Below are 69,692 nucleotides of genomic sequence, written 5' to 3' on the forward strand. Positions count from 1 at the left end.
AGATTTTGCTGAAAGGACCCAGATATAGCTGTCTCTTGTGAGACTATGCCAGGGCCTAGCAAACACACAAGTGGATGCTCACAGTCAGCTATTGAATGGACCACAGGGCCCCCAATGGAGGAACTAGAGAAAGCACTCAAGGAACTAAAGGGAACTGCAACCCTATAGGTGGAACAACAATGTGAACTAAGCAGTACCCCGGAGCTCTTGTCTCTAGCTGCATATGTATCAAAAGATGGCCTAGTCGGCCATCACTGCAAAGAGAAGCCCATTGGACTTGCAAACTTTATATGCCCCAGTACAGGGGAACGCCAGGGCCAAAAAGGGGGAGTGGGTGGTTAGGGGAGTGGCGTGGGTGGGTATGGGGGACTTTTGGTATAGCATTGGAAATGTAAATGAGCTAAATACCTAATAAAAAATGGAAAAATAAAATAAAATAAAATAAAACCATCCCCAGACCGTGAAAAAAAAAAAAAAGAAAAGAAAAGAAAACTGGGCATCACAGTAAACAACTGGGTGGCACAGTAAACTTGGTGTGGTGTCATCACAGTAAACTGGGTGTGTGTCACAGTAAACTGGGTGTTACAGTAAACTGGGTGTCACAGTAAACTGGGTGTCACAGAAAACGGTGTCACAATAAACTGGTTGTGCATCACAATAAACTGTTTATCACATTAAACTGGGTGTCACAGAAAACTGGGTGTCACAGTAAACTGGGTGTCACAGTAAACTGGCTGGTGTCACAGTAAACTGGGTTACACAGAAAACTAGGTGTGTGTCACAGTAAAATGGGTGTCACAAAAACCGGGTGTCACAGTAAACAACTGGGTGTCACAGTAAACTGGGTGTTACAGTAAACACCTGGGTGTCACAGTAAACTGGGTTTTATCTAGTAAACTGGGTGTCACAGTAAACTGGGTGTCATCACAGTAAACTGGGTGTCACAGTAATCTGTGTGTCATCACTGTAAACTGGGAGTTGTCACAGTAAACTCGGTGTCACAATATACTGGGTGTATGTCACATTAAACTGGGTGTCACCGAAAACTGGTCGTCACAGTAAACTGGGTGTCTGTTACTGTAAACTGGGTGTCACAGTAAACTGGGTTTCTGTCACAGTAAATTGGGTGTCACAGTAAACTTGGTGTCAAAGTAAACTGGGTGTGCCTGTGAGCTCTCCCATTGCCTGGAATTTCATTCGCCAGTGTTCAGGTCCCTGTGGGCAGTGGGGATGTCCTTAATGCATCCATGATGATGTAAACCAATGGTAAGAAGGAATTCTCTTCCTTCATGTGGACAAAGGATGGAGGACTCAGTGAGGGCAGCAATATGGGACATGACGATAAGCTTCTGCTTGGATCCAGGCAGCTTTCAGATGACAGCAGAATATTTTTGGCCTGCAGTCTGCCCACTGCCCCAGCGGAGGCCATGACACTGGGTACTGAGAGCTCAGCAGAAGGACAGAGGAACGAACAGCTTGATTTTGAGGCAGGACTGGAAATCCCTATGTGGACAAGGTGACCTTGATCCTGCTTCCCTTCCTTCCTTAGCGCTGAGATGACCAACACCAGCTTCCACTGGGCTTAGGGGTTCACTTCGAGCCCTGGCTTTCCTGGAACTTGCCAAGTTTGAGGCTGGCCTCAAACTTATAGTGACCTACCCAATCTCTGTCTTTCAGGCGTTGGGATTAAAGATTCGTGTCACCGGGCCCAGCTTGAATCTCCAACTGAACCAAGAGTATAGGAAATATGTTTCATCAGGTTAAGGTCATTGCCACTGAATCTGAGGACTTGAGTCCAGTCCCTGGGATCTGCATGGTAGAAGGACAGAGCCGACCTCCACAAGTTGGCCACAGCTTGCAGAGACCAGAGATATTGTTTCCCATACAATAGGGTTGTAAGTTGTGAGCCTTTAGACATGGCTCTGGGAATGGAACCCAGGTCCTCTGGAAGAGCAGCCCGTGATTTTCACCACTAGCCAGCTCTAACTCCACAATTCCTCTTCTTAGGTGAAGAATGGGCTGCATCTCTCAGTGAATAAAGTCTCCCCCCCCCCCAGTCACGTGGCCAGCCAGCTGGCCTTGCAGTATGCAGGAGTCTTCTGTTACATTTTGATCTTGACATTTTGATCTTTATTGTTATTTGAAAGCCAGGCACTGACTTCTCTGTCTGTTGTACACCCCACCCCACCCCTACCCTGCCAGTCAGTTATTTCCCTTTGAAATGTAGGGTGTCTTCATCTGCTTTTGAAGGGTCAGGGTCAGCATCCACCAATATGATTGCTTTGTTTATTTCAGGGCTGGGAATGGAATGCAGAGCTTTGTGCAAGCCAGACAAGCGCTCTACCACCAAGATGCTCTACCACCAAGATGCTACCATCACCAACATCACAGTCATCATCGCCATCATCATCTTCATCACCATCATCTCCATCACCATCCTTCACCATCACCACCATCATCGTCATCACCATCATCACCATCACTCTGAGACTCTGAGGTGATGGCAAAGGTGATGATGGTGGTGGTGGTGGTGGTGGTGATGGTGGTGATGGTGATGGTGATGAAAAGAGATACGGATTTGACCAGGAATGACAGATCAATGAACTTAGTTACAAAGGGGTGATTGCTCTAGCAAGTGCCATAGATACTGTGTATGACTGCCATGCAGGGATGACCGTGTGTTGATGGCTACGACTGGCATCCTGAAAGTGAGTCTGCAGTCATGCTATGCAGTGGGTAGGGTGCCCACGCTGTCCCCGGAGGAGAATCACAGGGGCTCTGCTGTCCATGAATGAACTGGAAGGCTATCAGTCGAGCCAGCCCAGCAGGTCATGTCTAGTTGTTCCAACAAGGGCGACAAGGATGACCACAAGAGGAAATTAAATTCAGCACATTGAGGAACTGACATGTCATGAAGTGCTGGAAACCGCATCAGAGGTGACGAATTCCTGTTTCTGAAGTGAGAAAGCTGGCCTTGTGTTTGAGATGGATGCTGGAGCAGTGCAGGAGCTGATTACAGTTAGCCACTAAAAGTTTCTGAGGTTGAGAGCAAGCATATTGCATGTCCCTGTCACCTCAGTACAGAGCATGGGAAACCTGGGCTACAAGGCAAAACCTTCTTTGAATAAAAACTAACAAAACTATAGTTTGTGTGATTGAAAAGGGTAGTTGCTTCAGTGATGCCTTTAAACCCAGCACTAGGAAAACAGAGGCAGGCGTATCTCTGTGATTTCTATGGTAACTCGGTCTACAGAGTGACTTCTAGAACTGCCAGAGCTACATAGTGAGTCTCTGTGCAAAAAAAAACGAACAAACAACCGAAACAAAAAACCAACCAATCAACCCGTCAAAAAACAGGACAGAAAGTGTTAGGATTGGTCTCACGCTCTGTGTGTTCAGATGCTGAGTTCTGTACTCCAAGATCAGGTTACAGTCCGGACGTGGGCTTTGTATCGTCCGATGTACTGTAAAGAACACTCCGCAATCACCTATGGTTGGTTAATAAAAAGCTGGAGCCTATGACGGGGCAGAGGAGATAGGAAGGCAGGATGTGTGATGGAGTGTGTCCAGACATGGGCATTAGGTTGTATGGGCAGGGAAGGGAAAGTAGTGCGTGTGTGTGGTATCTGTGTGTGCATCCTTCAGGGAATGGAGTGTGTGTCTATGTGTGTGTGGGGAAGAAGTAAGTGTGTGTGGGTGGGGGAATAAAGTGTGTGTGTGTGGATGAAGTATGTGGGGGGGAATGTAGTGTGTATGTGGGCAAATGTAGTGTGTGTGGCGGGGATGGAGTGTGTGTGGGGAGATGGAATGTGTGTGGGGGAAGGGAATGTGTCTGAGGTAGTGTCTGAGTCAGGGTTTCTATTCCTGCACAAACATCATGGCCAAAAAGCAAGTTGGGGAGGAAAGGGTTTATTTGGCTTACACTTCCATACTGCTGTTCATCACCAAGGAAGTCAGGACTGGAAATTAAGCAGGTCAGGAAACAGGAGCTGATGCAGAGGCCATGGAGGGAAGTTCCTTACTGGCTTGCTTCCCCTGGCTTGCTCAGCCTGCTCTCTTAAGAACCAAGATTACCAGCCCAGAGATGGTCCCACCTACAAGGGGCCTTTCCACCTTGATCACTAATTGAGAAAATGCCTTACAGTTGGATCTCATGGAGGCATTTCCTCAACTGAAGCTCCTTTTTCTGTGATAACTCCAGCTGTGTCAAGTTGACACAAAACTAGCCTGTACAGGTAGGGACCACAGGGAGAAAGAAGAGAGAGGGGTCATCAGCCTGAGGCAGGATGCATCATGAGCAAGTGGCCAAGAAAAGCTTGCCCTGAAGACAGACAGTTACAGCAGAAGCAGCCCAGGCAGGACCGAATGGCAAGGAACTTTGGCTGGGAAATAGCGAAATAGCATAGAGGGTTAAAAAATGTGAATATCTGCCCAGTTCTAGTGCTTTAAAGCTTGTTGGAAAGATCCAACAGGCCTCTGTCTCAATTACTCAGGAGCTAAATGGGCTGGGGTAGGGTGGGGTGCGGATTCTACCCATCCCCCCTCCCACAAAATTATTACAATACAAAAGAAAATAATTTTCAGAGAAGAGGAAACTGAGGTCCCAAGAGCTTTAACTGAGGTTTGAGCACAGTCCCCTGAACTTCCTTACTGATGTCAGCCCGCAGGGTGGCCAGTGACAGTACCTTACCTCCCAGGAATGGCCTCACATCCTGTTGTGAAACTTTCCAGAGAGTCTGGGTACAAGGGTGTCTTCTAGCTGTCCCAGCAGCCCACAGAGGCAGTCGTTGGAGCTGAGCTTGAAGGATGAGGAAGGCTGGGCTCTGGGGACTGCTGTGCGTGTTCTTTGTCTCAGGTAAGGCAAGCGGGAGATGGGAGCAGGTGGTCTCTCTGGACTCGAAATTAGAAGCCGTGTGTGTGTGTGTGTGTGTGTGTGTGTGTGTGTGTGTGTGTGTTCCTTATTTTTTTCCCCCTTGAGACAGGGTTTCTCGTGTAGCCAGGGCTGTCCTGGAATTCACTCTGTAGACTAGGCTGGCCTTGAACTTAGGGATCTGCCTGCCTCTGCCTCCCGAGTGCTGGGACTAAAGGTGTGAACCACTACTGCCCTGCTCTTTTGGTTTTGTTTTGTTTTCTTTTCTTTTCTTTGTTTTTGTTTTTGTTTTGATACAGGGTTTCAGTATGTAGCCTGTATGGCTGGAACTTGCTATGTAGTCCAGGCTGGACCTCTATCTAGCCCAGCTTCTCTGCTTCTGCATCCTGATTACCTACAGATATTAAAAGTGCGCATTGGATCTACCTTGCTCTTGAGTTTTTCACTGAGCCTGGGTTAACTTATTTGTTAGGCCAGTATACCTCAAGGACCCACTTGTCTCTCCCTTTCTGCTGTTGGAGCAGAAGTGTGTGCAGCTGCACTAGACTTTCTACACGCACGCTAGAGATCACACTCAGTTCCTCACGCCTCGGCAGCAAGTGCTTTGCCAACAGAGGGGTCTCTCTAACCCCCTGAAGCTCTAAAGCAGTGGCCCCCAACCTGTGCGTCTCGACTCCTAGGATGGAGGTCGCATGACCTTTCACAAGCATCTCCTAAGACCACCACTGGGAAATAGAAATTTACATTACGATTCAAAACGGTAGCAAAATTACAGTTATAAAGTAGCAACTATATAATTTTATTGTTGAGGGTCAGCACAATTTAATGAGTGGTATTAAAGGGTGGCAATATTAGGAAGGTTGAAAACCACTGTTCCAAAGCATATGGCTGTCAAATAGGCCAGGCTTCACCTGCGCTCAGAAACTCAGACCCTGAGACCGATGAGCTGAGCTATAAGGAGGGTGACTTAGGGAGGCAGGCGCTCTATGCTTGGTTTTTTTTTTTTTAATTTATTTTATTTTTTATGGCTGTATTCTTTTAAAAATAATTTTTATTTTATATGCACACGTGTTTGCATGCATACATGTATATGTCTCACATACATGTCTGGTACCTGAGGAAGCCAGAAGGTGGCATCAGATTCCCATAGAACTGGAGTTACCAATGGTTGTGTGCTGCCACGTAGGTGTTAAGAACCAAAACTTTGTCCTTTGCAAGAGAAGCAAATCCTCTTAACTGCTTTTTTTTTTCCAGTCCTGGGGGTGGAACCCAGGACCTCCCATCTGCCAGGCAGCTGCTCCCCAGACTCTGTTCATTTTGATGTTAGAGACATACAGATCCATGGATGGGAACAATGACAGAGTAGGACAGGGTCTCACTTTATAACCAAGTTGTCTTTGAACTGGTGATCCTCCTGCCTCAGCTTCTTAGGTATTTGGATTACAGATGGGCACTACTAGGTCAGAAGATCCAACTAATCCATGTATTTTTGAGAGAGTCTCTATATATATCCCTGGCTGTTCTGGAACTGTCTGTGTAGACCAGGTTAGCCTCAAACTCACCTAGTGATCCTTCTGCCTCTGTCTCCCTAGTGCTGAATCAAAGGCGTGTGGGTCATTATGTCCAGCCATCTGAATAATATTATTTCATGCTGAAATGTTTTTTTTTCTTCTGTTCCCCCATGATGCTTTAGATGTGGACAGTCCATTAGATCCCACAGATGTAATTCATTTAAAGGATATTTCCTGGGGTTGCCTTGGGCCAGCAAAGCTTCTAATCTGCTAGGTTAGACGTCAAAGGTTTGAACAGAACTTCCTCATGGAGGTCGTGATCCCAGCTCTTCAGCGAATGCTGGAGCTCTCATACGAACTGCTGTGTCTTCATCTGTAACATTCCAGTGAGTCAGAGCTTCTGTAATGACAACCCAAAGGTGGAGCTCATGTCTGTCACAAAGGGTGCTTCAGACACCCTGTGATGAAATAATCAAAGTGGAGTCAACAAACCCCTGAGCCTCTGCTGGCCTGTCTGCGAATATGGGGACATTCTGCCACCCTCTGCTTCTTTCAAAACTTTTTTTATATTTTTCTGAGACAGGACCTCACATAGCCCAGGCTGACCTCACATTTATTATGTAGCTGAGGATTTTCTTGAACTTTTTCCTGATGTGCCTACGTCAGTCTCCTGAGCTCTGAGATTACTGGTGTGCACCATCACTGTGTGGGTGGGAGAGTGCAAGGATGCCCCATTGACAAGGTTTCCTTAGAGATCTAATTGGCCTTTGAGCCAGGCTCACCTATAGAATCCCCCATGGATGCTTGAGGGGAATCTTACCAAGGCCAGATGAGGACAGAGCAAGCCTTCTGGAACCTGACATCCCACATGGGCAGGCAAGGGCTCTACTAAAGTTGTAAGTCTTGGTCTGTGTGGGTGGTTCATGGCTGCATGAGTTTGTGCATGTGTGTGTGTGTGTGTGTGTGTGTGTACGTGTGTGTGTACATGTGCTTGAGTGATGTGTGAGTGTGTGCATTGCGAGTGTGTATGTATGTTCATGCACATGTCTGTGAGTACATGTGCTTACTTACAAAGATGAATGTATGCATGTGCATATGTGCATGTATGTGCATGTGTGTTCATGCATGTGTCTGCATGTATATGTGTATGTATGTGCTTATGTGCATATGTGACTGTGTGCAAGTGCCTGCGTTTATGTGTGTGTGTGTGTGTGTGTGTGTGTGTGTGTGTGTGTGTGTGTGTGTGCTTGTGTGGCAGTTATAGTAAGAGCAGCAGTAGAAGTCTGGGGAATTGAAAGGCCAACTCACTGCTCTGGCATTCATTCTGTCAGTGCCTTTGTTGGAGAATGACATCCAGGCACTCATGTTCCTGTTTACAAGAACTGAAACTGTTTTCCAACACCTGACCTCCAGTGAGGGATACCTAACACCCAGTGGGGGGGGGACCCTGACACCCAGTAGGGGACATCTTACACCCAGTAATAAAACGTGGCTGCTTTCTGTCAAAAATAAGAGGGATTTATTGCCTTATGTACCAGGGAATCCAGCTGTGCTGGCTTAAAAACACAGCTAGGACCACAAGTCAATTGTCAGTCTCCCTGTACCCCAGCCTCCAGTTTCCCTCTGCCTGTCTGGCTTACTCTCAGGCAGCTGATTCCTATAGCACTGGAATTTCACACCCTGAGGACCTTCAACCTCCACATAAGCTTTTGAATAGCCAGAGAACAGGTGGCTCATCCTAGTCTCACGCCATTCTTAAACCAATCTGTGTGGCCAGGGTTTTAGGGTTGTTTAAGCCTCCTCATGGGTGTGTCCTTGGGAATATGGGCAGGCTCCTCAGCTGAGCCATATAAGGATGGCTACCCTAAGAAAGGACCAAGCACTTTGTTACTCAAAGAAGGGAGGAAATGATGCCAGACAGGCAGAATTCCCATCCATCGTGCCCAGGAAGCCTTAAATTACTTCTTTTTCTTGATGCTTCCTTGGTGTCTCTTCGTCCTGACTTAGATGGAGCCCCCCCACCCCCCTCCCGCCCCCAAACTTCCTGTGCTCAGAGAATGTCTTTGTATCCAGTCTTTACCTTGGAAAGTGCCTTCCCGCAGGATTTCTCTCCCATTATGCACTGGTCTCCAGTCAGGCAGTTTCATCTCCCTAGGATCATGTAGAGCTAGAGAAATAAACAACATAGTTAGTGAAGTGCTGCCACACAAGCATGAGGACCGGAGTTAGATCTGCAGAAGCCACGTAAAAAAGCCAGACCCATCACTAATCCCGGCACTAGGGCATCAGAAAGAACTGGATTCCTGAGACTCACTGAACAGACAGCCCAGCTGAGTCGTCCAGTTCCATGTAAAACGTGAGAGACCTTAGGAAAAAATGAGACAGCTAAATGACAGTATTCTGAGGTATGAGCGATACCTGAGGTGGGCCTCTGGGCAGGACAGGCTTGCGCACATGCACACACACAATAGCATGTACTCACAAAAGCGTTATTTATCAAGTTCAGTTTCCACAGACCACAAATCATTGACTCTTGTACTAAAACAAACACCAAACAAGTCCTTCCCAGTTGAGAGTTTGGACAGACGTCATTCCCTACAGAGCCTGATTCTCCTTTTCTGTTTATAGAAGTCAAAGCTGCCATTGTTCTAGAGGAAGAAAGGTATGACCTAGTGGAGGGCCAGACTTTGACAGTGAAGTGTCCCTTCAACATCATGAAGTATGCCAACAGCCAGAAGGCTTGGCAGAGACTACCAGACGGGAAGGAACCCTTGACCCTGGTGGTCACACAGAGGCCCTTTACAAGACCCAGTGAAGTCCACATGGGGAAGTTCACCCTGAAACATGACCCTAGTGAGGCCATGCTACAAGTTCAAATGACTGACCTTCAAGTGACAGACTCTGGATTGTATCGTTGTGTGATTTACCATCCTCCGAATGACCCTGTTGTGCTCTTCCATCCTGTCCGCCTGGTGGTGACCAAGGGTGAGTGACCAGGAAGTGGGTGAGGAGAGGGCAGAGAGGGCCAGACATGAATGGAGCTATTGGGGTACACTGTGTGAAGGTGTGTCTCTGTATAATCAATTGTTAATTCTGGACAGCGCTGCTGAATATTGGCAGAATTCTCGTATTGGCATTTCTATGGTCCATTGCAAGGCTTTTCTATTTCATAAATATCCAGCCCTTCCTCACCTGTCTAAGGGAGTCTAGAATTGTATCCAATAGGTTGTAATAAAGATCTGACAGTCACTAGCTAGACAGGAAGTATAGGGTGGAACTTCTGGAGAGAGGGATGATGGGAGAAGAAATGAGGTGCAGAAGATTCTCCAGGGATAGGGGTAAATGGTCTGACCAGGGCGGAGTAGAGAGGCAGAGCTGGACACATGGCCAGATGTAAGCGCCAGGATAAGTGTAGCATGGCTAGGAGACTGCCCTGGCTAGCAGGCCGAAGCTCGAAAACATTAAAAAGCCTTTGTGTCATTATATCTTTGGCAGGGACAAGATAGTCCTGCTGTGTGGGGCGGTTTTTCTGATTCCTGGGAGCCAGGTTTTCTTCTGAGCTCCTCTTGTCTGCCATTCAAGGCTCTTGGCAGGCACCAGGTCCGATAATAATTAGGGGTTCCTGTGCGTCGATTCCCCTTTGGAAAAGGTGGGCAGTAGACTTGGGATATGATTTAGTTCTGTTTCTGAGACCGATAATCAGAAGTCATGTCCTTAGGAAACCTTTCTCCTTTAACTAACCATGTAGCTTGCTTTAATGTTTCTGCAGAACAAGGTTGTAGCCAATTTATAAATACAGAACTATACATTTAGGACATTTTCTGATTCAAAAAAATAAAATCTGTTCCTTCTAAGGTCCAGGAGAACCCATGGTGCCATTTTCTTTTCCTTTTCATGAGTCACGTCAGTTCAGGCCACGGCCACCTAACAGGCAATCTCTGGATGCTCCTCAAAGACTGCCAGAGCTTTTAAGGCCACCTTTCCCTCCCTATGTGCTGCTGATGCCATCTCCCTCACAGTCACCATTCAGAGGTGGGAAGGGCCAAAGAGGATGTACTTAGACTCACACTGGTTGCATTCTATTCTACAGGCAAGGTTCTAGTTTCAACGCTGGGGTTGGGACATTGCCAGTCTCTTGCTCAATGCTGGACAGTCCCTCTTCCAGAGGGGCTTCTTTCTGGAACCTCAGAGTCCTTCTAGAGGGAATCTTCCTCTGTTTCCCCCATGACCTCCTATGCGACCTATGGATCCTCCAGAATTTCTGCAGATCAGTGTGGCAGCACACTACCCTACGTGCTGTTCATTGAAGGCTTCTTTCGAGCCAGAGAGACTTTTAAGTTTGTTTGTCTGGAAAGTGTCCATCAAGCCTCTCCATGGCAACCTTGGCAGTTTGGCAGATCTCCCTAGGAGACCGTGGGTCCCTTTCAGATTTTCTTGTTTCCATATCCAGGTAGATGTGCGTAATGGGATGCCAAGTTCTCTTTCTCATCCTAACAACCTCACAATGCTTAAAGAAATCAGCTAGATTCTCTTGAATCCCACTGTCATTTAATCTGTGGACATAGACTGCATTGTTGGCAGGCAGAGCCTTCATTAGGATTCATAGGGAAATCTATAATAAATCAAGGTTGGCCCCTTCATCCACAGATCCACCAGGCTTAATGAAGCCATCTCACTCTCCAGGGCTTGTTCCACCATTCTCCTCCCTGCCTTCCTCTACTCATGCCTGTAGGATTAAATCCCCACACTTTCCTGATCACTCATGCTCCAACTCTCTCCTGATCCAGGACACCCTCTAGACTCCTGCCCATAAACACCCATGCTACTGAGGTGGTTTTTCTGGAAATGAACTTTGCCAACCATAGATGTTGCTTTTTTGGTTATATTGACTCGGTGGCTGTAGGATCTAGTCTGAGTGGGATAACAAGAGAGAGACTAAGGCTCATAGCTGCTTTGTTGACCATGGATGGCTACTTGGCCATCCATAACAGCTTGACTGCCCGTAGGTATCCTGCTGAGAAAAACTTCTCAGATCATAATTAGCCAGCTGTGAAGAGAAATGGCTGGTGGGAGGATGATCTCAAAGAGAGAACCAGGGGATCAGAAATAATAATATATATTATATGTTATAAATAATTATATATGAATGACTGGAAAGTTGACCTCAGGAGGCCTTGCACAAGCTATATCTTATGCCAAACAAGTTGATTAAGAAGTACAGTATCAGTTGGGCATGGGAGCCCTCACCATTATTCCCAACACTGGCGAAGATAGAGACAGGTGGCTCTCTATGAGTTCAAGACCAGCCTGGTCTATATGAGTGAGTTCTAAGATAGCCAGAACTACATAGTGAGATCTTGTCTCAAACAAACAAACAACAAACAGTACAGTATCTATGTGGTTTGCAGGGGAAACCTGAGACATCATGCAGAAAGCTATCATACAACAGGGCAAAGACAACAGGATCAAACAATATTGCATGAGGGGAACACAGGAAGTCTCAAGTGTACCCTTGACCAAGCACTCATCAGCCATGGGACTGTCAAATTCCACAGTCTTTTCAGTGGGGATTCACAGGTTGCCAGGAGCTGATAACCTTAAGTCCTTCAAGGCTCTGGCCCTAGCCTCAGAGCAAACCTTTCCAAGTTTGTTCCTGGGCAAGAACACAGAACTTGTATTCCCTGAGTCTTTTCATCAAGGTCTCTAAGAAAGTCCAGGATCAGTCTAACTCCTAGCAGAATGGGATGGGGGGTAGGGTGACTGGCTGCAGGAGGTTGCTCCCGTTACCTGGGGGGTAACTGTAGTCACTCTGTCCATATCCTAGACAAGGCTGTTTCTAATTCTCTGTGCTAGATTAGTGTTAACTAATCTCAGCAGACATTTTACTCTCCCATGGTCTTGGTGGTTGGTGGCTGATGTCCACAGGATAGGTAAGCAGGCTTAGTGCTGTGTGCCAACTAAGCTGCAAAGGAGGTCTTAGTGGTGGTGACAGTGGTGGTTGTAGTATCATAGGCACATCTCGTACCCCTGGACAGGCTGGCGATATGCCTGGAAGGCAGATGGACGCTGTCTGAAAGAAGTTGCATATGCAACCTGCACATAAAGCCTGGGTCTCAGGTTCCGTCTGGCCTGAGGCTGACATCAGCAGGGTGTCTATTGGTCTCATGTATCTGTGGCCCATATAACTGGGTTATGTGTGCATGTCCTTGAATTGACTGGGATGTGAACACTGCAACCCTGCTGGCTTGTGGGTTGTCTGTAGGTACTGTAATCATGGTTGTTATGTTCTCTTCTGAGGAAGCCTCTAGCAATCTACTATCCTCCTCCCAAGATGTCATCGGTGCCCCTCCCATGGGCTTCGAAACTATGTATGTTAGGTCTTGCTGTAGGCATGAACCACATGAAGACCTTATTTCAAGTGCAGACCCTGCCTCAGTAGACCTGAAGTGACACTTGCTTACCAGGAACAAGTTTCTAGGATCATTTCTGTAGGGATCATGCACTTACAAGTCCCCACTGTGAATTTCTGAATTTTCTAAGGAAGAGTCGGTGCGGTGCCTTGCTGGGTTCTACATCCCCAGTGAGTAACAGTGGATGTGTCAGGGACGGCAGAGAGGGAAGGAACAGGCCTCCTGAGAACAAGGAGAGACTGTGCCAAACCCAAGATGGATCTCAATCACAATATCCAGTAAAGGACAGCTTGAGGGTGATGTGACTTACCGAGGTAGTGGGAATGGTGTCAGGGAGAGGATGGGGCGGGTGGAGAATGAGCTGCAGCAGGCAAGAGAATGCTCACAACTCAGACAGCCCAAGAAGTCTCTCCTCATGCCTCCTCCCACCCTTCCTCCTTTTCTCCTTCCATTCCTTTTTTACTGCCTCAGGCTCAGGATGACTTTACACTATTTCTTTGGATTTTAGAAAAAGAAAAACTTGCTTCTTGGATGGCCATGTTTATTTCCCTCCTCAGCTCCATCTTTCTTCACCTACTCATCTGTCCATCTGTCCATCAGTCCATCATCTATCTCTCCATCTATGCATCCACCCACCAACCCATCTGCCCACCCATCCATTATCTCTCCACCCATTTATCTATCCACCTCCTGTGTCTTCTTGCAGGTTCTTCAGATGTGTTCACTCCTGTCATCATTCCTATTACAAGGCTGACAGAGCGTCCCATCCTTATTACCACAAAATACTCACCCAGTGACACAACTACAACCCGATCCCTACCCAAGCCCACTGCGGTTGTTTCCTCTCCTGGTCTTGGAGTCACTATCATAAATGGGACAGATGCTGACAGGTATGTTTTCTTGGCTCTTGGTTTGGACACCCTTCATTTCTTCATCCTTGTGTTGAAAGGATGTGGGGATGAGGATGTGTGGTGGGTGTGCCATAGTCTGCGTCCTGCAAGGGAGCCTGGGTAACACCTGAACTTGCTTCTATTAGAGGCAGCAGGCCTGGGGTATATCTATTCTTGCACCTATCATTGGGTGATGGAGGCCCTAAGCAATCCATGGGTACATGGAGTCCCACCACCTCATGGCCCCACAGTCTGGGCAAAGCCTAGGAAAGAGATAGGTGAAGAGCTGCTATGAGGGGAAGTGCCCTGGAGCCCAGTACGTGACAATAGCTCAGAGCTCCAGGAACACAACACAACATTGCCAGGTTAGACTTCGGATGCAGTGCAGTTAGCAAAGGTCAGAAGCAGGGCCTTTCTAGCAGCAGGTTACTCTGGGGGCTGAGGTTGGGACGAGGGAAGGTACTGTGGTAACCACAAGATGAGAGACAGCAGCCGCCTCCCTGTACTTGGTGCCCCTCTAGCACTGTCAGCTGCTGAACTTGCCAAGTGGCCTTGGGGATGTTGTCACCCTGATAGGAGATAGTTAAGGAAGCTGGAGTGGGTGTCAGCACACAGGGGGATGTTACCCCAATTCATCACCATTTGCATGACTACATGTACTGCTTTCAAGATTGTTGTTTCTATTTATTCTTTACTTGAGATCAATTCTACTTCCTAGCAATTTCCCATGATACCTCCACTCTATCTATCTATCTATCTATCTATCTATCTATCTATCTATCTATCTATCTATCATCTATCAATCATCTCTATATCTACATACCCATATTAGAGCATGTAGTTTATACACACACACACACACAGACACACACACACACATGCTTATTTTTAACCTACCTTATGGCTGAGTGTCTGGGTTCTTCTAAGCCTCCCGTGGCTAGCTTGCCTCACCCTTCACTCCTAGCTCAACACTCTAAATCTGTCCTCAACTTAGTTGCCTGGTTACATTCTCCTTGCTAAGCCCCCTAAATCTGCCCTCATCTTAGTTGCATTTCTAATCTCCTGTTTGCTACCCCAGGCCCAATTAGGGACAGTGGCCAATGGCCACTCCATTCCAGATCTCACATGGCAGATGGCTCTCTCTCCCCCTGAAACATGGTGAATTCCCTTTCCTCTTTCAGCATCTCCTAGCCTGCCTGAGGGAACCAAGAAGTCCTGCTTCTTCTGCCAGCCATTGGCTTTTGGCATCTTTATTGATTGATCAAGAACCAGTTGGTGAACAGGACCTTCAGTGTTCACGAGCAGATTCCTGATCAAAGCATCAGAACCCGCCACCTACACTATATACACCATATATCTATGCATCTATCTAATCTATATCTGTGTCTATCTAATCTCTGTTTCTGCACATCTACATGTCTACATTTCTATACATCTAATCACTCACTAGCCATGGTTGGAGCAGAATTGCAGTCTGGACGCAGACCAACAGAACTTTACACTGCTCTGTATAACTGCACTATACTTATTCACTAAGCCATCTTTGCTGTAGTTAATAAGCAGGTCATTGACTAAGCCATTCCATTCTACTTATTTACTTAGACGCAGTCTCATTCTGTGGTCCATGCTGGCTGCAGATTTGTGATCTTCTGGCCTTGGCCAACCCAATACTGGAATTATTGGCATAAGCCATGTCTGGCTTTGTTCGCCATTAAATTCTTATATGTAGAGGGTATGAGGGCCTTGTACTTACATATAAGCACTAGGGGAAGCAGTATTGTTAAGCATGCAATGTTGTCTCTTCAAAGGAAGAGATGAAAAGCCTATTTTCTGCCAAAAATCTGGGAATGATGACCTCTGCCCTCACAATCTATGTGGTTACATCACACCTGACTGGCTGTCCCCTCCCTCCACCCTGACTTTTATTTTTAATCTCTGACTTTCTCCTGAGATCCTTATCTTGAGCATTGTTTCTCAGTCAATAGAACCCATCTTCATGGAAGATGTCATTGTACTTTGAAAAGAGTTTCAATGTCATAATGTTATTTAAGCTTTGTTGTAGACATAGGATTGAGTTAATTACAATCAGAGAACTCTTTTCCCTAAATTGTGCTATAGTTAAGTATCCCTAAAATAAACTGCTCAGGGTCAGACCCTAGAAGTTTCAACTAACACCAGTTACTGAATTTGGTAGATCCAGACTTCCTTCTTTCCTCATGCAGTTGGAAATTCTGCTGCCCATGGTTTGCAGAGACACCCCCCCCCCGACACACACACAATTATATGTCATTAGTACTCCATGCTGCTTTTGTCTGATTCATTGTCGTGTGCTGCTTTTGTCTCTGTGTCCCATCATGCAGAGTCTGTGCATCTTCTTCTACTTCCCTATCTGCCCAGGGTCAGGCAGGGCTCTCTCTCCTCTGTGTGTCTCTTTCTTACATCTGTTGCTCTCAACCTGGATCTTGGAGAAACATTTTGCTAAACTTATGACAAATCCAAAGAGGGCTTGTCAGTGAGGTTGGGGTCTTCATGGTTTCTGGATGGAGAAATGAAGCTAAAGGTTCAGTGACTCTCCCCAGAAGAGGGTCAGAATGCTGACCACAGAGGTGACATACCCTATAGGTGAGCCTCACTCAGTCCACAGAGAAGGCCAAGATGCAGCGTTAGCCCTTCCTCCTTTATGCATCTCCTAGACCTGAGCTCTATACTCTCCACTGTCTAATTGGTTATTCTAGGAAGTGACCCTCTGAATGGCACAGGGCCAGAGGCTGTGGGGAAGCTGCAGGAAGGACCTAGGTTGAAATTGTGTGGGAAGAATTTTCTACTCCATGGTTTGGATGTCCATTGCACCAACCTTCAACCCCCTTTCTCCACAGTGTCTCCACATCCAGTGTTACTATTTCAGTCATCTGTGGACTTCTCAGCAAGAGCCTGGTTTTCATCATCTTATTCATTGTCACAAAGAGGACATTTGGATGACAGAACTTGAAGCTATACAATAGTGACCTTCAGCGGTGTCTATTTCACAGGAGGAGCTGAGGTGGTGGGGCTGAGGAGGAGCTATGACATGAATTGAACCTGTAATCACCGGTGACGTCTAAGGCTCAGGATATCCTCAGCTGACCCTGTCCACTCTCCTCATTTTATCCATCATCTTGGGGATGTGCTCTGCACCCTTAGAAAAGGGGAAACCATTCCCAGAACACTCTGGCCATTCCCCCTAAATAGTTGGGTTGGCCTGAAATAAAGAGAAACTCCAGAGCTTCCCCCTGTCTCTTGTTGTGGGAGTCAAGAAGATTACATGGTCACCACTGATATCCCCACCTCTTGTCCTTCTCCTGGATGGTACAATTCTAGTCATTTTAGCAGGGCCCTTGCTCATGAAGCAGCCTGTCCTCCTACCTCTGGGCCTTCCTTTCTGGGAGTCAGACACTCAGATTTCTGTCTTCATCTGTAGTCCTCTGAACACTCCCAACCATGGACCAAGAAGACATGATCCTACCTTGACAATAATGCAACTGGGAGAGAGAAATCAAGTTAAGCTGGATGCTGTTGCCTGGGAAACACCTGGAAGAGATAGTATCCGTAGCATTGAATCAGTACATGGATGGCATCAACATGCTGTGTGCATTTTATTATTGACTTCTCAGTGCATGAGGGTTAAAGTGTATGTGATCAGAGTAAGGCCACAGGGGTAGCAGGCCATCACCTCCTGGCAGGAATGAAATCTAGAGAGTTCCCTTACTCAAGAGCTCCAGAGGCAGGGAGATGGGGAGCCAGACTCTGCTGCTAGCTGAATGCCTTTTTGCCTGGACTGAGACAGGGTCTAGCATGGCGGGGGGGGGGGGGGCAGGATCCTATCTCAGACTGCCCCCTGTGTGAGTCTACCTCCCACTCACCTTCCTTCACCTCTCAGTCTCAGCCTGGGTACCCTGTGGCTCCTGTGCTTTCTCTAGGACACACTGGCATTTGCTTGTTTCCACCTCTTTGGGTGGGAAAAGGATGGTAGATCCATTCCTTCTACTTCAGCAGTGGCTGGAATCAACTTCATCGAAAGGTTCCCAAGATCAAACCGCATCACCACAAAGCATCCAGCTCACTTGATCGCACCCAGAAGGCCGAGGAGTGGCTGAACCACGTATCTTATATCAGGAAAGCACTTTCCTGTCAGGGAGACTTTCCCTTCCACCTCCTGTGAAGATCCCAGGTCTTAAGGTGTGCTTCTGTCACATAAGGACGGTTCACTGTGAACGTGGCTCTCTGTGTAACTCCACCCTGGGGTGGCATCGCTGAGCACAGGGTATTCACAGCTGCATAATCTCCAGTCTGCTGGGAGAGGCCGCAGTGGAATCCACTTTGGGTTGGTGCTCTGGGACACGTCTTTGGAGGGCTGGTGCAGATGCTGTTCATCTCAGTAGGTTTGTTTCCTGACTGAAGAATCAAGCAGGGGTTTATAGTCAGGGGCTAAAATGCTTCCCAAGAAAGCCTGGGGACCAGAGTTCAAGCCATTAGAGCAAAATGTAAAAAAGCTGCTTAGGGCGGGCCATACCTATAATCTCGGCACTGGGAAAGCCAAGACAGCCAGTTCTCTGGGGCTTAGTGACTAGTTAGAGACCCTCTTGTGGTCAGTGAGAGACCTTGTTTCAGATACAACAACAACAACAAAAAAACAATAACAACACACACACACACGTTGTATGATAACTGTCATATTTCTTAGGTTATTCAATTTGCAGTAGTCCAGAAACCACCCTGGAGGAGAGCCTCAGTTGATGAATTGTCCCCTGCAGGCATGCCTGTGCTGTATTGCCTTCGCTGTTAATTGAGGTGGGAGTATCCACCCTGTATATGGCTGGTGCCACTTCATACACTGGGTCCCAACTGTGTATAAAAATAAGGAAGCCTAGTTGATCAGAAGCAGGCAGACCCCAAGGGTCCAGTTTATCCTCTGCTCTTGACTATGGATATGATGTGACTAGTGCTTAAGTTCCTGCCTCGACTTCTCCACAATAAGGGACTGTGACCTGTGTTGTTGTTGTTGTTGTTGTTGTTGTTGTTGTTGTTGTATTTGGGGGGTGGGGTCAGGGTGCCTTCCCAGGGCATCAGAGTAAAACTGGAACAATGACACATGTCTGTGATCCCAGCACTTGGGGGACTAAGGCAAGGGGCCTGAGGATTCAAGGACAGTTTGGACTTTGTTGTGAAATCCCATCCCAAACTGAAAAATAAATAAAATAAAAGCAGTTGAGATTCTGTGACTGTGGTGAGTGTTCTAGTGTCGTGCAGTGTCCGTGTCCTGAGGTAGCTGGTCTAGTTGGATTCTCAGGCCAGAATCACCGAGGCCGCTTGTTAAAACGCAGATTCCCAGTCCTTCTGCAGGCCTGTGAATTCAGGGCCTCTGAGGGTAGAACCCAGCTGTGACTGTGCATGCCTAGCTTCCTGAGTGATCCAGCTATGAGGTCTCACTGAGAACTATGGGTACAATGAGATGAAAGATGAGTCAAAGGCTGAGGAGAGGCCTCTGTTGGTAAAGTGCCTGTCACAGCAGCACAAGGACCTGATTCCCAGAAGCCACATACAAAACACCAGATGTGTGGTGTACGTACATCATCCAGCCCTCGGGAGTCAGAGACAGGCAGCCTAGCCTTCTTGGTGAGGCTCATGCCAATGAGAGATGCTGTGTCAGAAAAACAAAGTGAATGATGTCTAATAATGACATCTGCTTGTCTCCTGCTTTTGGGAGGTGAGCAAATCCGAATGTTCAGCCTCCTTGGCTTGGGGAGGACGGTGTGAGGGGTCGTGGATATGACAATGTTCTGGTATCCAGAGGCAGTGAGTGGAACAGTGTAGGGACCTCAGGTGTGGCAGAGAACGGCAGCCAGCCACAGAGCGTTTCTCAACAGATTGTGGCATCAAAGGAGGAAGGAGGGTGTCACAAAAAATGGGGTTCTCTCCTTTTCCCCCTCCTGTGTCTCCCAAGGCAGCTTCCTCTTGTCACATTTCCCTTGGTGTTTCTCAATGGGACAAAACAGCGGAACCTGTGAGAGCAGAAGTCGGTCAGTTTCTATGTGGGGAAGCATGCTCCAGCAACTGTAAGTGATTTGGCCACTTGCCTTGGGGCCATTGGCAGTTAGCACACCAGGAAGGAGCTTCATACAGAGGAGGCAGGGACCTGGGGGATGTCACCGCTGCTGCTATGGCTGGGGCTGATGCTCTGTGTCTCGGGTAAGGAGAGGCAGGTGAGGAAGCTAGAGGACAGGGTGTCAACAAGAGGGATGAAGCTCGCCGGGGGGGGGGGGGTAGCTGCTAAAAGTGTACTTATGTTCCTCAAGACAGCCTGGGTGGAGACCAGGGTATATGTTAGAGATGGGTCAGTATTGAGAAAGAGATGGACAGAGACATTGGTGATCCCTCCTGATGCAGCAGAGAGTGGGCTGTGAAACAAGTTGGAGGTTCTTCTTGGACATATTGAAGTAGAGAAAGTTATGTGGTGGTAACCAGGCAACCCTCTTGCGATGTGTTGATTCTCACCTAGAGGTAAAACCAGGGAGGCAAATCTCCCTTAAAGGAACAATCAACCACGGAGCAACATAAAGGGCAGGTAAAGAAATATATCCTCCAAATTAACCAACAGGTTGATGGAAATCTCATGGTTCAGTATTTCACACACAGTAAATACATCATAAAATATGTCATGGTGGTAGTAGTGTAACCTACTACCCACCCATGGCAAGAAAGACAGACCAAGAAGGATAAAAAGATTAATGCAGTTGGCACTGTCTGGTGGATGCCCCCCTTAGACAGATGGACAGGGGTTGAAGGGGGTTTCTACTTAAGGATACAAGGAATAAACAGAAAGTTCTGTGTGCCAGGCAGGAACGGCCATGTCTGGGCCACCAGACATACAACAGAAAACAATAGAGAACTGGGAATAGTGGGACATGCCTGTCATCCTAGCAGTCGGGAGGCTGAGGCAGGATTGTGGGGAATCTGAAGCAGTCTACGCTATATGTTGAGTTCAGATCAGCCTGGGTTGCAAAGTGAGATCTTGGAATGAAGGAAAGAGGGAGGGAGGGAGGGAGGGAGGAAGGGAGGGAGGGAGGGAGGGACAGAGACACATAGAGACACACAGCTGAGAGAGGTAGGGGAGAGGTACAAGAGAAAGATAGAGAGGCAGATAGATGGGAGAGAGAGAGAGAGAGAGAGAGAGAGAGAGAGAGAGAGAGAGAGAAGGAGAGAGATGGAGAAACAAAGAGTGGGGAGAGAGAAAGACAAAGAGATACACAGAGACAGAAATAGATAAACAGAGACAGACAGAGAGGTGGGAAAGGAAGAAAGGAAAGAAGGAAGGAAGGAAGGAAGGAAGGAAGGAAGAAAGAAAGAAAGAAAGAAAGAAAGAAAGAAAGAAAGAAAGAAAGAAAGAAAGAAAGAAAGAGACACACAGAGAGATGCACATGGAGAGACACAGAGGCAGAAAAGTGTGAGAGAGAGAGAGAGAGAGAGAGAGAGAGAGAGAGAAAGGCAGGAAGGCAGATGGTGGATGGCTGCCTGCACATACACACATGTTTCTAGAATTAGAAATGGTGATGCAATCTGGTAAAGCTCTTTTGTAATCATTCAATATAAAAATTTCCCACTCTACAAGATGCAGACTGAGTCTTCCCTGCAAACACACAGCTTAGATCCAATCACCTGTTCTGGATATTTTGCCTGGTTTACTTAACTGATATAGACACACATAGAGCAATCAAGAGCTCTGGAATAGTTACAGCGCTCCTAGATTCCCCTGCCATGCTTGCTGGGGTCATGAGTGTCCCAGCAATGTGTGGCTGGAGCAGAAGGCAAGTTGGCTCCATGAAACACGTATCTCCTATTCCAGGACTCCAAGCTGGAGATGAGGAAGAACACAAGTGTTTTCTGGAGGGCGAGAACCTGACCCTGACTTGTCCTTACAACATCATGCTATACTCACTGAGCCTGAAGGCCTGGCAGCGGGTCAGAAGCCACGGTTCTCCAGAGACTCTGGTGCTCACAAACACCAGAAAGGCAGACTTCAACGTGGCCAGGGCTGGGAAGTACTTGCTGGAGGATTATCCCACCGAATCTGTCGTCAAGGTCACGGTGACTGGGCTGCAGAGGCAAGATGTGGGGCTGTACCAGTGTGTGGTCTACCTCTCTCCTGACAATGTTATCATTCTGCGTCAACGGATACGGCTGGCATGGTGTCAAGGTGAGCTCCGGTGAACGTTCAGATGGAGTCTCTTCCTGCTCAATAGTGGGGCAGGGACCCTATCTTCCAGGAGGAGCTGTTTTAAGGAGGCAGCTCAGGGTAATGGGGGGGGGGGGATTCTAGATCTTTCCTTCTTCCATAGTGTGACACCAGGAAAGTCACATTCTCTGTGCCTTATTTTTTTTATTTATTTATTTATTTATTTATTTATTGTCTGTAAGACAAGGACGTTGGATGTGGTGAACTCAAAAGCCATCTACTTCCACGTCAGGAAATCTGCAAGAGAAGCTGGTAACTGTCACGAGCCACGCCTGCGGCTGATTATTTGTCCCACTGCCTCTCTGTGTCAGGAGGACTCAGGATTGCGGTCATTCACTGTGTTCCCCTGCAGATCATCGAGCTGTTAGGACCCCCACAGGCCCACCCCTCTCAAAAGTCCCTGGTACAATTGTGAAATGGCCTAGTTTGAACAATAGGATACCTGCTTATTAAGATTTTAGGTTTTTTTAAATTTGCCAAAGATAACATATATATATATGACATCATATTACATAATAAGACAAAAGAAAAACTATCTCTGAGTTGGACATGGCAACCCAACAGGAGGAAGAGAGTCCCAAGAGCAGGCACAAGAGTCAGAGAGCCACCTGCTCCCTTTCATGGATTTGACTTGTGGTTTATAATGAAGACATGGAGACCTCTACATCGTTGAAAACTGTTGGCCTTCTGCTGGGCAGTCTCTCAGCTAGCTCTCTAACTTAGCCTTGGCTTTTCCGACATCTTGCCTCCCTGTGTGGTTCTCAGTGCCTGCTTACATCTCCATTCTGTCTTCGTTCTGTTTCTCCTGAATCTGCTCCATCGCTTTACAGCTCCTGCAACTCTTCTCTCTGCCCTGAAGTCCCGCCCCCACACTTCCTGCCCCAGATCCAGCTGCCAGCTCTCGATTATATGGAACCATATTCCAGTCTGAACCAATCAGCGGCAAGACAAAGCCCGTTCACATCTTAGGTTGCCTGTAGGCATTGAGGGCTACCTGACCTTCATCTTTTGGGCTAGTGAGGAAGGACAAGCATTTACATACAGACAACCAGTAATGTGCTATAGAAATAACAGTACCAACATCCTGCCAGACTTAGCTCTCTGCTGGTACAGATTTAACAATTGAAAACACAGGAACACACCTTCACACAGTGTAAGAGAAGTTCCCACAGTCAAGAGTCCCAGAAAAATACTAAGCTAATAGCTATAATATATATGCAAAGAACCATAGATCTCTGTAGGCCCTGTGCTTGCTGCTTCAGTCTCTGAGGGTTCCTAAGTGCCTTGCTTAGTTAATTTAAAGAGCTGTGTCTTCATGGTGTCCTCAGTCCCCTCTGGCTCTTACAATCTTTCCATCTCTTCTTCTGAAGGGTTTTTCTGAGCTCAGAGGGAAAGGATTTGATGAAAACCTCCAGTTTAGACTCTCTCTCTCTCTCTCTCTCTCTCTCTCTCTCTCTCTCTCTCTCTCTCTCTCTCTCTCTCCATAGTCTGGCTGTGGTCTCTGCATCTGTTCCCATCTGCCACCAGAGGAAACCTCTCTGAGGACAGCTGGACAGGGCACTGATCGATGAGTATAACTGAGTATCTTTAGGGATCATTTTATTGATTATTTTTTAAAGATTACTTACTGGTTTTATGCTAGGTCTCTGGGCTGTCTAGTTTCTGGTTCTTCGTTAGCCACTGCTTGGGTGTGGGTTCCTTCTCTTGTAGTGTGGGTTTTAGTTCAAGCCAGACATTGATTGGCTACTCTCACAAGTTCTGTGTCACCATTGCCTTAGCATATTTTGCAGGCAGGACAGATTATAGATCAAAGGTTTCTGGGCTGGGTGGGTGTCCACATTTCTCTTTCAGTAGTCCACAGAGAATCTTCCCAAACTAAAGACACTAGAACCTAGGGGTGAGATGTACATGTAGGCACCAGGTTGACTTCATGTTCAGTGAGTTCTGTGGATGCTGCCCTCAGTAATAGGGCCCTGATGTCAACTTGCAGAGAACAACCTTTTGTATAGGTTGTGTAGAGATTTCCATGGGACCCCCTTGGTCAATAGCTCAATTGAATATAATCTAATCCCACTTCTGGAAGCCTTGCCTAGCTATAAGAGATGACCAGTTCATTTAAATTTAAAATGTATGTATGTATGTATGTATGTATGTATATGAGTGTTTTGTCTGTATATATGTCCATATACCATTTATGTGCAGTGTCCTAGGGAGTTAGATAGTTAGATAGTTGGTTCTCTGTGAGAGCAGCCAGTACTATTAACACTGCGCATCTCTGCAGCCTCTCTCAGGGAGTCCACAAGAGCAGAGAAGAAGAACAGACAGTGAAGAGCGGAAGTTCACTGCTCTCCAAGTGGTCCTCATTGGTGACGTCACTGCTGGCCCCTCCTCCTTGTTAAAAAGCCTGGCTATCCATGTGGGGAGGTGGCTTGTGGAAAGTGGGTCCTGGTGCCTCGGCTTCAGTATCCTCAATAACCCCCTGTGGGAGATGTGAGTTCAAGAGGCCAACATGTGACCGTCTCATGGGAACAGGCTTAGGCTTGAATCGAATCACATAGAGTCTGTAGGCAGAGTTGAGGGCTGGAATGTAGCTCAGTGCTGGAGTATTTGCCTAGCATGTGTGAAGTCCAGAATTCAATTTAGAGCACTGAAAAACAAAAAAAAAAAAAACAAAAAAAACAAAAAAAAAAAAAAAAAAAAAAAAAGAAAAAGAAAGGAAAGGGAAGGGAAGGGAAGGGAAGGGAAAAGGGAAGGGGAAAGGGAAGGGGAAAGGGAAGGGGAAAGGGAAGGGGAAAGGGAAGGGAAGGGGAGAAGGGAAAGGGGAGAAGGGAAAGGGGAGAAGGGAAAGGGGAGAAGGGAAAGGGGAGAAGGGAAAGGGGAGAAGGGAAAGGGGAGAAGGGAGAAGGGGAGAAGGGGAAAAGGGAGAAGGGGAAAAGGGAGAAGGGGAAAGGGAGAAGGGGAGAAGGGAGAAGGGGAGAAGGGAAAAGGGGAGAAGGGAAAGGGAGAAGGGAAAGGGAGAAGGGAAAGGGAGAAGGGAGAAGGGAAAGGGAAAGGAAAGGAAAAAGAAAGGAAAGGAAAGGAAAGGAAAGGAAAGGAAAGGAAAGGAAAGGAAAGGAAAGGAAAGGAAAGGAAAGGAAAGGAAAGGAAAGGAAAGGAAAGGAAAGGAAAGGAGACAAACAAACATTACATTAAAACCACCTCTGGGCTGAGGGGATAACTAAGTTGGGGTCCTGAGTTCAATCCCCAGTACCTCATAAAAAGCTGGGCATGGATGCATTTGCTTGTAGTCCCAGTGCTGGGGAGAAGAAACAGGAGGATCCCCAAGGCTCTCAGGCTAAGCAGCTTAGCCTAATTAGTGGGCCCCAAGTCCCAAAGAGAGACCTTGTTCCCCAACGTGGGGGAAAAGCCAAACAGAGAAAACAAGGCCAAGGCTGAAGGCGTCGGTGCCAGCTTTAAAGTCAATACCGAAGAGACAGAGGTAGGGGGATCTCTTATTTGAGGGCAGCCTGTCTATACAACAAGTTCCAGGCCAACCAGGCTACAAAGCACAAAGCAGAGGGCTTGAGAAACTCTGAGGGAGACCCCTATTGCTCTGTCCCCTCATACCAATATACACAAAGGAAACAACAAAGCAAAGAGACCAGGCAGTGACAGGAAGGCAAACTCTAGAAGAATCACTTGACATCACCCCTGCCCTCAGCTCAGGTCATTAACCCATTCCTGAAAGCTATGCAAAGACTAATTTAGCAACCCTTGACAGAACAAAGTGAGGCTTCACAGACTGGAAGATTCTAGAGCTTTGCTTGCTTTCTGCCCTGAACCTGCTCAGTGAGTGACCTTGAACAAGTCCCGTACCTTCTCTGGTGGCCAGTGAGCTCTCGTCAGTCTGGCTTCCCCATTATGGCATTTGATAGCTGCCATGTTTTGGGTTCCTCTGTATGTATTGATCACAGGGAGCTAAAGGTCTCACTGGTACTTCAGACTGGGCCAAATCTACCTGCTCCAGGCACTACATTCTCGGACTCCATCACTTCATTTCCACCCATCCTTTTGCTGAAGTCCTAGTTTAAAAGCTACAAGAAAAGTCGCTGAGAACGCCCGAGTCCACTATCTTGCCCAAGAACTGCACCGAGCTCAATACAGGATGGACAATTATCAGCTGCAAACTGGGAGGGACAGGAAGCGGTGCTGTGACAGCTTCCTTTGCCTTCTCTCCCGGGATGGGAGAAACCATAAACTAAGATGGCTGAGGAGTGGCATCTGGCACAGGTTATCTCTGCCTGGAGGGATGGCAGGAGAAATAGAAAAATAACTCCACAGAGGGCGCTGCGGTGACCACAGTGCTCTGGAGGGGACAGTGGAGTCAGCTTGGTGCAGTTCTTTGTCTTAGTTTTAGTTTCAGCTAGGTTGAGAGCAAGTCTTTCTTCTCCCCAACCCCTCCCCTGTCCCCCCTCCCTCTTCACTCCTCTCTCCCCTCCTCCCTTGTAAAAAACACTTTGAAAATTTCTCACACACACACACAGAGAGAGAGAGAGAGAGAGAGAGAGAGAGAGAGAGAGAGAGAGAGAGGAGAGAGAGAGGAGAGAGAGAGAGAGAGAGAGAGAGAGAGAGAGAGAAAGAGAGAGAGAGAGAGCCTTTACATTTTAACAAGTCTGGGCCAAATCCACCTACACAATAGCTGGGCAGCTGCCTACCCTTCATGCTGTTACAATCTACTCTCTAACCGTAACCCCATTATTACTTTCTATGTTTCATCTGAGCTGCTTCTAGCTCCATTTGAACAGCCCACATGGCCACATTTTATGGCTCAGCTAACTGATGGCAGCTCCTTCCTCCTCTCCTGCACACTTTTGAACCCAATGGCAGCTTCTGTCCCATAGAGGCTCTCTCTCTCCCCTCCCCATCTCCTCTCTCTAAGCCCATGAAAACTCAACCCCACCTATCTCTCTTCTGCCCAGCCTTTGGATGCTGGCATTTTTATTCACCAATCAGAATTATCTTGGGGGCAGGGATCCAGAGGCTATGCGCAGATGCTAGATCTTGGGGGCCAGCACTTAGCATTACAATAAACAGTAAAAGATAAAACCTCAACACTGCCTTCTTTCCTCCCTCCCCTTCTCTTCCTTCCTTCTTCTCTCCCTTCCTTTCTCCATTCCTCTATTCTCTTTCATTCCGTCTTTTCTTGCTTCTCTGGTACTGAGGATGGGACATAGGGATGTTATATGTCCTCGTTGCTTTATTGTCAACTTGACATAACCAGATGTCACCTGAGAAAAAGGGAGCCTCGACTGAGGGATTGCTCGGATCGGAGTAGCTTGTGGGCTTGTCTGTAGAGAATTGCTTCTAAGGTTAAATGAGACGGTCCAGGCCAATGTGGGCGGTGCCACCCCTAAGCAGGTGGTCAGGCAGCCCCCCACCATAGCCACTGCTTTAGTTACCACTTCCAGGTTCCTGACTTGGTTTCCTGCCTGACCTCCTTCCATGATGGACTATGATCTGAAAGTATAAGATGCAACAAAACCTTTCCTCCCCAAGTTGCTTTTGGTCATTATCCTAGTTAGGGTTGTTAGTGCTAAGATGAAACTTCGTGACCAAAAGCCAGTTGGGGAGGAAAGGGTTTATTGTGCTCACACTTCCACATAGTAGTTCATCACCGAAGGAAGTCAGGACAAGAACTCAAACCCGGCAGGAACCTGGAGGTAGGAGCTGATGCAGAAGGCATGGAGGATGCTGCTTATTGACCCCGTGTCAACTTGACACACACATGCATCTCTGTTAAGTCACAACTTTCCTTTCTTGTTCTTCCCAAAGGGCACACATGAATATCAACATTACAGCATAAGCATTATAAACTTTAAAAGTCCCATGGTCTCTAAAAATTCAAAGACTTAAAAATTCAGTCTCTTTAAAATAGACAGTCCTGTTTAAAATACAAAGCTTTTTTAAAAATCAATGTCTCTTAACTGTGGTCTCCTGGAAAAATAAAAAATATATTTTTACTTCAAAAAATATATTTTTACTTCAAGAGGGTAGAACCAGGGCACAGTCACAATCAAACCAAAGCAAAGCAAACTTCGCCTGTGTAAGCAATTCAGTATCCAATATTCACTCATGGTTTCTTAGGGTTCTCCAAGAGGTTTGGGTCACTTCTCCAGCTCTGCCCTCCACAGCCTCCACAGCTGGTCTTCCAGGCTCTGGCTGGCTCCATTCCACTGCTATTCCTACTCTTTGTGGTCATCCCACGGTACTGGCATCTCCAAAACTGTTGGTGTGTCTTGCTGCAGCTAGGCTAGACTTTTTACCAGTAGCATCTCTTGGGCTCTCTTCAGGGACACAGTGCCAATCCTCTCCTGCTCTCCACAACTCCTTCATGCCTTCAAAACCAATACATGTGAGTGGCACTTATACTACCAAATTCGGCTTCCAGCATGAGGGGCAATCTTGGCAGCTTCTGAAACACAACTTCTGTGTGTTGATTCTGAGGAAATACTGAAGAGATTTTAGAAGACTTCAAGTCAAAGGTGCTGGTCTCTTCTTAGTCACAACTGATTCTTCAGCCCCAGATGATCAGCATCCTTGTCCAAGGATTTACTTGTCCAAAGGATTTACTTGTCCAAAGGGTTTACTTTAGTGGTTCTGGTCTCTTGTTAATCACAGCTTATTATTCAGTCTCAGCTAACTATAACCACAGAATCTTCACACAGAAGGCCCAATAGAGTCTTTGCTTCCCTTTAAAATCTCATAGACCTTTATCTTTTGCACTGCTTTCAACATTCTTATCTTCCAAAGTCCTATAGAACAGCTCACTGAGTTCTCAACACTCATTGGGTTTTCTAGTCCAGAGTTCCAAAGTCCTTTCACCTTCTCCCCTACATATTCTGGTCAGGTCTGTCAGAGATACTTCACTCCTGGTACTAGCTTGTCTTAATCACCACTAATTTCTACTAGCCAGCACAGTCATAGTTTTTATCAAAGCAATAGAAACCCACCTAGGACTGCCACTATGAACCAGAGATACTCTCAGCAGGAGGGGCTATGACCAGGGCAGGCAGGTGGATTGGATATGATGGACTCAGTGTTGGGACCTTTGGCCAGGCTCTTATATGGGACTCGGAAGGGTGATACCAGCACCATGTCATGAGCATAACTTAGGTGTGGTGTTAGAAGACCTGGACACAATGCTGGCCCTGATGTCCAGTGTCACACTTGGATGTTTCTTATCTATTGTGCAGCGTGGGATGCTGGCTGAGAAGTGGATATCCCATCTTTGACCTTCTAGGACCCAATGAACCTCCCTTCCTCTTCAGATAGTTTTATGATAATGATCTGGGAAGAGAGCTGCCTAGCTTACAAAAAAAAAAAAAAAAAAAAAATCCACACTGTCAGGTTCCTTGTTGGCTCAGGTTAAGCCAGTTGGGTTGGGTAAACAGCCTCTCAAGAACAGGGCACACTGTCCAACTTTATCAACAATATCTGGGCACCCAGTGGAGGCCATATTTCTGCTAACCCTCCTAAAGAGTCTTTATCTCTTCCCAGGTCATAGTATTTGTCAAGTAGCACCGTGGAAAGGATTAGGAACCAGACACTTTGAAGGCAGCAGAAGAGTTGGGGAGTACTGAAGAGAAAGACATTAGTGTCAGGTGAAATGTGAGAGGCTGGTGGAGATGCCTGCAACTAGTAACCATGTCCAGGAAGCTTAAGATGGGGGTTTGGGGGGCAAGCAGAGACAGAAAAACAGTTTATTCTGGTACATGAGGATCATAGGAAAGATGAAGGCCTTTTCTTCCAAGGGTATGCAACCCCTTGTCTACTCTCAGGTTGCAAGGCAGGTAGCAGGTCCAACCACAGAGCCCTGAAGGCAGGTAATCCATGTCCACTTAGATTTAGTAAAGTCATTCTTGGAGTGCTCACACTTGCCTTTGATCTCACAGGGAAGCCAGTGATGGTGATCGTTCTGACGTGTGGCTTCATACTAAACAAGGGCCTGGTCTTCTCAGTCCTGTTTGTCTTTCTCTGCAAAGCTGGGCCTAAGGTAAGTGTGACAGGCCAGGAGTGGGGTGGATAAGAATGGTCCCAAAGGCTCCTCAGAACCTGTCCCCTGGATGTCTTTTTCAGAGGGCTCTGTGGTCAAGAGGTAAGGCCAGCCCTAGGCATAATGCAGGGTACTGGCCAAGATCCTGGGAGCAATATGCTTAGTGGGTTTCCCTTGGCTAGGAAGACCCAAGTATGGGGACAGGCAGGGTGGAGACATCAGGGTGGGCTATCTGTCCTTCCATTCAAGCCTGAGCTCTCTGTGCTAGTCATATATTTTCTAGTTTTGTTTGTTTGAGGGTCTCACTATGTAGCCCAAGCTTCCCTGGAACTCACAGAGATTCATCTACCTGTGCCTACTGAGGGCTGGCATTAAAGGTGTGCACCATCATGCCTCCAATTGAGTTGATACTTTCTAAAGCTTGTCTATTCCTTTTTTCCTGCACAGGTGTTACAGCCTTCCAAGACATCCAAAGTACAGGGAGTCTCTGAGAAACAGTAGCCTTCCTGCTACAAGCTGTGAGCACACCTTCCCTTATCTATTAACAACATACCAGATGTTCTGTATTGGGGACAATCTGGGCCTTCCTACATTCTCCTTGTGAACTCTAGTTAGCACATGATACTCCCAGAGGACAGCTCTGAGGAGAGCTGTGTAGAAGGAGGCTCATGAGACATCAGTGAAGAATATAAAATTGAGAGAGATTTGGACCTTTGGTGGAGCAGTTAAGCAGGACCCACAGAGAATTCACCTCAAAATCTTATCACCATTTCTCTCCTGCTAACCAGGTCTGCCATGCTGTGGACTGGTAAAACCTATATGATGTAACCTATCTCTCTTCTGATAATAATAAAAAAAATTGTATTTTTTTTCACGCAGTTTTACTGTTCCTGTATCCCTCCTGTGATGGTGAATGCCAACTGTCACATGATGCAATATAAAATCTCATAGAAGACAAGCCTCCAGGCATATCTGTGAGGGATTGTCTAGATTAAGACTAGTTCTTGAGAGTCTCTATGAAAGGTTATCTTGTCTATTTATTTGATGTAGCACCAGAAAGTGGGGTATTGCAGTGACAGACCTGACCATGATGTTTTTTTTGGAAGAATATACATGACTTCCAACTTGAAAAGCAGTTGGATACTTTTAAGTGTGGCTTAATGGGACATCCTAGTAGGAGTGTTGAAGACAGTGCTGAAGGTAATTGGAACTGTGGAGGCTGAGAGTAAAAGGTTTCAGAGGAGAAGAACGTACACAAGTGAACTAGAGACGTTTCTTGTGATGTTTTGGCAAAGAATGTGGCTGCTTTTTCTTTTGTTCCAAAAATCTGCCTGGGGCTAAATTAAAGGGCTTTGAATTAATGGTGTTGGCAGAGGAGATTTCAAGACAGCCTAATATCAACTGTAGAGTGTGGTTATTAGTGGCCACTGCTTGAAGTCCTAAAGACCCTGAAGGGATGGTAGGAGCGTCTCCTGCTCCTGGCACCAGACCCTTCTCACATAGCTGCAGCTCCCTGCCCCCAGAGAGATTTGTGGCCATTTGTCTTGTATGGGCATATATCCCAAGTTCTTCCACATATAGATGAGTTATCCCTAACATCTCAGACCAAGACAATAGAAAAAAAGACCTGACCACAATTAAACAGGCTCAAAACATTGCTCTCCATGCTAATGAGGTACCTAGAGGTCTGAAGGGCCTTGCCAATAAGCTTCCTTTCCCAGACAATCCTCCCTGCAAAAGGTATTTAATCTCAGGCCCACCCTGAGAAGTGGGATATGGGTTTGTTTATCTATTTTCTGCCACAACAATAAACTGTTTGGAAGCATGAACTGCCTCTTTTCATAGAAGATCTCTCTGAGCTCCCAGCCACAATGGCCACCAAGCCTGTATCTGACAAGCCAAGGACAATTACCAAGCCAATAATTACCACTGGGACTAGAGGGAGCTCTCCCCTCCCCCAGCCCTGCTGCCCAGCCTGGGGCTAGATGCTGTTCCCAGCAGAGCTGTGTGGTATCTTGGGGCTTTCCTACAGCCCAGCATCAGCCCTGGTGGTGATGGCATGGGACAAGCACAGTCAAGCTTTCCACATCTCACCTCCCCAAGCAGCCATGCCCTGCGGCAGAGTGGATGTAGGACAACAACCCTACAGAAAAGGAGTATGTTAGAAAAAAGAAATATAAAATGGTCTGTCTGCAGGGAAAAAAGGAGTTCCAAGAAGTGTAATTGAGGTAAGTTCAGCACTTAGGGAGATAAAAAGTTTAAAGAAATCTAGATGTGGTCGGCCGTTCTTTTAATTCCAACACTCAGGCACCTGAGTGAGGTAGATCTCTGAGTTTGTGGCCACCTTGGTCTACCGGGCCAGTTCTAGGGCATCCAGGGCCACACAGAGAAACACTGTCTCAACAACAACAACAAAACAAAACAAAAGTTTAAAGAAAAGCCTGATACTAAGTAGGCTAAGTGGTGACCTCAGAGTAAGACTGTACTGAGCTAAACTTCCAACATGTGAAGAAGAATTAGAGAAAAGCTTAAGCATGAAGGAAGCCATCAACAGCAGAAACCTGATACAGATGTAACTGATACAGATGTAACTGAATGAAAGGCCTTTGGTCCAGCTATAGCAAGCAACAGAGCTTGACAGCTTTAGTCATGTGGTTCTTGATTTAGAATCAAGGATACAAGAGAGGGGTTGTAGAATCTCCCTCCTTGGCTAAGGAAAGCTGCTAAGGGTAGGTATATGTCAAGGGTGTGTCTGCATGGATGCCCAGAGATGCCCATTGTATGAAGCTGTGAAGATGAAGCCTGGACTGTGTTGGAGATTCCAAGTTGTGGGATACCTGCCACTTGGACATCAGGCATGAAGATGCAAAATTTGGGGTTTGTCTGGCTGGTTTTTGGTCTTGCTTTGGTTCAGAATTCTCGCTTTCTCCATGTTGGAATGGTAAGGTATGTCCTATGCCATTGTATGTTAGAAGCATTTGATCTGCTTCTTGGTTTTGATTTTATAAGGGATTACAGTAAGAAATTGCCATTAGTCTCAGAAAAAAAAAGTCAAACTTTGGACTTTTAAGCAATATTGAGATTGCAATAGCCTATAGGTCCAACTTTTGAAGTTGGACTGAAACCATTTCTACATTATGATTTGGCCACAAGTCATGGGGGCAGGGTGTGGAAAGTGGGAGTTTTGACTAAGAATGGTCCATTGGCTCAAATATTTGAATGTGTAGTCATCAGGAAGTGACACTATTTGAAAAGGATTAGGAGGTGTGGCCCTGTTGGAGGAAGTGTGTCACTGGGGGGTGAACTTTGAGGTTCCAAAATCCCATATCAGGCCTAGTCTCTGTCTCTGTCTTTGTCTCTCTGCCTGTCTCTATCTCTCTCTCTCTTTCTCTTTATGTCTCTGTCTCTTTGCCTCTCTCTGCCTCTGTCTCTCTCGGTCTCTCTGCCTTTCTCTTTCTCTCTCTGCCTATGGACCAGGATGAATCTCTTAGCTATCACGGCCACACCATGCCTGCCTGCCTCCATGTTCCCTGCCATGATGACTAAGCCCCTGAAACTGTAAGCAAGCCTTCAATGAAATGTCTTCCTTTATAAGTTGCCTTAATCGCAGTATCTTTTCATGGCCACAGGACAATGAGTAATAGATGTGGGAATACACATTAAAAGCTGTAGGGGATTTGGGACTGTGCTACCAGACAGGCATAAGAACTGGTAAGGCTGGGGAGCTCAAATCCCAGGAATCCCAGAGATTTCAGAATGGCAGGAGTAGAGCCACTCAGTCATGTGGCACAATACCTGGAGTCCCTCTCTATGCTGAGGTATCTAGATAGCCTTGAGCCTTCAGTCAATGACCTTCCCTTCCTGGGTATTCTCAAGCCCTTCCCCCAAGAGGTATAGAAACCCTAGTTCACTCTGAATAAAATGTGTGCACCCACATCCACTCCCAATAAAGCAATATGACCAAGCAAAGATCCTCTCAGAGAGCTGCTTCATTTAAGCATTTGATGCCCCAAAGGGAAACACAGGCTGTGGGACTTCCCATTCTGGCTTTTGCTGTGCTTCCTCTGGGTCAGCATGCCTGCAGCATCCGGACACCCTCAGCAGAGAGGCAGAAGGAAGTACCACAAAAAAATTAGATAAAAAATGTTGTATAGTGTATGAGTGTTTTGTCTGTGTGCATGTCAACGTACCATGTGTGCACAGTGCTCATGGAGGCCAGAAAGGGGCCTCAGACAGCCTGGGACTGGAGTTATAGATCATCCCAATCAATCTAACAGCTGTCCAATGGGTGCATGATGACTGCCTAGGCGGGGGACTCTGGATTATGGGAAATGGAGAGAGTGAGCTGAACGCGAGGAGACATGCATTCATTGTTCTCTGCTTCTTGACTGTGGCTGCGATGTGCCAAGCTGCTTCAAGTTCTTGCTACTTTAACTTCCCCAGTTCAACAGGCTATGTTCTCAAACTCTGAGCCCAAATCAGGGCTTTCTTCTTGAAGTTGCTTTTGTTAGTGCATTTTATTATAGAAATGAAAGGAAGCTAAAAACAAAAACAAACAGACAAAAAAACCTTCCCTCCCAGCCTTTCCCCATGCACAGATCTTCCCTTTACAGCACTGTCCCTACAGAACAGTGTGCATTTGCTACACTGGGTAAACTCACACTGACATGGCACCATCAGCTCAGACTAGCTTCTTTGGGATCTGCTGTTGGTGTCTTGCACTCTCTGGATACTGACAAATGTATAATGACGCATCTCAATGTTCTCCATGAAGAAGAAAGTATTTTCCTAAATATCTTGTGTAGTGTAAGACTTGTTTTTACTTATGAATAAGTGTATGTATCTTTGTGTGGATTTGTTCATATGGATGCCCGAGGAGGCCAGAAGAGAGCGTCAGATCCCCTGGAACTGCGGTAAGAGGTGGTTGTTAGCCCCCCTGACATGGTTGTCAGGAGCTGAACCCTGGCCCTCTCCAAAAGCAACACATGCTTTTTCTTAACTGCTTCAGTCTCTTGTGTGACGACGTTAGAAAAAATAAAATTTGATTCCAATACTTCGGTTCAGTAATTCAGGGAAGATAAGATTGAGTTTATAACTAAAGCTTTGGCTGGGGATGTAGCTTGGTGGAATGGCGAGCTGTTTTCTTACTAGCATGTACAAGGCTCTAGGTTTGATTTCCAGCTCTGCAAACCAACTCAAACAAATGACGTTTATATCCCACACTTCTGGTTCCCTCATAAGTACAAGGCAGGGCCATTAGATTTTTTTATTCTTTGCTTTGCCATCCATCAACTGCTACATAGGAGGTCCCTAGAGTCCCTGGGAGTGGAGCAGATGCATGAAGACCAATAAGAATTTAGGTGTTCTGATAGCCAGTGGTATCCCAGCTGCTACTGTGGGCTCGCCAGTGAAAGACTGAGGTTCCCTTGATGTGGTGTGCATATACCTTCCCTAACTGGTTGCTACTGATTGTTGACTCCACTTTCAGTCTCTCAGATCTTGACAGTTTGTGGGACCGTGAAAGGCAGCCTGTTTTCTGGTCGAGCTAGGTTTAAACCCTGGAGACCCAGCCTGGGTCACCCTTTCTTCCACACAGTTTTGCAGGTGAGATGTTAATGAGAGATAATTTTTCTCATAGGTTTCACTCTCCCACTCACATGTCCTTTAACATGGTCATGAATTCCCTTGCTTCCTTTCTCACCCTTAAGAGGTCCCTCCCTCTTGACTTCCCTTCTGACAATTCTTTCTCATTGTTCTCTACCTCCCAGTAGCCCCACTTCCCCCTTTCCAAGGGACCATCCTTACACTCTGGCATTGGAGTCTGGTGGCTTACAAACCTTCCAGGATGACAACATACTGGAGGTGAGGGCCCTGACTTATCTTAGTGATGGGGATTCCCAGGACTCTGGGCACACCTCTAGGGACCTTTGACCTTTCTCAGGGAAAAAGAAAAGAGGAACAGGCCTCTTACTTCTCATATTGTTTTCTACAATGTTCTTTTTTTTTTTTTTTGTAGCAATAATGGAGGAGTGTGATTGGTGGGTGGTGTGGAATGGCTGAGATGGGACACGGATGAGCAGGGGTGAAGAGTGAGGGCCAGAGATGGACCCTGCAGTTAGGAGTCCCCAGTCCAGGCCTGTCCACTGTTCCTCTCATGTGTCCACAGAACCTATCTACCTAGGTCAACCACGAGATGGACCCTGCAGTTAGGAGTCCCCAGTCCAGGCCTGGCCACTGTTCCTCTTATGGGTCCATAAGCCCGCCTTCCCAGACTGGCTACTTCCCCAATCAAAGCTCTGATCTTCCTTGGTTCTTACATCTCACAGATGATGAGACTTAGGGGAAGACTTGCCTAGTTCAGAGGTCTCCTCCTTTTCTCCTCTCCTCTACTGACAGAATCTGGACTGGTATGGCCTGGAGGTACTCACAACTGCTCCTGGTCCCTGTGCAGCTGGTGTTCCTGGCCTCAGGTGAGATGATTCCCTGTACAAGGGTTTGAGAGGTGGGATAGATAAAAGGACAAGGAACCAGGCTGACCCTGTGACCAGGGCTGGCTTTGGGGCCATGTTGTGCGTCTGAGTGTTGGAAGTCATTGCCTCTTGGCTTCCCTAGCCCCAGAAACGAATGCATACAGCTAGAGCTCTGACCTCTGACCTGACAGTTTGTTGTCCAGGTGTCTGGGGGTCCACAGTATCTGAAGAGCTTCATAGAATGGTAGGACAGAGCCTCTCCGTGCAGTGCCAATACAAGCCTAAGGAGGAGTCCTATGTGCTGAAAACGTGGTGTCGGCAAACAGCCCCAAGTAAATGTACGAGAGTGGTCACTACCTCTGAGCCTCGGAAAGCAGCCAGGGAATTACAGCACACAATCTGGGATGATCCTGAAGCTGGCTTCTTCAACATCACCATGACTCAACTAACAGAGGATGACTCAGCGTTCTACTGGTGTGGTCCATATTATCCTTCCCTCAGAGAAGTAACTGTTCTCAGAAACATCAGCCTGGTGGTGTCGCCAGGTAAGGCCTTTCTTGGGGATACAACCCTCTTCTACAGACCAAGCACAATACATATCCCTGATCCCTTCTCTTTGTGACCCCCTAATTTTGACACCTGATCTGACTGAGGAGAGACAGTTTCCCATCTCGGTCATGCTTGGCTCCTCATTGAGAAAGAATGTTTAGGTTTCATGGGGTAGGCACTTGGAGTCTCTCTCTGACTCTTAGTTAGTTTACACTAGCATTGTGTAACTTTAATCCTAACATTTGGGAGGCAGAGACAGGTGGATCTGAGTTTGAGGCCAGCCTAGTCTAAATAGTGAGGTCCAGGCCAGCCAGAGCTACATAGTGGGACTCTGTCTCAAAAAAAAAGTTGAAATGTTTTTATTTTAAATTATGTGCACTCATGGGCACATGCCACATGTGTGCCAGTGCCCATGGAAACCAGCGACTAGGAGCCTCTTGCAGCTAGAGTCATAAGTTGCTGTGAACCACTCAATGTGGATGCTTGGAACCAAACTCAGATTCTCTGCAAGAATCTGTGTTCTCAATGGCTGAGCTATCTCTTCAGCCCTCCTACTTGCTTTCTTACTTAGGCAGACCTGAGTTACAAATTTCTACTGGCACAAGGGCCCCTGAGGTCTTCCTTACCAGGGGCCAACCCTGGCATGGTCCTCTTTTTTTGTTCTCGCTTCTCCTTGAGTCAGCAGAGGGGGAAAAGGATTGGCATAGGGTAAGACTTTTGTCTTGCGAGATACTTAGAGTTGTTGTATAATAATAAAAAGTTGACTTGTCTAAGTCTAAGTTACTTTGCTACTGTAGCTGACCTGACTTTTGTGTCCTCAGAGGCTAGAAACTGCAGTCTCGGGCATTTAGCACCTCATCCTAAAACAGCAGGAGATTAAGTAAAGGGTTAATTGCAAGAGATGTTTTCCCTTTTTCTAGATGCCCCTCATTTGTCAGGCTAGGGGAAGTTTGGAGCAATAAACTTACTTCTATTGAACCAGGAGAAGAAAATCATGTTCATGGAAGGAAAAAACTTTTACATAAGCAAATATGCATAAACTCACATAAATACAAACACAGATTCCCACATGCACATTTATACATTTCCATTCAAACCATTTGGGTCCAAGTTTCATACATTCTCACAGTTACACACACACACACACACACACACACACACACACACCCATGCTTACATATGCATTTGGAGCAAAAGAGCAAGCAACCGTGCAGAAAGAATTCACTCACTCTGGATGAAAAATGAGCTCCAATCTTTATTGCATAGAGAAAGAAAAAGCTCTTACCCTTTCAGTGCTAAATGAATTAAACCCAGGTTTTAAAGAAGGAAGCTTTGTTCCTTTTAATAAGACTAAGCCTGCCTTGTTCTTAAGAAAGGACCTGTTTTGTCCCATGGTAAGGAGAAGGCTGCCTGTTCCTTCTGCTCTCTCGGCAGCTCTTTCTTCTTTCCCTGTTTTCTTCTGCATTCTGCACATTGCTCTCTTAATTTATTATGCTTCCTATAGTTTCTAAATTATTGCACTCTGCACTCTCCCTTTAATCTTGCTCTCCTCCTGCTCTGGTGCCACAGTAATGCTCTTACTCTCAATGCCTTTTCTCCAATGTTGTGCCTTTACTTCAAGTTCTTATTGAAGTTCAGTTCTGTCTGAAAACTTCTCTTGTGTCCTGACGAAAAAATTATCCTCAGTTCTGTTCTAAGAAGCTCTGTTCAGATCATGTCTAAAAAAAATGCTCTGTCTAAAAAGTTCTCCTCAGCTCAGTTCTGACTCTTCTCTTTGTCCTCAGCACTTTAAACAGTTTTCAGAATACATGGTGATCACATGTTCAAAAAGGTCATCACATGTTTAAACATAAGCTCCAATCATAAATCAAAATGGAAGTTTACAACAGAGAATGTTTACATGCATATCCATTAGGAGTAATTATCTGGCTAAACACCAGTCACAGCTCCACAGATTCATGGAGAGTTAAAAACCATAACTAAGTTGTTAGTAAAGATTTGTATAGATAAACCTAGTTGCTATTTTATCTTCTGTCCTAGCACCTATAATAAATCATTAATTCCCCCTTTTTTTTTAACCTTTGGTTAATGGTTTTACAACCTCTTGGAATGTGCTCTGAGTTGTAAAATAGCTGTAGCAATTAACTAGTGACATTGAAAACTGGTAGAGTTCTCACTGCAGTTTTGGCTATCAGCAAGGAGTTAATAGTATTATTAAAAGAGTTTAATAATTACTGTAAATTTAGGAATTCTTATATGGTCGCCATTGAGGATAAAGAAATCATCTATTTGTCTATAACAGCATCACTACTAGACAGTACATTTTCGACGTTCTGCAGAGATCTGCTCAAAAGGGTGGGCTAATACCTAGTGATTGTTATATATGTGATAACAACAGGAAAAGCATATGAAGAGCAAGAGACTTTCCTAAAATGATTTTCTCCTGGGTCTTGCCTCCTGGAGTTCCATCATAAATTTTAAATTAAGGCAAAATCATCTCAGGAAGATCACCTGCTCGTCATTAGCTTTCTAGCCCCTGACATGTGCTCTAAGCCCCCCCTACATCCTGTCACTGTTTTGGGGGTCAGACTTGATTTTCCCTTCAGGATCCTACACAGTCATCTTCTCTTTGTCTTTTATAGCCTTACCCACTCTTCCTCCATCTGGCTCCAAACTAAGATGAGTAGGTTATTAAGGAGGAAAGAGTAACGGTCAGGCAGGTTGAGGAGCCTAAGACTCCATAGGGCCTTCCCCTTGGGTGGGTCCCCTAGAGCAATGAGGAAGTTCCACTCAGGGCTTCAGATAGAGAGAAATAAAGTGTGCTATCAGGTCTACCACAACCCTCTTCCCACTGGGTGGCCAGATTTGATTTCTGCTATGCAGAATGCTTCCCTGCCAACATGAACAGCCATCAAAACCAAACCAAACAATAGCATCCAAATGGCCAAGAAAACCCCTCAATGTCACTGCCTACCAGGGAAACATGAACAAAAACCATTGTGTGATATCATATTAGTCTGTTAAAAAAAAAATCACCCTTCCCCAAAAGACAAGCAATAAAGGGTGCTGGAGAAGACTTGGAGAAAGCTTTATGTGTGGCTGCTGGGAATGTAAATTAGTAGTTTTTATCATAATCATAGCCTGGAACTACTACTATATATCTTACCAGCCTATGGTCCCAGATCTTAGGAGGTGGAGACAGGTAGATATCAAGTTCACCATCTTGAGCTATGAAGTAAGTTTGAGTTCAGCCTGGGCTACATAGAACCCTGACTTTAAAAAAAAAAATGCTATCTAGTATGGTAGTGGAAGCCTTTAATTCCAGCATTCAGGAGGCAGAGGCAGATGGATCTCTGTGAGTCTGAAACTAGCCTGGTACATAGTGAAACCCTGTCTCAAAAACTATCAAACAAGAATAACAAAACACTGATCTGATAGGCATTGGAATAGATTGGTGGTTACCAGAAGCTGGGGGAGGAGCCAGGAGGAGTGAGGGTGGGGCTTGGCTGAAGACTGTTGAGTGACATGAAGGGGACAGAAATTCTAATGCTGTGCTACACAGACTTCAGTTGACCATAATGTGCTATTTGCTTCTGGTTATTAAGAATGTAGAATATTTATTCATCTTATTTTATACATATGAATGTTTTGCCTGCAAGTATATCTGTGCAACACATATGCTTGGTGCTCGTGGAGATCAGAGGAAGATGCTGGATTCTCTGGAACTGGAGTTATGGATGGTTGTGAGTCACTATGTGGGTGCTGGGAGTCAAACCCTGGTCCTATATGTCCTATCTATATGTACTATATGCACTATATGTTCTACCAGTAGGATTGTTATATATGGGAATATATTTCTATATGGTCTATCTATCTATCTATCTATCTATCTATCTATCTATCTATCTATCATCCCATATCGGCAAGAGCAGCTAGTGCTTTTAACCATGTCTCCAGCCTCTACTTATTTTTTAAAAGGCTATAAAAAAGATTATAAGTGTTTTCACCATGAAGAAATGATGCCAAGTACACAGGCTAACTTTGGTTTGAATGTCATGCCATATATGCAAGTATTGAAACAGTAAATGGCTTAGAATAGATGTGTGAATTCCCCTTTTAAAATTTATAATTATAATAATGATAATAATTATTATTACTATTGATATTACTATTATTATTGCATGTATGAAGGCATGGACCATAGTACACATATGGGATCAGAGGAGTTGGCTCTTTCCTTCCACTGTGGGTTCTAAGGCTCAAAGTCAGGCTGTCAGGTTATCTCAGCAGCCCACAAATATGTAAGTCAGTCAACCTCTGAGCCTCCTGCACCTTTCACAGATTAGGACCCAGACCTCATTCTCCCTTTTATGCATAGTTGTCTTTTCTTTTCTAGCCCCATCAACCCTTCCTTCGCAGACGATTGCTCCGCTCCCAGAAAGCACAGGTAGGTTTGCCAGGAGGAAAAGGTGGGCCGTGTAGCAAGCCAGTTTGGGGAGGGTAAGGATAGGGGAGGCCTGCCTTTATGGTTGATGACCTTATATATGTAAAAAATAGATAAATAAGAAAAAAGATTTTAGGCGTAGGTAGCCCTGGCCTGAGGGACTGTGAGGTGTGCGCCCATCTAACCCTTCTCTACTTCCTCTCATGGCTCTTGGAACTTGGTCTTGGTGCCTGTCCTGGTCCTCTAAGCAGCCACCATCTTTATGCCCTTCCCAGTTCTGACTACCTCTCCCGAGGAGACCACTGACTCTTCCATCAATGGCACTGGGCACAGGTGAGTCAGGGATGCTTTTAGAGGGATGAGTCCTGGGAGTCCTGTAGTGAAGGACCATCCTCAGGATGGCTGGGCATCGAGTTCTTCAGAGGCACCCCCAGGTCCAGATATGGAGGTGGAGAAAGAAGAAATGGGGGCTGAGGGAGCAGGTCCTAAGCATTGGAAGATCTGTAGGAAACACAAAGAGGATCAGAATGAATCTGAATCGCTATGAGGAAGGATGTGAAGGAAGAGATATGTGAGGAAAGAATCAGTATAAAGTTCACAGAATTGTGAGAAAAGGGAAGCTCTCAGATAACAAAGACTCATAGGAGCCTAGGGAGCTGGATCAATGATGAACGTCTTTGCTATGAGAGCAGCCAGCATGAGTATCTGAGTTTGGGTTCCTGGCACCCACATACAAAGCTGGGTATAGCAGATCTATGCCCGGATCCCACTGCTGGGTGGCAGAGACAGGCAGGTCTCACAGGCTCCAGGGATAGCCAGACTCACCAGCCAGTGAGCTTTAAGTAAGAGACCCCTTGTGTCAAAAGGTAGAGAAAGAAATTCTATATATCAGTGTTCTCTCTCTCTCTCTCTCTCTCTCTCTCTCTCTCTCACTCACTCACTCACACACACATACACAAACACAAACACACACCACACCCATATAAAGGCATTGTGAGAAATAGGAACCATCCCCTCCCACAAACACAGACAGACAGATGGACATCTGTAGACCTAATTCGTGATTTGAGAATGTCAAGACCAAAGCATTCTGAAAACTTAAAGATTATCCTCAAAAGAACAAGAATGAGATTTCACATCAAAGGAAATGAGGATAGCTGAAGCCATCAGACCCAGACACACCCCCACGAGTAGGAAAAGATGGTGCGATTGTAAAAAAAAAAAAAAATTAAGAGGAGTTTTAAAATGAAGACCATAAAAACCTATACATGTTTCTTTGAAAAGTCTTAGCACACTAGATACACTGCTGTCATGACCAAGATAATATATAGAAACACTCAACACTGGGGAGGAAGGGGCAGGCAGAGCTCTGTGAGACCAAGGCCAGACTGGATGGCAGAACAACTCCTAAGGTCAGGGCTATACAAACAACAAGCTCTAAAAACCAGCAACAAACAGAAACAGAAAAAGCCCAACCTACTTCCCCAAATCCAACAAACAAACCAAGCAATACCAAAACCTGAAACAAGAAATGCCCCCTGAATCAAGCAACCATTAAGTCTCATCAAAAAGCTAGGCAATGTTGTCAGATACAAGGTCAATAAAGATCATGCCGGGGTTTAATTCCCAGCACCCCCAACAGGCTATAACTCCAGTTTCTGAGGTCTGACATCTACTTCTGGACTTTGTGGGCATGCATATGGTGTACATACATGTGTGCAGGCCAAACATTCATACAAGACATAAAATAAGAAAAAATTGTTACCTCTGAGAACAGGGTAGCACAGGTACAGGAAGTGAGTCTGTTGTGGCCACACACATGCCTGTAATCCCTGTATTGAGAAGTGGAGACCAGGGGGTTGTGGGGGGGGGGGTAAAGATCATTCTGCCCCACATAGAGAGTTTAAGGATGACCTGAGCTACATAAAACCTCTCTAAAAATAAAAAAAATAAAAAAAAATAATCGGGCAGTGGTAGCACACGCCTTTATTCCCAGCACTTGGGAGGCAGAGGCAGGCGGATTTCCGAGTTCAAGGCCAGCCTGGTCTACAGAGTGAGTACCAGGACAGAGAGGGACAGATGACCAGGTGGGACGCATGTAACAGACCTGTGGAAATACAGGGACAGATTATAACATATAGTGATATCCATAAACAGTAGGGGCAAGCTCCCATTATTTGGAAGACTAGCTACGTAATTTAAGAATGAACCCCAGTCGTAGAAGATCTGCCACTCTACACAGTGTTGAATCCCGGGCAGATTCAAATTGCATAACTATGAAAAATAAACTTAAGCTAATTTTTAAAAAGACATGGCTGGGTGTGGTGGTGCATGCCTTTAATCCCAGCACTCTGGAAGAAGAGGCAGGTGGATTTCTGTGAGTTTGAGGCTAGCCTAGTCTACATAACAAGGATAGACAGAGCTACATAGTGAGACCCTGTCTCCAAAAAAAACAAAATAAATAAATAGCAGGTGGATATCTGGGAGAAGAGGAGTTTTTTTATTTTTTATTTTTTACAGAAAACATTAAAAACATATATCGTGGGGACCAAGCTAAACAAATTACATGGAGGAGGGAGGGATTATGCTCAACAAGCAACATTATGGGAAATGTTTGCAAGCAGATAAGAGACTGGAAAAAAGAATCAATTAAAAGACAAACATGGCAGGCCAGTTACGGACCTCAAATGGGGAAAAATAATGCCAATCCAGTGAGACTCGGCAGACAACAAGGAAGATAATCAGTGGGACAGAAAATCTGAAGGGCAACCTCATGTACTCACGCGTGTTGCTAAGTCACATCATCAGGAACCACCTTGTCACACCTTCACAGTGAGCAAAGGGGCCGGGCACTTGGAAGGAGCAGACAAGGAAGGTGAAGACTCAGTTCCCCTGAAGTGTCTCTCTGTGATCTCCTCGCTGGCCTGCTGAATTCTCTCTGTGATCTTCTCGCTGGCCTGCTGAGCCAGATAAGCTTGGTGGCTTCTTATCTAATGAGGTCAGGAGGTTCCTTCTCCCAGTTCAGTTCAGATCCCCAGCCAGGGTTTTTAACCCTTCCAACTGGGTGTCTTTTAACTTGGTTTCCTCTCAGGCCTAGGGACCCCAGGGCTCCATTCCTGATTGCATTCATTTTCCCTTCAGAGCTTATGGAGGGTCCGTATGCACATAAAAGGCAGCTACAAGGAGATGGCTTAGGGTCACACAGGAGCAGGTGACATCCCCACCCAGGCATCTCTGTCTGTCTCCTGCCTCCAGAAACCAAAGTTCCTCCTCTCCTGGCTGGACCTCCCCGGGGCTTCTGGTCTCTGTGCAATATGGACTCCTCCTGCTCAAGGCCCTGATGCTGTCAGTTTTCTGTGTGCTTCTTTGCTGGAGGAGTGGCCAGGTGAGTGGCCTGACCGGGGTGGGGCCGCTATAGGGTCGGTCTGCTGAATGCTCTATGACAACCATATTTTCAGTTTCAAGTGAGTACTACTAGCAAGCCAAAGTAAAAAAATACAAATGCCAAACAGCAGAGAGATAGCAAACCATCATAAAACAAGGCACTTAAAACATCTAGAAAAAAAAAAAAAGAAGGAAGCTTCATCGAGGCACCAGTGCGTGTTTCCAGGAGACAGAGTCCCTGGCAGGGCAGTGTTCCCTTGGGCGAGGCTTCAACAGAAGAACAAAGAAGCAAATAGGACAGGTACAGCTACCATCAAATTAACCAGCAAAGTTGAGGCAGCAGCTGGCTCCCAGGCGAGCTTTGCCTTGATGGATGCGCTTCCCATGGCTGGAATTCCACCTTCCCTGCCTCTACACTTCCATACCAGGTGGCAGCAAGCAACAGTAACTTCTGCTGGAGACATTAATTTGGTGGTTTGAATAGGAATGGTCCACATAGACTCATGTGTTTGAATGATTGGCCCCTAGGGACCGGCACTATTAGGAGGTATGGCCTTGTTGGGGGAAGTGTGTCACTGTGGGCTTTGAGGTCTTATATGCTCAAGCTATGCCCTGTGTGGCACACAGTCTCCTTCTGCTGCCTGCTAGTCGAATGTAGAGCCCTCGGCTCCTTCTCTAGCACCCTGTCTGCCAGCATGCCACCATGTTTTCCTGTGAACAATAATGACTAAGTCTCTGCAACTGTAATCTAGCCCCAATTAAATATTTCCCTTTGTATATGAGTCTTTTCACAGCCATAAAACCCTAACTAAGGCCATAACCTTCAGGCTGTTCACCTTGGTTTAAAGAAATCAAGTGGAAATTAAAAAAAAAGAGAGAGAGAGAGAGAATGTAAAAGGAGTGAGTATAGGCTTAGATTTTTCTAAACCTACATTATTTGGGGTTCTAGAATGCTTTAAATTCCCTTCTAGTCCACTGACCAGAGAGGTAGTGGGGAAAGAAGGTTTATAGAAAAAGGAGATTGTGGAGGCAAGCCCACGAGAGAAGCATGGTGTTTTCAGTCCTGGTCCGTTTTGCTGTTCTCTTCCTCCCTGTTTAAAGTTAGTTCACCCATTCCCAGACAAGAAGACTTTGAAACACACCCGCTTCTATCTCAATGGAGCATGATGGAGCCTCACTTCCAGAGGCAGCTCCACAGTGAGCTCAAACTGCGCATGTCTGTAGATTAGTGTAACATACATCACAGGGGCAATAGAGCTGGGGTCACAACTATCCCAGGGAATATACCTAAGAAGATGGATGGGTAAGATCTTAGCAGAGATCAATAGGAGTGTTATTTCTTGGGCTATCAGCCTATTCCTCAGAAAGAGGAGAGAGGCCTAGGACCCCTGTTGGAAATCTCTCTACCAGTTTAATAAAAATAAATAAAAAGCAGAAGGTACCTGAGGAAGGCCTCCAGGGGAAGGAAAGAGGAAGAACTTATGAGAGAGCAGTCCGGGGGCAGGCAAGAGAAGAAGACACAGAGATGCTACACTTAGGAAACTTCTTCCTTCCTTCCTCAGGGACGAGAGTACATGGCAGAGACGATGGAGCTTTCAAAACTACCTCACATCTCCAAGTCCTTGGACACGGTTAGCCACATCTCAGGGTATGAGAAGAAGGCTAACTGGTACTAAGGCAGAACAGGCCAAACTTCCGCTCTACCGAAGCCATCAGGCAAGCCCACGAGAGACAACAGCCAGACCTGCATCTCAAATCGCCAGGGCTAATTGACACTCCAGTATCGAGCACCCTCAGAGCTGTATACCCCGTAGCCCAGACCTCCGCCAAGATGACCAACCACGGGGCAGTTCATCTGCAACACCCAGCTCAAGTGCTTTCCCAGATCCCCAGCCCCGGGCCTTTCTCACTCTCTCTCCTGCCTCCCTTGGCATCACAAGCCTCACAGGCTCTGTTTCCCAAGTGAGCTACTCACAAGGCCCATGCCTGTCCACTCTACTCACGTTCACAAGCTCACCTTCTTGGTTTGCTCTAGATTTCCTAAAATGAGGGGGAAACTAACTTAAAGGCTAACACGGGGAGCCAAGAAAGGCTGTGTGCTGCGGACCACAAACCGAGAAAGTCCAGAAGTTAAAGGGGGGAAAAAAGTGTTTTAAACAAGACCAAAACCTCCCCAAACTGACCCTTCATGCACATCATGCTGACTTCATGCACATCAGAGCTGACCACCAGGGGTCAGTATTGTGCTGGTTTACCCAGTGATGCAATTTCATCTGCACAAAGTCTGCTTATACAAAGAGGATGGTTGGCTGATGGGAGGAGCCGGGGAGAATCCCTTAGGGAACAAAAAGAATGTCACATCTGTAAAACAAGAAGAGTCCAGAGTGACGTTCAGGAGAGCCTGGATACTGGCATACGCTACTAACAACATGCTGAATGTAGCCACAGCCTTGTAACCATAAAAAGGCCACTATGACGGGGTCACATTTTATTCCTTTTTTATGTTATGTGTGGGAGAATAAAATATAGATGTTTCTTCATAGATATTTCAGCTCATACCAGCCTGATGATCCTATCAGTGCATACACTTTTGCTCCATTTCTCCTTTGAAGTGGAGATTTCTGGTTTCTTTGTAAACTCAGTTGTGTCACATGATGTTTTCCTGGAGGCTGCCTTAGGAGAGGATGTTTTACTGAAGCAGACATGTGAGAGGGCATGTGATGTTTTGCTGGAGTGGATGCTTGAGCGGGTGTGTGATGCTTGGAAAGAGTATAAATGGAACCCCATAAACAATGAGCGGTCATTCTTGCCTTGCAACACTTAACTGGGCTGGGCTGGGCTGGACTGGGCTGGACTGGGCTGCGCTGGGCTGCATTGAGCTTCACTTTGTAGAGAGAACTTCTTGTGGTCTTCTGGGTGATTCTTGCCAGTTCAGCAGAAACTTGTGGTTTCTTCTGGACCAAGCTGCTGCTAGTGGTTCATGTTTGGTGTTTGCTATTGGATTGGTGTGGCTGCTTGTATTATGTTAATCTGCGTCTCCAAAATTGTTTGCACGGGAATCTGCACGTCCAAACTTAAGACAATGAGGGACCCCGCCCCCAGTTGGTTCTGATTGGTAAAGTTGCCGGCAGCCAATGGCTGGGCAGGGCAGACAGGGCGGGACCTTTAAGAAGGGACCAGGGGAGAGAGGAAAAAGGAGCTCTGCCTTTCTGAGAGGAGGAGAGGAGAGAGAGACATCATGCCTGAGAAGGTGCAGGACAGAGACAACAGCTGCCATGAAGAAGCTGAGGGAAAGCAGCCCAAGAGGGCGAGGGCAGCAAAGATGGAACATAGGGTTTAGTATGTGACAACTTGGGAATATTGAAGGGAGGTGGATTAACCATGTGGAGGTTAGTAAGTGGCCCAGCCATTAAGCTGATTTAGGCATATCAAAATATAAGGACTGTGTGTGTGTGTGTTTCATTTGAGAACTCAGAACATTAGGGAGGGGTAGTAAGGAATGCTGCTGCTGCTGCTGCTGCTGCTGCTGCTGCTGCTACTTCTGCCACTGCTGCTGCTGCTACTGCTGCCACTGCTGCCACCACTGCCAGGATCAATTTGAGTATATAATTGGCTATTATTAGTACCGAACTATTGGTGTCCTAACAACGAAGAGTGAATCACCCCAAAGAACTACATCTAAGAAGGTCCACAACCTCCTTTTCCCATAAGCCTTCTTTTCCCACTAACTCTCTGGTCAGTGGACTAGAAGGGAATTTAGAGCATTCTAGAACCCCAAATAATGTAGGTTTAGAAAAGTCTAAGCCTATACTCACTCCTTTTACATTCTCATTTTTTATTTCCACTTGATTTCTTCAAACCAAGGTCACTACTCAAATGCATTTGGTATGTAATCCTGAATGTGACTGATGCCTTACAAAAAAAAGAGGCATTTCCCCCTTGTGACTGTATTTCTTTTTGACTCTGTGTGTGCGCGCGCGCATGTGCGTACATGAGTGCTATGCCTTTAGAGACCAGAGGAGATCATCAGATCCCCTGGAGCTGGAGTCACAGGCAGTTGTGAGATGCTGGGAACTGAACACCAGTCCCTTGCAAGAACAGTGAACTATCTTTCTAGACTCTGTGTCTATATTACTAACATCTATAAAATAATACAGTATACTTTCCCCCATATATTTATTTCTTTTGCTCATTGCTGGGTGCAGATGCCCAGGCTACTGTTTTCCAATGCTGATGCATACTCTACTGCGTGCATGCTCTCCATCGGGGGAGACTGCTGGACCCAGGGTTTGTGTGATGTCTTGCCCTCTCATTGTCACAGTGCAAACAGTTCTGTGGGGAACATCTTCATCGTATTGTCCTTGAAACCCACGTGTGGATTAGAATCTATACCCAGAGGAGTTGGTAGGATTTCAGAATCTAAGCTGCTGGTGCTTCCAGCGTTGTTCCCTAAACACTACTAGTCAACCAGAGATCATACTTACTGTGCATCTACAGGAAGTACGCAGAACCATCTGTGGATTGGTCATCCAAGAAGCAAATGCAGGGATGTTGGGAGCATGAAGGTTTTGTGCCCACAAATTACCAAGGAAACCAGAAATATTAAGCATGCAGGATTCTCTTTCCAAAGGAAAGGAAGCACGACCTATTTTTCCATGTAGAGGGCTAGGAATTAAAGGTGATTAACAGCTTGGTGGTCTGTCGGGTCAGGCCATATCAAGCCTCCACAACCAAGGCTGGAGATAGTTAATAGTCTAAATGATTCTTACATTATCTATATAACCAGGAGCTCAACCAGGATTGAGGTGGCTAATAGCCCAAATGATATCTGTATGACCGAGACCATGCCAGATCCTTCCCTAGGCCCTTAAGCTAAATACATATCTCTAGGACGCATCTTCTTGGAAGAAATGACATGTACTTTGAGTTGGGTTTTGAAGTAATTATGCCTCCTTGTGCACCCGGGGGCTGCATTATACCAGGGAACTTTTTTTCCAAATCATACCGTGTTCAAATATGCTGACAGGGGCATCAGACTCCTGGAATCTGATCCAACTCAGCTAAGTTGGGCTGAACTGAGTTTTCATTCTCATCCTTTGATGGGTCATTTTGCCACCAGCCATGACACCAGTAGGGATTCCTACGGTGGGAAGAACCCATTGGTGTTGCTCTGCTACCTGGTCATGTTGTCAAAGCTGCCTTCATAAGAACGACACGACACAGTCGGATTCTTCTCAATAGCCTTTATTGCAGGAACGCCTCGAAGGTGCCCGGGTGCCCAGGGAGCCCTGCTTAAATGCACTCAGCCCCCATCTACTCACGGCAGGCCACATCACCTCACCAGGCATGCAGCTTCAGCCAATCAGGGCGGCAGGGGCACGTCTCCACCAAATATGGACTTGTTTACACCGCCAGCATCATGGTGCACCTGCGCAGCTCTCACGATGGTCGTGGCTTATTTTCAGGTGTATGAGGAAGTCAGGTGCAAGTCATAAGACTTAGCTGCAGTCCCAGGCGCCATCTTGGGACTGCTGCCACACCCACTCCTCACACTGAGCCCTGGATGGGACATCTATATGAATCCCTTGCCCCAAGGCTCAGAGGACATTTGTAAAAATAACTATGATTCTTCTGCTGTAGCTGTCATCTTGGAGGCTCCCTCCCTCCATCTGCTAACCTAGGCCTAGTCCTGGAAGCTTCCAGCCTCTGTGAAATCTATTCTAAGCTGAGAATGTTTTCTGTCTCTGTGACTTACTGCTGAGTAAGTTCCTCCTTTCTACTTCTTTCTGAGTTCCAGCTGGATGGCTCAACTCAGCTGTGCTAGCTCAGACCTCTTCTCTAAGATGACTGATTCAACCTGTTGTCTGTCTCTCCTGAATTGTTCTGCTTGGCCACAAACTAACACTAGCAATCTCTTCCAATCTCCTGGCTCCTTCCTTGTAGTGCCAAGGAAGTGTTAGTGAAGCCAAAAACAAAACAAAACAAAACAACAACAACAACAAAAAAAACCAACCCATGGCCTTTAGCATAATTGGTTCGTGCTGGGAATCAAACCATAAACTTAATTTCTGTTTCTGCACTGGTGAGTGTTAGGAAGAGAGCAGGGCTTGCTGGTGATTACTGTGAAAATGCTGGATTTGTTGAGGGAAATTAACCTGGAGACACAGGTCTTGTTGGGGTTAGCCTAGAAACTGGCGCTAGGCTCGGATTTTGTTGGGGAGGGGTGGGTAAGTTGGAAACTAATGCTAGGTACCAGCCTGTTAGTTTACCCAAGTTCAAGTTCTCTAAAATGGAGTCTGAACTTAAAGAATTTGGTCTCTCACTGGTTTGTTGAGTCTTCATATATCTAACTTGTTATCTCTTCAACCTGTATAACTCTGATAAAGCTGCCTCTTACAGGAAAGAGCCTCCCCCATCTACATCCAGCATGTCAGATCTCACAGCCCCCTGCCAGGCCTGCTATCCGAGGGAAATGCTCTTGCTGATCAAACCACTTCAACAGGAACATTCGTAGCCTCCACTGAGCAAGCAGACCAATTCCATTCACTCACATACACACAAATGTAAAGGAACTTCATGCCTGCATCCCCCATACCCCCTCGCTCAGCTCCAGAGGACAATAAAGACATGCTCCTCTTGTGCATCCCTCATCACCACCCCAGCTTTACAGGTGATGGGCGCCAATCTCCGAAGCCTCAAATCCAATGTCTTATGGCAAATTGATGTCATCCATATTTCCCAATTCAGTAGACCAAAACATGTTTTTGTTACTATAGCTACATACTCACATCTTATATGGGCTACAGTGGAACACTCAAAAAGTATTGTGCTCTCCACCTTTGCCATCATAGGCATTCCTCAGCACATGAAAACTGATAACAGCCCTGCCTTCACTAGCTCTCAATTCAAAACCTTCTGGACACATTGGGAAATTGCCCATCATACGGGAATTCCCCACAACTCTCAGGGTAAAGGAATAGTAGAAAGAACACATCAAACCCTAAAAGCTCAACTTCTAAAACAAAAGACAACCACCTATCTCCCTAATACAACTAATGATGGCTCTGACTACTCTAAACATATTTAACATCTACAAAAACTCCAAACATCCTCCTGTCTCCCTCCATTGACACGGACCAAAATTAACTCCCCCATACTAGTACGATGATCTTTTTGGATGGAATTTGGAAAGGACAAGACCCTCTCCTTACATCTGGGAGGGGTTTCATTTGTGTTTTCTCACAGGACCAGCCTAAGCCTATCTGAGTTCCTACCAGAAATGATACCACCTCACCAACCTGGCCTGCCTTTCACTGGCAGGTCAAGGACAGAGAAGGAGGAGGCAGAGGAAACACCACATCCTGAGGGACAGCAAGATCTCCTGGAAGGACATCCATGACCTGATGACTGCTGCGCAGGCTGTGTGTCCTCCACAGGCTCCCTCTCCTCCATTCTCTTGGCTGTTTTTGTCCTTTCTCATACTAACTCTGCTACTGCCCAGCCTCTGTCTAGCCTTCCCAATACCCACCACTGGAGATCCTTTGCTAGGAAAACCTACAACGGACACAACAAAATTATAGGAACCCAGGACTAGCAGCTTGAAGGATGTCAGACTAGGACTGAGATCCCCCTACACCCAGATTCCATTTCCACTATCCCCAGCCCTTTCCTCTGCTTTCCTTATTGAAACACAGGTGAATGTCTCCAGGACGTCTCCCCATTTGGAGGAGGTCGCAGATACTGGAGCTGCACAATGGAATCCACCAGCTGTGGTGGCACCATGCTCACCAACCTTAACACTCGTTTCCAGCTTTCCATCAGCGATCCATCAGATGATTGGCGAACAGGAGTCCTGGGGAAACTCTACCCTAATAGCTATGCCAAATACCCCCATAGCTCACTTACATGTCTCCTGTGAGCTTGTCCCCAACTCCAAGTCAGTCTTTACCCATGTTAATTAATATTCTTCAAGAGGAAAATCAATCTCAGAAGGAACTCCAAGCTACCCTCTCCTGGCTACAGTACATCCAATACATAGCTGACCTCTGTCCCTTATCCACTCACCCCAACTCCTCCCAATGCTTTTTCTGTGCTTCTCTCTCGACCATTGTTTAGCAGCTGTTCCCACTCACATTTCCCTTCATGAACCCCATGGACACTTACCCAAGAGGAAATCACGGGACATTCCTCTCTTTGACCTACCACCCGACCCTCCCCCTCCCTTTGCCTTGTAGGGTCCCCCTGGAGACCCCATCTTGCATGTGCCCATGATATCACCATCACCAAGTCAGTAAGGTTAACCCTCCTGCTCTCCTCTGGTGCAAAGGCACTACAGGGTTTCTGTATTAACGCCCCATCCCAAGGCTCCTGCACACACACACACACACACACACACACTCCCCCACCCCTGCCACGTGATAATTGTTGCCAGGTTTATCTCCATAAACCTGAAGAACTCCCCTTGCAGATGGGAGGAAGTAAAGAGAGAGAGAGATCTTCACCCCTCTGCTCATTGAACTGGGCCTCGATGTCTCATTGGGTATGACAGGAACCGCTGGAGCAGCCCTCCTCCAAATGCAACATCTGGTACCTACAATGTGTACCCAGCTGATGAATACCACAGCTGGCGGCCCACACAGACCCACATCGGAACTCTGGATCAAACAAAGACCGTGGGCAACCCTGGCCCATGGTACTAGCCCCAAAGGCCCAGGCCTTCCGACTCTGAAGTCTAAATCCAGACTGTCCAACTGACCATAAACAAAGACTACGATCTCCACTCCCACCCCCTACCCTGGCCCCACCAAGTCCCAATGCTTCCTTGATTTCCGCTTTACGTTTAGGGTTTACAAAAAGCAGCGCGCGCGCGCACACACACACACACACACACACACACACACACAAGAGGGAGGGGGAGGGAGAGAGAGAGAGAGAGAGAGAGAGAGAGAGAGAGAGAGAGAGAGAGATTTTCTAGCAATACCAGTCAAGAAAAAACAAAAACACATTCAAGAGAAAAAGGACCTGCCTGCTAGAACAAACTTCCAGCAGCGGCAGTGTGGCAGCCTAGGCTCCTCCCCCTCCCCCTAGGTGGAAGGAGCCCGCCAAACAAAACAGAATGGATGGGATCTTGCTGCTGAGAATTCAGGGGGAAAAAAAAAACACACCCCTGAAACCCTTAGCCCAAGAACTTCTCCTTAGCAGGAACACCTGAAACAATGTTCGTGCCTTTTAACCCAAAATTGTCCTAAAAATTTCAATTTGTTTAAAATTTCTTTTACCCTTCAAAAATCATTTTAATCTCCCCCTGCCCCCCCCGCAGGTCAAACCAACTATGTTAATAACCATTATTTAATCCTTCATTAAGAAAATGATACTATCTACTTAAGCCAGTTTTCTTTTACGGACAAGCTGTTACTGCCTATGCCGGATACATAATTAATATGATATTTTCTTTCTCAACTACCTAAAGCAGATAAATTACCAATTCTTCCATCTGCTTTCCTTAATACAACACAGGTAACTCCCACTTAAAGGATTCCTTCCAGGACTAAAATTTCTTCAACCTTTTTTTTTCTAGGACTATAGCAACAGACCACTGTTATGATTCCAATCAAACTGTTACAAGCCTACATGAGCATTACAACCCCCACCCCCAATGCAGACATCCCCCTGCTGGGGTGCTGCTCCCCTGTTATGATAATTCTACAGGTTTAACTCTACAAAAGAGGAAAACCCAGCTCTGTCGCGACAGGTCAGACCCACCTGCCATCTTCTTGGACCTGCCTGGAGCCATGAAGCTGCCTTTGTCTGGATATCTCAACTGACTGAAAGCTCTCAGGTCAAGCAAACACTGAGATCCGCAGATGACAGCCTTGGATCCTTCCAGGGACAGATGAACTCTCTTGCCAGAGCCTAATGGCTACCAAACTTGGGGAAACTCACATGATAGTAAGAAAAGTGTTGTGTCTATATAGATAAATCTAATGTTGTCTGAGACCAATGTTAATTCCCTCACAAGCTCTGTACAAACTCACTCTCAACTTCAATCCACGGAACAATTAATTGTTCAATAATCCCTTGTCTTCCCAGCCCCCACCCCCTCGTTACCCCTCTGGCTTATGTTGTGCTTTATTTTAAATCTTACAACCCCACCCCACCCAAAATTTTAACTACAAACAACATAAGTGAGTCACTGCAATGGCACCGCCCCTTTTTAAGAAAGAAAAAGGTGGAGTTGTGGGGCAAGTGGAACTTTGTCACCAGACAGAAACACTGATAAAGCCGAGCAGATTAAGAAACCCTTTTAATTCTCATAATTGAAAACAGTAGGTGTTTGAATCTGCTCTCAACCGGGTTCCTGTCCGGAGCACATGACCAGGACACCCCACTAAGAGGACCTGGCAGCTGGTCACTTAGCATAGAGCCCAGAGTTCTCCATGCTAATGAGGTATCTACATGGACCACAAGGTTTAGCCAATAAGCTTCCCTTTCTTTCCTGCAAAAGATATTTAATCTCTGGTCCACCCTGAATAAGTTGTATGCATCCATTTTCCATCATAAATAACAGATTGGACAAGAGCTGCTGTGGTGGGAAGACTTTTTTAAAAAAAATTTTTTTTTAAAAAGATTTATTTATGCCGGGCATGGTGGCGAACGCCTTTAATCCCAGCACTTGGGTGGCAGAGACAGGCGGATCTCTGAGTTCAAGGCCAGCCTAGTCTACAAAGTGAGTTTCAGGACAGCCAGGGCTACACAGAGAAACCCTGTCTCGGAAAAAAAAAACAACAACAACAAAAACAACAACAACAAAAAAGATTCATTCATGTTAGTTATATGAGTACACTGTAGCTGTCTTCAGACACACCAGAAGAGGACATCAGATCAGATTACAGATGGCTGTGAGTCACCATGTGGTTGCTGAGAATTGAACTCAGAACCTCTGGAAAAGCAGTTGGTGCTCTTAACCACTGAACCATCTCTCCAGCCTCCAGGAAGCCTTTGTTATTGAGCTATGCTGCCTAAGTATCCCACAGAAGGCCCCTCTGTGTGCCTGACACTCACCCCTGAGCTGAGCCAGAGTTCCCCCTCCCCCAGCCCCGTTCATCACCAACCCACCAGCTATTCCCAACTCCTGGAGGTTCCCAGCAGTGTCGGTGTCCCAGAGTTTGGAGTTTGGGAACTACTGTCTCAGCTCCAGACTGCAGTGTTTCTCACTCAGGCTGGGGGGGGGGGGCATTTTAGGCTGCGTTCTGCCACCCTGAGTGGTGTGTTGGCATGTCCCATGAGCCCAACACACTGATGGTGGCGAGGATGGAATATAGCCTAGAACCCCTGTGTTTTGTCTGCCTGAGCAGTGTTCACATAGCCCAGAGGCAAATCAGAACTTGGACCCACAGAGTCTCTCTTTAAACCTGAGGCTCATTTATTCAAGTAGACTGACTGGCCAGCAAGCTCCTGCGATCCACTTATCTGTGCCCACCCTGTGCTGGGCGTATAGGTATATGCACCTGCACCAGGCTCTGTACTGGGGACCTGATCTCAGGTCCTCAAGCTTGTGAGCTAAGCACTTTACTCACTGAGCCATCTCTTCCTGGCCCTCCCATAGCCTTTACATATTTTATCTTGGTATCTTGATCTCAAAATTCTCTTAACACTTTTAACCATTTTAAAACGTGTACCAATATCTTAATACCTAAAAGTTACCTTTGTTTGAGTTTTTGAGCATGTTCTCACATGATTGATGTCCTGTCAGTGTTCCTATTGAAAAGTCCAGCTTGGGTGTGATTTTTCCCTCCGCTGATTTAGTTTATCTCTTTGAGACATTTTATAAGTTTTCCTTGGAAATGGCACTAAAATGTCTTCATGTGACGTATCCGGTTACTCATTCTGATTGGCTCTCAGAACATATTCAATCTGATATCTTATATGTGGCCTTTAATCTTGAAAAATCCTCAGTATGATCTTGAAATAGTTCTGTAATTCATATTTTCTTCCAGGAGGGAGTTCCTTGAGGTGACATTAATATTCCTTGTTCCTCACTTCTTTGTCTCTGAAGTTTTCTTTAAATTTGTATTTTATGTATGGGAGTGAATGTGTGTGGACCTAGAACCTGTGGGGGTCAGAAGAGGACATCAGATCCCTGGAGTTAAGGATGGTTGTGAGCAGCCATGTGGGCTCAGGAAAGAGCCCCCAGGTCCTCTGGAAGAGCGGCCAACCTCTGAGCTGCCAACCCAGCTCTCCAACCCTGCATCTTACTTTCCTATCCCTCTCCTTCACTCTGTCCCTCCCTAGTATCTCTAGATCACTCTTCAGACCCTCCCCTGACCAGAGTTCCTGCCTGCTCAGTAAACTCAGTAAATCCTTATTTCAACAAGTTTCCCTTTCAAACCTAATCTCTAATTTGTTGCTTTTCATTAGTTTTTATTCCGGCCAGTGAAATGCCTCAGCATATAAAGGCAATTAATTTCTACTAAGCTTGACGACTTACATTTGATTCCCAGGATGGACACCCCTCCCAAAACATACAGAGAGAGAGAGAGAGAGAGAGAGAGAGAGAGAGAGAGAGAGAAGGGGAGGGGTCAATGTAAGAAAAGTAAAATAAATATAAAATTTAAATGTTACTCTCTGCAAATTAACAGCTGGGCCCCATTGTGGAGGACAGTATCCGTGCAGCTCAGTGAAGGTGAAATGACCTAGTTGGTGCCTACACGGAGCCTTTATCCCCTACTTTCTAGTCTCTTTGGTGCAGAAAGGTATTCTGCAGATGACTGAAAGAGAAACATGGATGTCAACCCAGCCACAAAAACCTTTGACCAACCATCTGGCCTGCAAGACGTGGTCGGGACGTGTAGGTGTGGTCAACCCAATGTCTAGTTAACTTGAGGTCCACTCTACCAGAGTACGGCCAGTACTGCTTGGGTAGCCAGGAACCAGAGACTGGATAGCTCAGTGACATAGGATGACCCAATGTCTTAGTCAGGGTTTCTATTCCTGGACAAAACATCATGACCAAGAAGCAAGTTTGTGGAGGAAAGGGTTTATTCAGCTTACATTTCCACATTGCTGTTCATCACTGAAAGAAGTCAGGACTGGAACTCAAGCAGGTCAGGAAGCAGGAGCTGATGCAGAGGCCATGGTGGGATGTTTCTTTACTGGCTTGCTTCCCCTGGCTTGCTCAGCCTGCTCTCTTATAGAACCCAAGACTACCAGCCCAGAGATGGTCCCACCCACAAGGGGCATTTCCCCCTTGATCACTAATTGAGAAAATGCCTTACAGTTGGATCTCATGGAGGCATTTCCTCAACTGAAGCTCCTTTTTCTGTGATAACTCCAGCTGTGTCAAGTTGACACAAAACTAGCCAGTACACCCAAACACAACTGGTAAACAAACAACAGCAAAATGATTCCTAACAATATTCTGCTGTTTGCACATATCTGTGCTTTGTCCAGATTATCAGAGAGGATTTCTCCAGCCAGCAGATGAGAGTGGGTGCAGAGAGAGAGTCTAAATTGGAGGCCTCCCTTGTGTCCCTCCCCTCAGAGCTTGGGGAACTCCTTGGAGGAAGGACTGGAATGATCCTAGGAGCCAGAGGGGATGGAAGACACCAGGAGAGCAAGGCTCAGTGAGTCAGCTAAGTGGGTGTGTATGGGCTCACAGAGACTGAAGCTGCAAGCATGGGCCTTCAGGCAGCTGCACAGGTCCTCTGTGTATATGCGATGGCTGTTAGCTTAGATTTTTGTGGGACCCCTAACTGTGAGAGTGGGTGTCTCTGAGTCTTTTGCTCCTGTTTGGTTGTCTTGCCCAGCTCTGGTGTGAGGCCTTTCACCGCCTTACCTTAGTCTATTCTGTTTAGTCATGTTCTGTTGTCTCTCTTAGAGGCCTGCTCTTTTCTGATGGAAGACAGAGGGGGAGTGGATCCAGGGAATCGGGGAGGAACTGGGAGGAATGGAGGGAGGGGAAACTGTGGTCAGGATGTATTGTATGAGAGAATAATTTGTTTTCAACAAAAACATATAAAGAAATAAAAGTTAAATTAAAATGTATAGGTTAAACATTAGAGAGAGAGAAAGACTTCATCCAGCAAGAGATGGGAAGAGATGCAGAGTCCCACAGCAAACATTAGGGGGAGCTGGAGGAGTCCTGTGGAGAAGTGGGAGGAAGGACTGAAAGAGCCAGAGGAGTCAGGGATTTCACAAGAACACAGCCCACAAAATCAACTGACCAGGACTCACAGAGGCTCCCAGACATCAGGGAGCCTGTAGGGATCTTCCCTAGGTCCTCTGCATACACGGTATGGTTGTATAGCTGGTGTTCTTGTTCCTAACAGTGGGAGCAGGGGCTGTCTCTGACTCTACTGCTTGCCTGTGGCACCTTTTCCTCCTACTGGGTTGCTCCGTCCAGCCTTGGCATGATGATAGGTGCCTGGTCTTATTGTAGCTTGTTATGCCATGTTTGGTTGATATCCCTGGGAGGCCTGCTCTTTTCTGGGAGAAGGCAAAGGGAGAGTGGATCTGAGGAGAAGGGAGGTGGTGGGGAGAGATTGGGTGGGAGGAGAGAGGAAGAAGAAACTGCAGCCAGGTTGTAATATATGAGGAAAGAAAAATAGAAAATTAAAACCAAATCAAAGGACACTAGTCCTAGAGAATCCACCGCCCTCTTCTGGACCCCTTGTGTACTGCACATATGTTGTACACAGATATACATGCAGATAAAGCACCCATACACATAAAATAAATAAATCGGAAATAACACTGATCAAATGACAAACATAATCTGTTGTTTCTTGTCTATCAATAAACCTTTTTTGTTTGGTTGGTTTTGGTGGTTTTGAAACAGGGTCTCTACATGCCTGGGACCAGCCTCAGCTTGTCCTATGGGGGTCCTGAGGAAGGGGTGTTTTGGAGTGGTAGAAAAACAACTCGGAGTCAAGGATAGATGCAAGCTGACAGCTCTGTGTTCTGCTTGAGATAGCTATCCCTCTCTTGCAGACCAAAGCCCAGTCTTTTATTTTGCATAAGCTACTGCCTTAAGAATTGCATATTAACTCAATCATTTACCCCAGGTTCCCTTTTGATTATCCCACAAATCAGTATGACGACTCTAAAGACAGAGCCACATGGCCAAAGTTACCGAGTTCTTCGGCTTGCTGGAGTTGGAACATGCCCCCTTGATCTATTACATTGTCACCAGCTTTCTGTTTTCCAACTCCTTCATTGCCTTAGCTTGGCTGTCCTGGAACTTGCTCTGTAGACAGACCTTGAACTCAGAGTTAGCATTCTGTCATCTAAGCTCCACCCCACAGTTACCTGGCAACAGCCAGGTAGGTCTGACCCACTATAAAAGGGGCTGCTTGCCCCCTCCTCCCTCTCTTGGTCTCTTGCTCTTCCCTTTTTGCTTCTGCTCTGTCCCCTTGCCCCTCCCCCCACCCCATCTCTCCCCATTCCCTTCCCTCCTCTCTCCATCATGGTTGGCCTCTACTCCTCTTCTCTCTCTCTCTCTCTCTCTCTCTCTCTCTCTCTCTCTCTCTCTCTCCTTTCTTTGCCTCTACTACCCTCTTAACTCCCTTCTCTATGCCATGAATAAACTCTATTCTATACTAAACCATCATATGACTGGTCCCTCAGGGGGAAGGAATGCCTTGGCATGGGCCCACTGAGATACCCCCCTTCCCTTATACTTCACCACACCCCCATAAAACATATTCATCCTTTCTCTCTTTATCTTTTTATAAACACATCACTCAGAAATCTGCATGGTTCTGTCTCCTGAATGCTGGGATTAAAGACATGTACCAACATGCCTAGACCTAAGCTTTTCTTCACCTAGAACTTGCTCTGTCCCAGGCTGGCCTTGAACTCAGAAATTGCTTGCCTTTGTCTCCTGGGATTAAAGATATGTATCACCATGCTTGGGACTAAGCTTTCAATGTCCACTATTCTTCAAGGTCTGAATCAAAAGCCTGGTTCTTCTAGCCTTAAGATCTAGATCACAAGTGTGCCATCCATTTCTGGATTGTAGTTCATTCCAGATTAAAAATCAAAACTATTCCTTGGCCAGCTGCAAAAACAAACAATAAACTTAGCTGGGTGGGATCTTGCCCTGAGATCTTAAGGGCTGTCCCGAAGGTCACAACAGTAATATTTTGCTGAGGAACACCAGACACAGCCTCATTCCTAGAATCATGGAGTCATTAACTTTGGCAGGGAGAACAATCCTTGAAGGAGAAATATAAAATAAAACATATACATTATTATACAAACAAGCCTTATACCTACAGCAACCATCAGCACTGTGGAAGACTCCTAGGCTCTTCTCCAGTGGCGAAAATCATGGCATCTATGTGACCCTGGCTTCCCTAGAACTGTCTATGTAGTCCTGGCTGGTCTCAGACTCACAGAGATCTGCCTCTGCCTCCCCGGCCGGGGTTGGGATTAGAGGTCTGTGCACATGCCTGGCTGGATAAAGTCATTACCTCCATTTTTTAACATCTAATTCTGTGGCTTCCCATCTCCTGTGGAATGACTGTTCTATTTATTTCTCTGTAAGATATATTTTCAAGTTATTCTTTTTATAGCATTTGGCAACCTTTCTAGTCTTGTTTTTTCCCTCTTTGAGGACTCACTGCTTAAGGAAGCCGAAGGTGAATAGAGATAAGAATCTTGCCAGAGAAGCCCAAAGACAGACATATTTAGCATAACATAGAGTCACCCTCTATGACTAAATCAGGGACTAAAAGGCCAAGAGAATATCTTTAATTATTTAGAAATATTTTCATTTCCTTTTAACACTTTAAGCTAAACAAAACCATAAAAGAAGTGAAAAATATAAATGTTAAGTAAGAAGATATTCAAAAATAAAACAACAAAAAAAGTATGTGTGTTGAGGTAGAGATGTAAGCAGCAGAAGACAGATAGGAGCCATAGAGAAAAAAGGCTAGAGATTGAAAACCCCAAAGACAGGCATGATGGCACAAACCTGAAATCCCAAGGTGTGGGGAGTCGAGGCAGGAGGATGAATGAGTCAAGTTATGCAGTGGGGTTGAGGTCAGCAGAGGCCGCATGAGAGGCCTGCCTAAAAACCAAATGAAGTTATGATTTCCCGTGTTTTAAGACACTGAGGCAAAGGGAAATACACAGAGAAAAGGGTTGAAGAGAAGGTGCAGAAGCACAGAGAGGGGGTGGTGAGAGGTGGGAGAGAGAGGAGGAACAGAGGGGGGAGAGAGAAGCAGAAAAGGTGAGAGAGAGGAGGGAGAGAGAGAGGGGGCAGAGGTGGGAGAGAGAAGAGGTGGGAGAGAGGAGGGAGGGAGGGAGAGAGAGAGAGAGGCAGAGGTGGGAGAGGAGGGGGCAGAGAGGTAGGAGAGGGAGGGAGGGAGAGAGCGAGCGAGTGAGAGAGAGAGAGCACTACAAAGCAATAACCTAACTCCCTCTCTATTGTAGAAAATATTTAATGCTGACTGAGGATTTCTACCCCACCTTAGACCATTTAAGTTCTCGAATGAAAGACACACCCCACTTTATATTTACAATAAGCCTTAAACAGCAAAAGTGGCCCCTGTGTCCACTTCAGCTAAATGTCCCTTCATGTGTTTGCCCCAGCAAAACACCATCCAACCGACTTTTCCAAAGAACCCTTAAGTTTCCACATCACTTGCCTTCCATTCAGACTCCCTGGGACAACCAGTCTTAGGGCAAGCAGTTTTAGGGGCCCAAAAAATAGCATTAGAATACAACCAGCATAGGCTACACCTCTCAGTAGCTGTCTTGGGGTTTCTAGTGCTGTGATAAAGCACGAAAACTGTGGTGGTTTGGATAGGTTTGGACCTCAGAGATTCATGTGTTTCAGTGCTTGGCACCGTTAGAAGATGTGGCCTTATTGGAGTAGGTATGGCCTTGTTGGAGAAAGTCTATCACTGTGTAGAAAGGCTTTACGTTCTCCTTTATTCAAACTCCACCAAGTGTGGAATCAGAGCCTCCTCCTGCCTGCCTGTGGAGGACAGTCCCCTTTTGCTGCTTTTGGATCAAGATGTAGCACTCTCAGCTCCTCCAGCACCAGGTCTGACTGGATACCGCCAATCTTCCCACCCTGATCATAATGGACTAAACCTCTGAAACTGTAAGCCAGCCCCAATGAAATGTTTTCCTTTATAAGAGTGGCCTTGATCATGGTGTCTCTTCACAGAAATAATGCCCAAACTAAGACTAGGACCAAAAGCAACTTGAGGAGGAAAGGATTTATCTTGGTTAACACTTAAGATAATAGTCCTTCATTGAGGGAAGTCAGGGCAGGAACCCAAGGCAGGAACCTGGAGGCAGGAGCTGATGCAGAGGCCATGGAGGGATGCTGCTTACTGGCTTGCCCTCCAAGGCTTTCTTATCCTGCTTTCTTATAGAACCCAGAAGAACCAACCCAGGAGTGCATGGGTGGCACTGTTAGTAGTGATCTGGGCCCTCCCATATCAATCATCAATCAAGAAAATACAACACAGACTTGCCCATAGGCCAACCGTCCAGGAGGCATTTTCACAATTGAGATTCCCTCTTTCCAAATGACTAACTTGTGTCAAGCTGACATAAAGCTTGTCAACACAATGGGCCCCATCTCCTAAAAGTTCTGCCTTTTCTCAGTAAATACAGACAGGTGGCAATGCCCGTAACTCAAGTCTTTAGAAGACATTTGTGCAAACTGCTATAGGTTCTTAGAGACATCCCCTTGGAGATGGATCTTAGGATTTTGGTTTGGTGGGCATGGTAGTGTTGCCCTATGGCTTCTTCAGCCAGGATCCACATCAGTGACACTGGCAAGGCAGGCTCAGGGGGCTCTAAGGTAGACATAGAGCATTCATGGCTATCAGTGGGTCCTGTGGCAGGGCAGAGCTACTCTGGCGGGCCTACACAGGTAGGGTGACGTTGATACAGAAGATATGGGTACTTTTCAAATTTTGGGGATCCCTCATTGATGCAGTCACCCCAGTGGGTACAGGATGTGGTGTAGTGCCTATGGCAGTAAGTGTGAGACCAAGAATGGGTTCAATGCCAGGCTGGGTGGCTCACACCTTTAATTACAGCACTTGGGAGACAGATCTCTGTAAGCTCCAAGCCAGCCTGGTCTATGTAGTAAGTTCTGAACAGTCAGAGAGACATAATGAGACCCTGTTTTGGTTTGGTTTGTTTGTTGTTTTTTAAAAGTAGGTTTGGTCTTACAAAGGTACCATGTAATGTTGGCCTGGCTAGAAGGTTGAATTCCTTACCTTGTAGCAATGCTAGAAGTATGTGGCCCTTAAACTGGGTTCGAGGTCCTTGAGGGCTGCAGGATTCTCCAATAGCAAAATCTTCCACGCCTGTGGTATCTTCTGAGGTTGATGACGTCATCCAACTTACCTTTCCCTGTCATGGGAAGACTTTGTCGTTTCCTAGAAGATCCCAGTGAGGCATCTGGACAGGAACAGAGAGTGTTTCACTTTCCTTTAAACTGAGATGCAGCTCTGACAAGATTCATCCTTAGTGATGCTTAGTGATCCAGCTCCCGGCCTGATCCTGCCTCATCAGAACAGCTTCAGGAATAGTTCAGACGGATTCAGTCAGAACTTCAGTTAAGCCCTGAACTTGCTAAGCACACAGAGACTGGATAACAAATGCTAAAGCTAGCTTTCTTAAGTCTAACCAGTTTTGTCCAATTTTCCTACCCTTTCCTGAGAGAAAGGGCATGGGGGAAAGGAAGAAGTTATGGAGAGTTGTCATCCTGATTCCTTGGGTTTGACTGTCTGGTTATGGCTATTTTATAAATTATAGATAGGTTGTCATTTTAAGGGATAATTTTGAATTGGTCATAAATGTAGACAAAGAGGAAACTCAATAGAGAGCTTAGATTTGGGGAATTCTATCTTTTCTTTCCTCTTCTCTATCCTTTCTTTTTTAGGTAAAGGGAAGGGGGTTGAAAAGAAAAAAGGAGGATTGAGTAATATTATAAGAAATTAGATGTACGGGGATAGATTAGTGAACTTATTTGTAGTGGGTTTGGCCTAATGCTGCCTGTAGTCTTATGTTAATTTGTGTCCCCAAAATTGTTTGCAGTTGGTTCTGATTAGTAAATAAAGATGCCAGCAGCCAATGGCTGGGCAGAGCAGACAGAGGCAAGACTTGAGGATTCCAGGGCTTGGGATAGAAAGGAAGAGGAGGAGATGAGATCTGCCATGCACAGGAGAGGTGGAGGAGAGGAGACATCATGCCTGAGAAGAGAAGGGAGGCATAGCTGCCATAGTGGAGCCAGGAGAGCTTGGTCCAAAGGGCTGCCCAACTGGGTCCAGGGCAGCCAAGGTAGAATATAGAGTTTAGGAAGTGATGACTTGGGATTCTCAGCAGGAGGAGGATTAAGTGCATAGAGTTTAAGAAGTGATCCAGCTACTGTGCTGGTTAAGGCATATTAAAATATAAAGGCTGTGTATGTGTGTGTGTGTATGTGTGTGTGTGTGTGTGTGTGTGTGTGTGTGTGTGTGTGTCTGTGTCTGTGTGTGTGTGTCTGTGTGTGTCTGTGTGTGTGTCTGTGTGTGTCTGTGTGTGTCTCTGTGTGTGTGTGTGTGTGTGTGTGTGTGTGTGTCTTTCATTAGGGAATCCAGAACATTGGGGCAGGTAGTGTGGGACATGCCATCAGGATATACTACAGCCTGACAATGGTACCATGTAATGTTGGCCTGGCTAGAGAGTTGAACTCCTTACCTTGTAGCAATGCTAGAAGTATATGGTCCTTATACTGGGTTCAAGGTCCTTGAGGGCTGTAGGATTCTCCAATAGCAAAATCTTCTACTGTCTGTGGTATCTTCTGAGGTTGATGACATCATCTAGCTTACCTTTCCCTGTCATAGGAAGACTTTGTTGTTTCCTAGAAGATCTCAATGAAGCCTCAGAACAGGCACGCAAAGTGTTTCACTTCCTTTTTTTTTTTAAATTTTTATTGTATGTGTAAAATGTTTTGCCTGGATGTCTGCCTGTGCACCTGTGCACTGTGTGCATATTAGTTGTCTGCAGAAACTAGAAGAGGGCACAAGGAGTTACAGACAATTGTGAGCCACCATGCTGGTGCTGGGAACTGAACGCAGGTCATCTGGACGAGCAACCAGTGCTCTTACCCACTGAGACATCTCTCCAGAAATCCCCCACCTCCTTTTGTTCTAGGCGAGGTCATCTTGGGTCTTTGTGGTTTTCTCTGTTTGAAGCTCTGGTGTAGTTCCTCCAGTGTCTGTCTTTTTCTCTGTCTCTCTGTCTCTCTGTCTTTCTGTCTCTGTGTCTCTGACTCTGTGTGTGTGTTATATGTGTTCATTTGGGTGTGTGCTCATATGAATGCAGGTGCACGTATGTGGGTGAGGGCAGAAGTCAATGTTTCATAAGCTTTTCAGTGGCTATCCACCTTGTTTTGAGACAGGGTCTGTTGCAGAACCTAGAACTCACTGACATGGTTAGGTTGGTTGTACAATGGGCTGCAGGGATCCGCCTGTCTCCACTCATCTCTGCTATGATGGCAACTTCATGACATTACACTCAGCTTTTACATAGGGATACCAACTCAGGTCCTAGTGCTTGGGTGGTAAGCGTGACACTGTCTGAGCCGTCATGTCCTGCCACCCCCAGTGCTTTAGGCAGCACCTACTTGGGGTTTTTGTTGTTGTTGTTGTTTTTTCTTTGTTTTTGCTTTCATCCTTCTTTGCATGAGAGAAGCCTGTCTAGAAATCCAGGAAGTCATCTTGCCAGAAGTCCCTGAAGACATCAGGCTTATACATTTTACTTAGACAGGATCTCCTATATCCCAAGATAGCCTCAGACTTCCCGTGTAGCTGAGGATGAATTTGAATCCAGGCCTGTTGTCCCGAGTGCTGGGGTTACATTGGTTGGTGTTTCACCATGCCCTTTTATGCAGTGCTGTGGATTGAAAGCCAAGGCTTCACACATGGAAGGCAAGCATTCTACAGCTGAGCTATATCTCTAGCTCCCAGAAATATATATATTTTTAATGGGTTGATTTTACAGTATGTGGATTATATCTTATAAAATGATTAAAAGTCTGTGATCTTAGGTTAAGCAAAGATTTCTTTGAAATAGCCAAAAATATGTCATTACAATTATATATAGGCTTTCACTACCACCACCACCACCACCACCACCACCAACAACAACAACAACAACAACAACAACAACAAACACAGACACAAAATGGTCCATCCTATATAATTTTCACTTTCTAAAGGAAAAACTGTAAGAAGAATGTCCACTACATCAGGGTTTGCCAGGGGCTGAGAAACTACAAAGCACTATGGGGAAGTTTGGGGGAAGTGGCAGAATTCAATTACATTAGTAGATACAAAGGCCTCTGGATTGCACATTGAAGAGGACAAATTTTACTTACGTATAAAGTAAAAAAATAAATGTAAAGTATAGAAGTGTTTTTGTGGGGGGTTTCCACCTGTCTTAATTAGGGTTCCATTGCTATGAAGAGACACCATGATCAAGGCAACTCTTATAAGGACAACATTTAATTACAGCTGGCTTACAGGTTCAGAGGTTCAGTCCATTATCATTAAGGCAGGAGCATGGCAGCATCCAGGCAGGCATGACTAGGGAGGAGCTGAGTGGACAAGGGTTTCAAAACCCACCCCCATGGTGACATTCTTCCTCCAACAAGGCCACATCTCCTAATAGTGCCACTTCCTGGGCCAAGTATATTGAAAGGACCACACTGCCCCACTCTAGCCTGTATAGCTCCCAAATAAAGGACACAGAAACCTGGTATTTTATTTATAACCTGCTGGCACTGTGCAGGGCAGAGTCTGAGCTATTCTAACATACATCCCAGCTATATGCCTGCGTTACTTGCTGTTTTAGTCTCGCCTGACTAGCTCTGCTCCATGTGTGTCCCAGGGCGAACTTCTCTTGGCCACATGCTCATGGTCCAGCCACTCTCATGGCAACCTTCTTCTGTCTCCTAAATCCTTCTCCTCTACTTGAGACACCCCCTACTGTCATGGTTTGAATAGGCTTGGCCCAGGGAGTGGCACTATTTGGAGGTGTGGCCTTGTTGGAGTAGGTGTGTCACTGTGGTTGTGGGCTTTAAGACCCTCATCCTAGCTGCTTGGAAGCCAGTATTCTGCTAGCAACCTTCAGATGAAGATGTAGAACTCTCAGCTCCTCCTGTACCATGCCTGCCTGGGTGCTGCCATGTTCCCACCTTGATGATAATGGACTGAACCTCTGAACCTGTAAGCCAGCCCCAATTAAATGTTGACCTTATAAGAGTTGCCTTGGTCATGGTGTCTGCTCACAGCAGTAAAACCCTAAGATACCTGCTCAGTCTCAAGCTCTGCCTTCCTCTCTCTCCTGCCCAGGCACAGGTTCTAGCCTTCTATTACCTGATCAGAGATTACTGGGGAGCATTCTCTGTAGAACACTGGTCTATACAATGCCATGTCCAGACTGCAGCCTTGTCTTGGGGCATAGAACTCAGCATCTGAATACACAGTGCACAAGACCAACCTGGAGAGAAGAAAAAAGTAGGAGCCTGAGAGACAGCTCAGCTGTTAAGAAAGTGTACTGTTTTCTTGCAGGGGACCAGAGTTTGGTTCTCAGCACCCAAGCTGAATGGCTCATAACTGCCAGTTAGTCCATCAGCAGGAGTTACCATGTCTCACTCTACGCTGGTCACACTTAGGTAGTCCCTAAGAGGTGCCTGATTTCAGCTGACAAACTCCTCACAGGGGTGAGTGTGAGCCCCCATGCTTGAAGCCACTGCTTTCATGGAAGGGAGGGAAGAGGTATGTTGGAAAGGGGAAAGAGTCCCTGAACTCAGGGGTGTGAGTCCTGGGAACGAGAGTTGGACAAGTGTGAATGAATGAAACCACTTGTCTTCAGTGAGTGGGGGAGGCTTGAAGAGTCAGTTAGCCAGGGCCATGCCATTTTGTGCAGCTCCTCCATTTTGGTTGAACTGACAAGTTTCTGAAACCAAGTTGTTTGTTTTTCAGAGTTAAAGTGGCTTGTTTTGTAGATTTGTGCTGCCCCCACACTTGGAGCTGACTCAAGAGACAGCTCAGTTGCAAGAGGGTACCACCAACCATGCATGGGACTTGGAACCTCCCACTTCCTCTGAGCTGTCCTCAGATCCCTGACCAGGCTGCTGTCTGCCTATATGGTAATACAATGCTTACCTCAAAGAGTACAATACAGAATTTACTTGGGAGCTGAATAAGAGTGATCATTGTCTGAGAGTACAGACGAGGTGACCCCAAAATTTTAACCTTGTTTTAATCTGTTAATGTTTTCATGCAGTTTTTAGAAAAATTTATTTATTTGTGTGTGTGTGTGTGTGATTGGTTGTTTTGTCATCATACATATATGTGCACCATCCGTGTGCCTACTGCCTTCAGAAGCCAGAAAGAGGGAGCCAGATTCCCTGGAACCGAAGTTAAGATGGTTGTAAGTTGCCTCGTGAGTGCTGGAAACCAAGTCCAGGTTCTCTGCAAGAAGAAGAAGTGCTCATGGTCGCCAAGCTATCTCTCCAGCCCCTCCATAAGGGCTAAGAAAACTGGGCTATGGACTGTCTTCTTTGCAAACTCTCCATGGTCACTGAAGCAGTCTTTTTTTTTTTTTTTTTTTTTTTTAATGTAGCTAAAAGAGCTAGAGAGTTGGCTCAATAGAGGATCTGGGTTCCATTCCCAGCTCACACTGTATCTGTAACTCCAGTCCCAGGGGCTCTAAAGCCGTCTTCTAACCTCCACAGAAACCAGGCACATATGTGGTGTGCATACATACATGCAGGCAAAACACTCACAGACATCAAAAAACAAAAAAACAAAAAAACAAAAAAACAAAAAACAAAACAAAAA

At 46.1% G+C, this 69,692-nt stretch overlaps 3 protein-coding genes, 2 long non-coding RNA genes and 1 pseudogene across 17 annotated transcripts; 3 read left to right on the forward strand and 3 right to left on the reverse strand.

Annotated features, from left to right (window-relative positions):
• Positions 1–4,724: 4,724 nt before the first annotated feature.
• Positions 4,725–18,939, forward strand: Trem1 (triggering receptor expressed on myeloid cells 1). 5 transcript variants are annotated; one of them, NM_021406.5, is made up of 4 exons: positions 4,751–4,855; positions 9,010–9,366; positions 13,498–13,681; positions 16,558–18,936. In NM_021406.5, exons 1-4 carry the CDS (start codon positions 4,807–4,809, stop codon positions 16,658–16,660), a joined length of 693 nt encoding a protein of 230 aa, NP_067381.1. In that variant the 5' UTR covers positions 4,751–4,806; the 3' UTR covers positions 16,661–18,936. The 5 variants fall into 5 exon arrangements, with proteins under 5 accessions (XP_006524792.1, NP_067381.1, NP_001334328.1 ...); XM_006524726.4 differs by lacking the exon at positions 4,751–4,855 and adding an exon at positions 6,874–7,277 and having other exon boundaries at positions 16,558–18,939; XM_006524728.4 differs by lacking the exon at positions 4,751–4,855 and adding an exon at positions 6,874–7,070 and having other exon boundaries at positions 16,558–18,939.
• Positions 6,111–44,419, reverse strand: Gm52308. The gene is made up of 3 exons (XR_003952373.1): positions 44,229–44,419; positions 8,462–8,548; positions 6,111–6,781 (listed from the first exon to the last, which is right to left on the reverse strand). It is a non-coding gene; the product is annotated as a predicted gene, 52308 (long non-coding RNA).
• Gm18679 (predicted gene, 18679) lies at positions 10,220–11,458 on the reverse strand (annotated as a pseudogene).
• Positions 18,038–22,070, reverse strand: Gm52307. Its single transcript, XR_003952372.1, has 3 exons — positions 21,654–22,070; positions 19,288–19,719; positions 18,038–18,112 (listed from the first exon to the last, which is right to left on the reverse strand). It is a non-coding gene; the product is annotated as a predicted gene, 52307 (long non-coding RNA).
• Positions 19,689–30,860, forward strand: Trem3 (triggering receptor expressed on myeloid cells 3). 3 transcript variants are annotated; one of them, XM_017317592.2, is made up of 4 exons: positions 19,689–19,773; positions 21,561–21,911; positions 29,882–29,982; positions 30,430–30,860. In XM_017317592.2, exons 2-4 carry the CDS (start codon positions 21,641–21,643, stop codon positions 30,481–30,483), a joined length of 426 nt encoding a protein of 141 aa, XP_017173081.1. In that variant the 5' UTR covers positions 19,689–19,773; positions 21,561–21,640; the 3' UTR covers positions 30,484–30,860. The 3 variants fall into 3 exon arrangements, with proteins under 3 accessions (XP_017173081.1, NP_067382.1, XP_006524794.1); NM_021407.3 differs by having other exon boundaries at positions 19,741–19,906; positions 30,430–30,859; XM_006524731.2 differs by lacking the exon at positions 19,689–19,773 and adding an exon at positions 19,835–19,920.
• On the forward strand, positions 36,212–47,619 carry Treml4 (triggering receptor expressed on myeloid cells-like 4). Of its 7 annotated transcripts, none has more exons than XM_006524147.4 (6): positions 36,212–36,452; positions 36,656–36,997; positions 41,398–41,448; positions 41,694–41,778; positions 44,701–44,830; positions 46,392–47,619. In XM_006524147.4, exons 1-6 carry the CDS (start codon positions 36,392–36,394, stop codon positions 46,503–46,505), a joined length of 783 nt encoding a protein of 260 aa, XP_006524210.1. In that variant the 5' UTR covers positions 36,212–36,391; the 3' UTR covers positions 46,506–47,619. The 7 variants fall into 7 exon arrangements, with proteins under 7 accessions (XP_006524210.1, XP_006524211.1, XP_006524212.1 ...); NM_001163795.1 differs by having other exon boundaries at positions 36,307–36,452; positions 36,644–36,997; positions 46,392–47,370; NM_172623.2 differs by having other exon boundaries at positions 36,307–36,452; positions 36,644–36,997; positions 41,697–41,778; positions 46,392–47,370.
• The last annotated feature ends 22,073 nt before the right edge of the window (positions 47,620–69,692 follow it).

Source organism: Mus musculus, chromosome 17 (assembly GCF_000001635.26).
Source record: "Mus musculus strain C57BL/6J chromosome 17, GRCm38.p6 C57BL/6J".
Lineage (NCBI taxonomy): Eukaryota > Metazoa > Chordata > Mammalia > Rodentia > Muridae > Mus > Mus musculus.

Coding starts and splice junctions, on each gene's coding strand:
- Trem3 (NM_021407.3), top strand. CDS start 19,861: ATGTCACCGCTGCTGCTATGGCTGGGGCTGATGCTCTGTGTCTCGG. Junction 21,912..29,881: donor ACGGCTGGCATGGTGTCAAG/GTGAGCTCCGGT, acceptor TTGATCTCACAG/GGAAGCCAGTGATGGTGATC. Junction 29,983..30,429: donor TCTGCAAAGCTGGGCCTAAG/GTAAGTGTGACA, acceptor TTTCCTGCACAG/GTGTTACAGCCTTCCAAGAC.
- Trem1 (NM_021406.5), top strand. CDS start 4,807: ATGAGGAAGGCTGGGCTCTGGGGACTGCTGTGCGTGTTCTTTGTCTCA. Junction 4,856..9,009: donor GTGCGTGTTCTTTGTCTCAG/GTAAGGCAAGCG, acceptor TTCTGTTTATAG/AAGTCAAAGCTGCCATTGTT. Junction 13,682..16,557: donor AATGGGACAGATGCTGACAG/GTATGTTTTCTT, acceptor CTTTCTCCACAG/TGTCTCCACATCCAGTGTTA.
- Treml4 (NM_001163795.1), top strand. CDS start 36,392: ATGGCCTGGAGGTACTCACAACTGCTCCTGGTCCCTGTGCAGCTGGTG. Junction 36,998..41,397: donor CAGCCTGGTGGTGTCGCCAG/GTAAGGCCTTTC, acceptor TTTCTTTTCTAG/CCCCATCAACCCTTCCTTCG. Junction 44,831..46,391: donor TTTGCTGGAGGAGTGGCCAG/GTGAGTGGCCTG, acceptor TTCCTTCCTCAG/GGACGAGAGTACATGGCAGA.